The following is a 72,089-nucleotide window of genomic DNA, read 5'->3' as shown; positions in this document are numbered from 1 at the left end:
TTAAGGAATTATAGATTAAGAACGTGTTGTGATGGCACACGAAAGCTGAAAATGGAATAGAGCAATGAATAGACGAAATTTTGTATACGAAGTAATCCTGAAATGATCGATATCGGCTGTCTTTCAGACATTGCTGCGATAGCACATAATAGTATGATAGGAATTAGAAAAACAACTGAATCGAAGTTTTTCTCATTCGAAAGTAACGTAAAGTACTTGTCTTGAAGAACTAATAAGGATTAGGGGATACAGTAAATAAAAGTTAGATAGAACCATGGAGAATAGGGTTAAGTTGAGAATTTATGATTCCCCGAAATGAAATAGCGAAAGACTGCTGCATCGAAAGGAAAAGTCCATGGACTACTAGATGTGTCATGCAGCATTAGAGCGATTCATGATATTTATCTACAAGGAATTAGTAGTAGGTGTCGTGATAGTATATAAAAACTGGATGGAAACTTTAAGAAAGTAATTGCATTAACTTTTTCACGATTTAGAAGCAATAGCGTAATTTTTGGTTGTATTAAAAGGAAAATTTGGATGAAATATAGTTTAAACAGCATTAGAGTAATTCATAATTTATTTATCTACCAGAAATTGTGAGAACTACCGTTATAGCATATAGAAAGGATAGCCAAGACAAAACCCAATTTATATTATTCTATTTTATCTCAATCGTTTAATATGCAAAACCCTTACCAAAAGCCATTACACCAATCGCCTGTTCAATAAGGATAAGAATTATTAGAAGAAACGAAATTGCATCTCTATTGGTACCACAGCTTATAATAGGTCATCGACTAATTTATTAAATCATAAATATCTCAATTTAGCAATAAGTAAACAGACAAGCCCACTATGAGCAATTTACCTGAGGTACGTTTTCGTGAGCGAAATTGAAAGCTCCTTCGGTGTGTGGTCTGTCAGGAATGAACAGAAAAGGAAAGAAATGTTTTAGGTACGTCTAAAAGGAACTTATACTGCCATAGATTTGCTCTTATAGTATTTTAATGTATCATAGTTACTAAACTATTCAAAGTAAAAAGACGGTAGGTTACATTTAATCACTTACATATCAGGACCAAGAGTGGCTAATCTTATAAAAACAGTGACAATAACCGCACCGACACAAATTAGTGAAAAAAACGAGGCCTGTTGTAGAAAGATTCAATTTCAATCACGATATCCACAGTTTGACAATAAAAAGAGAGAACCAAGTTTGATAATATAGCAGTATATGTACTGTACACTGAATTATAATTAGATAAGGATTCGTTTATAATTGATGCCTATACCATGCCCAGCTTTGAAATTTTCTTCAGCAAGCATAATGGCGTCATTATCAATAAAATGGAAATGCCAATAACAAATTGTCGATTGGTTAAAATAGTTGATTCGGCGCCTAAAATGCATAGAAAAAGTAAAATGATATGGATTAGACCTGTAAAGTTTGATAAAAGTAATTTATGTCAGCAACATTAGAGATAAATACAATTTCTCATGACGCCGTAATAGAACGAAGGTCACCAGGTAAAGCAATATAATTCAGTAAAAGAAGCACAAAAACATCCTGAAGGTAATACTTACCAACAAGCTGGAAAAATTTAACCAGTGAATCACCAACAATAACAGCATACCCATTCATTGCTATGTATTATATAAGAGCCATAAAATATCGAAAATTTTAGAAAACCGAAGTAATTTGCTATTCTGCTAAGGAACGTTATCTTGATGAAATCAAATCTCAGCTAATAGCAAAAACTAAAAGAGTGAGCAATTCTAATAGGGAAAGCAATTACCTAAGAATGGAAATATGAATTGACATGAAAGGACTAATCCATAACCGATATTTCCAAACGTTGATTTCATTAAACCCTGAATAAAATAATCAGATAATTTTACTCTCGTATTTAACAACAGAAATCTAAATTATTTCTTCTTCTAGAAATTACATAGATAAACTGATATAATTAGATCATTTATTGGTTCATTTGTTGTTCTCAAATTTGGCCAGTTCAGATATGGTATACTGTGCATAGTACTGCATACAATGGAGAGTTATGCTATAAATGATTTTTAGAAGCTTTGATAGCTGTGTTTTACAATAAGTGATTTTACCACATAGGAACTTTGACCAGCCATGGAACCACTTTCAACTAATAGTATAACAGTAAAATCTAAAAAGAGGAATAAAGAAAAAGGGTATTATTATCACAGTTTACAAAAAGATCCAGAGAAGTCCATAAGCATGTTTTATTTTACCAAGCCGTAGATGATTATACATATAACCCTCATAGGTTATAGCTTGCATTAATTTTGTGTATTAGAAAGAATCATATATAAGCTATGAAGAAAATTACATTCTACGATGATACTACAGCAATGCAATTTTTTCTGTATATAAAACTTTAGTAAAATTCGTGCTAATTCTTGATTCCATCAGCTCGTATATAAGATATCAACGTAATTATATCAGTGCTACATACTCGTATAGTCATTTATTCGCTGACATTAGTTATGATTATAGTAAAAATAGATAAAGACGTACATAAGACGTGCAATCATTGACAAATTAAATGAGTTTCCTTAATGTCTAATTTTAAAATCTGTAGATTATTGCATAATAGCTGTCATCAACTTGACAGACTCTTATTTTCCCCTATTATTTCTCTAAAGAACAAAATCTATCATCTATTCCGGTCAATTTTCATCCATCCTGTCTTTTAAGATAATATAATCGTCCGTAATTTAAAAGTAGATTAATATATACGTGAGTAATTTAATTAAATCATTATTAAAATTGTGACGGGTTCCTGCTTTAATAACGGTGGTCGATGAAAGTCTGGTCACATAGTTTATACAGTACTTGAGTATATCTAATAGGTTACTATTAACGATGTAAATGGTTCTGTTTGGCATTGCGGGTAGCTAATAATTACTGAGTAATTAAAATATATGTGGTGGATCATCAAGGCTATTATTGAATTCATCTACCTCTATCTTGCTTTGCAGCAGATAATAATTACCCTACACTCAATTTTGGCATGAACAGATCAGGCAACCAATAGTTAAAAACGGGTTTTTTCCTAACAATGCGGTAGTTGATTATAACCATCCAGTAATTAATATGCTTTATCCATAAGCAGATCAATGAAACTATTACAGTTATTTAGTCCCTACTTATGTGTTTAGGTAGTTTACAAATGATGAATAGCTTAATATAGGTACAAATAAATCTATCATCAAAACTATTATCGCATTGAAGTAGCGAACAACTCGTATCTAGAACTATTTGGGTATGATATTTGATATACGCTCAATAAATCATGCAATTAATATACTACGTTCATATTTATATACGTATATATAAATAGGCAAGGTCGCCAGGAAACCGCTTATTAAATTAGTATAAAATCCATAAAGATTTTACTTTATCAGTTCCATTTTACATTACTAGGTTGAGTACTATCAAAATATTATTGTTTGATGGTAAGGGGATAGCTAGCCTTTCTATCTATAACAGTCAGAAACTCGAAAATCAGTTACGATAGAATGTATAATGGAAATAGACGATACTAGACTAAAAGTCTGGAAGAAGAGATAATAGAAAGAAAATAAACCATCAAGTAATCCTGATGATTTAATAAACTGGCAGGCAATGCCAACGATCAATATTATATCTCAAGGTAATAATTCAAGAATCAGCATGGAATAATAAGGACAATTAAGAGAAAGAAAGTACCTATAAAATTTTTTTTAATTGATACTGTACCTGTTATAACAGCCATCATAGTTAACAATAAAATTCCTAGAAATAGCCCAGCTTGTTTCATTGCATAAGGCATTCCTATTTAATCAAAGATGTAGCTGTTAGTCTCATGAAGTATCTACTCTTTCTAATAAAGGATAAAATGGAAACTCAATATTAACATAGTACCACTCTATACTAGTATTCAGCTTTTAATACAGTAAAACTGAAACAAACTAAATATCTTTTCATTTTTATTCATGCTTACATCAATACAATGATACAATTTCCAATAGCAATAGATTCAAGTTGCTACTGGTTAACATGGACAATGATAACTTTACCTAAAGCTCCTGCTCCAATGATAGAATTGATGAAGTTAAAGGAACTTAATGCAATTCCACTTTTAACTTGATCTCCATTTCCACCTTCATCACTCTAATGGTGAAAAAGTCGTAGAAAAATGATTACATCCTCCTCAAATAAATCTACTATTGACGACAATATTAGTTTGAGTAGAAGCTCAAATTAGGATTCTAATACAACCCAGCCTTTTCTAAGAATTCACAGCCATGGTACCCATTTTTACGTCAATGTCCGTACAATATTAGGAGAAGTTAGTCATTTACAGAAGGAAAACTGAGCTACTTTTGGGAAGTTTACATTCTTTAATTGCTAAGAAACACTCGAAAGTTTGCAGAAATTCGATACTTAGATGAATGATTGATTTTTGATACGTAATCCATTTATAATAATGGTACTTTGCTGCTCTCTATTCAGATTTTTATTATCCAATAACTCAAATATAAATTCCAAACCAAAGATTGAATGGAGTTATGAAATTGAATATAGGTAAACTCAAATCAGAGCAATGATAAAATTCTGAACAAATTCGATTTCTAATCTACCTTATGAAATCCGTAAGAAGATAAATCTGCTAATCGTATAGCACACATACTATCGTAACATGCAGCAAGTAACTCTAGTAGGCCCTTATGTGAAAACTTAAATGGTATCATAAACGATTTATCTTAGGATTTTGAAAGCCTTCATGCAATCCGTAGCAATGTTAGGTAGTTTCTACACTATTTTGCGGTTACTGTTTCGATTTTATTTTAAATCACTTGGATGAAAGATTACAGTAAATCGGAATCGGATTGCATATAATCAACGACAAAGTTTGGAAATTGACTACGAAGCTTTGAGATCAAGCGAAAATAATGAATCATTCCCTACACTCTAGATTGCAATTCCATTCTATAAGGGGTTAAATGTCTGGCTGAAAGGAAATAAAATATTATATTTCATTCTTCAGTTCTGAATGACATTGACACCATCTGCAAAGTTGAAATCGATTTTATAGCATCTATCAATCATTAGTCTATTTTACGGTCCAGTTACTACTGTCATCAACTAAATAAAGACTAAAATCAATTCGTTCACCATCCGTAATAAAGCCGTGAAAGCTGTCCATAATCGTATGTCCTGTCAACTTTTTTGATCGATGTATTTATTCTTTGCTTTCTATTTTATGCTGTTATTCAAAAACTCAAATAAGAGCCCTGAATAGGAGCTCTAAGTAAGACTAATTGATATCGTTAAGCACTATTATTTTTATACTATATTAATGAACTCTAATAATAGCCCTGAATAAGACTAAATGATATCATTCAATATCAATCTTCAATATGGCAAATAGGACTTCTCAGAAAGGCTAAATTATATCATTCTATACCAGTATGTGATGTCATAGAACTCAAATAGGACCCTGGGTAAGATTAAATGATACCATAAAATATCAATATTTAGTATAACATCAATTAACTTAAATAGAAATCTTGACCAAGACTAAATGATTTAATAAACCATCAGCGAATAATTGGGTAACTATTTCAAATTCAATTTTGATGTCCTGCAGCCTGGGCGCAGCAAACTCTGAGTAATCAGATATTTGCCGTAAATTTATGAAATCGGGTGCCTTTAATAACGAATTATCATTCACTATCTAGATTTTATCATCCATCATCTCAACTTGGAGCAAAAAATGATGGCTAAATGAGATTATCATCGTAGTAAAATTATTCTTACATTCTAATACAAGGGGATGGCTTTGAATTATTCAAGAGTATCGCCTTCAAACTATCATCTATGAAAGGATGATTTTCCTTACCTCAATTAAAGCAGAGCGATCAGTCTGTTTCTGAGCCTAAATGAAAGCAATTTTATACGTCATTTTATTTCTCTAAGCAGCAATGCTTATTTATTAAAGATGAAATAATTCTACTCGTCTACAAGATTCATTAAGTATAGAAAGGACTTTTGCTAAGTGCTTGTCTTGAAACTAAAGTCTTTCTCTACAGAAAGGGAAAATGACGACCATCGATCAAGATGTTTACAATCGACTGCTTCTAACCTCATCATGGCCATTTTCTGGCCTGGTTATTTTCTGTAGTTCCATAGCACCTTGGTTAACCGTACCGTTTTGATAATGGCCATTAGATATTCCATTACTTAAACCATTAGATGATTTTACAACCGAATTTTTATGACTTGTTTTGTGAAATGGACTACTATAGTCATTGGGTGATTCAGGAAGCTGTTGGTAGTCGGTTTGATCCATGGTCAAGTAAAGTAATAAATGACTTTGAATGTGAAGAGGCTAATGCTGTGGATGAAATAAATCAAAATCAATAAAAATCAATTATTATATTCATAGCAAGAAGAGTAATTGTATTAGTAATATGATTCTAATTGATAACGTAGACGACTAGACAGAATTATTCTATTTATTCCAAGTCACAGCAAGTATGATTACGCCTTCAATAGATCATCCAAGCAAAGAAAATCAACTTTTACTCGACTGTCATCTATTAACTGACTGGAAAAACATCAAATTGAATAATTGTCAATTGCTGAAAGAAAGAATAGCTCAAACTAAAATGACAAAAGATTTTGCAACTTCTAATTGAATTGCATGACAAAAAGTTTCTTGTAGACTGTATAGTATTGAATTAAGCCAATAGATAGATTAAAAATGGCCATTTTATTGAATGTCTCATCTCGATGAAGAAAAATGGTGAGCTTAGGGAGCACTAGCAAAGGCGAAAAATTAAAAATTGTCTTGCTATTTTGATAGAATAGTTCGCTCCACTTATTATTTCCCTGCTTGCGGGCAATATGATATAGGTCTATGTCGACAAATACTTTTATGAGCTCATGTTGGGAGAATTGAACTATTTCAAGTGTATAAGTTGAATAGAATAAGGTAACAAGTTTAATTTAATTACATACCGTCTATTTTTTCCCCCTCTGATTTTGAATCGTGATCCTCGTGACATTTCTTCAACTTCACGTATCACTCACTAGTCTACGATTACTGCCTTCCCCCTCTATCCTACAGCAGAAATCGATATTATGGAAGACATACATGATGGAAAAAATTTCACATTGGGATATCATTTATTTGAACAGAGATATTCGAGTGCAGCTGAAGATAATTACCATTTCGAATAGGAGAATAAATGAATTTATTTAGCCTGAAGGGAAATCATAACAATAAGAAGATAACATGCAATCTTGGGAACTCTTTTCTTGTCCTTGATTATTAAAAAATTCTTTAGCTTAATATTGCTTATTATCATCCATCCTTTATACTGGTTATAATCAGTCAGTCTACGAATAAAGTAGAATAGAAATTTTATTGAACTTAATAAGATGTCATCAATTCAAATAAAAAGTCTTTATAGCATGACTATCGCGGTTATCTTTGTATCATTTGCGCAATGATCAATAAGGAAAAGGGCTATCATCGTCGATCATGGAGGATAGATTTTCTCAGTTTAGAATTGTCCATTTTATATCAAATTAACCCTGACAATCAATATTCAATTACCAAATCAAAAAAATAACTCTTACTTTTCAAACAACGAATTGACCCGAATGAAAATATGTACAAATAAATACTTACGACTGAATAATATTCTCAAGTAATGGTATAGTGTCAAGCTGGTTATGTTAAGAAAAAGGCCTTAATTTCAAATAGAATGAGACGATAGTGGACAAGTTTAGGTATAAAATGCATGGAATTTTATACGATTAAATCAGAAGAGGATTCAAGTAGCCCTAATGGAGCATTATTTCCTTCTATTTTTAACGTGATTGTTGAACTAAAGTTGTGCACATGTTCCTTGATGATTAAGATAAGAATGGTCCTAGAGTCCACTTGTCTAACTTGTTATTGAAATGACATAGTACAGCTTGTACACTATTTATTTAGACTAAAGGTTAATTACAATTCTTAAATGGATACGATCAAACGAAGTAGAGAAGCCAAGTTATATAATGTGTCGGTCTATGATTAATAATACACAATAGCTAATATTGTTTCTTTAGCTCCTACCTATAATGTAGCTTTTAGCCTGTTCGTGTAATTCAAAATGAGTCATCATGAAAATGATTATCTCAAATTATTAAGATTATTTAGAACAAGATTAGGCTCTACTTGGATAACTAATATCGCTTCTTTTGCTCCTATCTATAACATAGCTTTTGGACAGCTAGTGTGATTCAAAATGAATCATGATTAAAGTGATTACGACAAATTATTAAGATTATTATAGAAATAAGATATGGCTCTAGCTGCTAGTCAATTACGGTCTCCTTTGCTCGTATGTGTACTGTAATTCTGAGCCAATTAATGTAATCCAAAATTAATAAGAGTAAAATGATAAGGTAAATCATGAAGATTATTGTAGAATAAGATTTGGATTTGGTTGCTACTTTATACGATCATTCTTGGCTTTAGTAGCTCTGGTAAAGTCCCCTATGCTTACACTTATACTATAGCTTTGAGCAGTTAATGCAGTCCAAAATTAATAATACCAGAATGATTATGAATTATAATCATTAAGATTATCATATAACTAAATATGGATTCTGTTTATTACTCAATATCATCATTCTTGACATTGCTACTCTAAACAAGTCTTCTTTGCTCGATTCAGTAGCTTTTAGCTAATTACAATTTAAAATAAGCAAGAGATAATTGGTTATAACTAATCACTAAGATTACTAATCATAGAACTAGTTTCCACTTAATATGATTATTCTTAACTTTGCTAACTCTAGTAAAATCTCCTTTGCCCATATCTATACAGCAACTTTCAGCCAAATGATGCGGTTTAGAATAATAATAATATAATTATCAAAAGTCATCAAGCAATATTATTACGGAACAAGAGCTAGATCTAATTGCTACTCAACCCGCTCTTTCTTGACCATGGTAATTCGAACGACATTTCCTTTGCTTATATCTGTAAAGCATCTTTTCAACGAGTTAATGTATAGGAGTAAAATTAATTAAGAACAGTTATGTCAAGTAGAAATATTATCTTGTAATAAAATTTGGATCTAGTTGCTACTACTTTATACAATCATTCTTGGCTTGATTTACTCTAATAATGCTTATTATGTTAATGCCTACAGTATATAGGAGTTCGCTTTTAGCCAGTTAATGTAGTGAAATTAATAAAGGTAGGATAATTGCAATGAATCGTCTGGGCTAAATCTGATCGATGTACTTGCCAGTCAATACAATCTTCCTTGTTAGCTTTACAAACTCTCATAGCGCTTCCTTGGCCGACATCTGTATAGGGATTCGCTTTTAGCCAGTTAATTTATTAAAATAGATAAAAAAAACAAGATACTTCTATCAAATCATCAATGTTAAATTAATACTAGTTGCTACTCATCAGCAATACGATCATTCTTGGCTTTACTAACGCTAATAGCGTTCCTTTGAATAATATCATTGGAATTCGGCTATTTCTATGTAGTAAACTTAATTAAAGTAAAATAACAATATCGAATCATCAAGATTATTATGTAACAAAGTTGAAATTAATTGTTACTCTCTATTTAAGCTATTACGATACATTTAATATCACTCTTCATGTTAATATGTATATGTTATAAATTATATTATATAGCCATTTTTCCAAGATTAATATAATAATTTAACGAAAGGCGAATTCTCTTTCCGAACCATTAAAATTGCTACACTACAAGATTCAGACTCATTGTTACTCCATATGTTGCCCTTAGACTTACTAGCTTTAAGATCAAGATCATTTGTTATGATTGCAAAGATCATCCTTGCATCAATTTACACTGGGTCAGTATGCAAAATAGAAGAAAATAAAATGACCCTAGGGAATAAGCAAAATTGTTTTCTAACAAAAAATATTTGGGTTGCTTTAACACAAGATTGGATGGATCATAATGGGGTATAATGACGAAATGAGATATTCAACTATTAACATTAGATATTGGTCAACAATTAGACGAATACCCCATACGGGTACCCAGGTTAAATTAGTGAAATAGTTAATAGCGATACAATTAACTCTTTGACGACGTAAGTTGCTAGGTATAGAATTAGAATGGCCGGCAAGAAAATCATTAATAAATTTAAGACCTGATATTATTTACCATGCAAAAACAATTTTGTGGGTTCAGTTAAGACTCAATCAATATTAGACGGATATCAAAAATTTTAAAATGATGAACAAATTTAGTTTGTAACACATACACATGAAAGAGTTTTTCAATCGAGTAATGATATAGATCACTTACTGTCTTAGATATGGAGAAGTTTCCCAAGATTTGTTCGTGGCGAATTAAACTTATTATCGATACTTTTCGACACCAAGATGGAATAAGCGTTAAGGGTAAATTGCAATATTTCACAAATGTAATTCGCCACCTCGTTTCTACTACACTTTCATAGTTCCACCATACAATTATGGAACAAGGAAGTATTGTTATTATCGCTTTTATTTATATAGATGACAAAATGTGCACCAAATAGGCACGTCCGTGGGTTCATTTGTTTCTCTGTACTTTTCATTTCGATGATGAATAATAAACAACTTGACATCATGACAGGCCCATTGTTGACCTTGCACCTGTGATTAAATTTCACCAATCTTTGCCTTGTCTTGCTTACACGTGATAAATTGAACTCTATTTCTAAGTCTTTGTGTCAATAGATAACATTATTAATTATTTTCATAATCTATGAGATCTAAAGTACATTTATTAATCTTTCTGCTTGGATTGCTATTCCAGCTAATGACTTGTAACTATGCCGTCGCTAATATCGGCCTTTGACTCCTTTCAATTTGAATTATATAACTGAATGAGGTTGCTGCCTTCCTAGACTGAGTTATGATCAATAATTCATGGATAAAAAAGCATCCTGAGCTCCCTCTGTGATTGAAATAGATTATGGGTTGTAATTTAATAATAGTAACTTCTACAGATGCTATAATTGTAGCAGGAGATTCAGTATTGGACAAAATTTGCCCTTGAATCACTCTCATTACTGCCCTGGACAACTATATCTGGTAGATACCTTTTACTAACACTATAAAACATGCACCGTCTTATTATCCATCTCCACTGATTGCTTTTTAATAAGCGAAGCGGAAAGATTGGTAGTTATGTAATCATCACTACAAATGCTGGTATACTAGCTGGTAGCTGAGCGCTAGTTAGCTTACTATGGATGATTAATTATAAATTATGTAACTAATACAACTAATTGGATAAAATAAAGATAAGTGACTGAATCCCATGAATATTAACAACAGCTTTAGCAACGGTGTCGCACTTGTAAATAAAAAACAATGTTGTAGTTCTATATTTGCACCAGGTAGTAAGATATATAGTGGCATGGACTACTAAAGAGACCTGGACACACGCGTCTCGTTGTAGCCTTACATTATAGAGCCTATGGTAAACTTGCTTGCTCGCTTAGTAAAATATTGCTTCTATATATGATTTTATTGCAACATATTGGTACCATAAAAGTTTTAAAGGCATTCGTTTGCGCTGTGAATGGTACTTGCAATAGGATATGACTCTTAATTCTGTAAAGGCTTGTAATGTAACGACTGTTAGTTCAAATGGAGTTCATAATTAGTTGTTCATTGCACAGATGAAAGTTTCAATGCATTCCAAAAATATTGTAAAATTGATGAATCGCAATTATAATTTCAAATTAGATAAATTCCTTACAGCATATCGATGTTAATCCATACTTTGTATATTATATATACTTGAATGTAATAATGCTAATGTCTCTTTACAAGTTGTAGTCAAGTGACAAACGGCTCATATATCATTTAATCAATTTTTAAGTTCTAAGATCTATTTCAATTTCACTACTGCAACTTTCATACTATAGTGATAGTTATAGCTGCCATACCGTAGATTCAAATGAGACCATCTGTTTGTTACTTTTAATGTGTTATATTTTCAAGTTACCGATCCACCTTTCCTTCAAAGTTGTGACATGTATTATGGATTATATTTAACTACTAAAATACTGATCCGATAATATATTATAGCAAAATATTGGACCAAAATAGTGAATAACCTTCAATAGATCATTTATATCTTGACATCATCCCATGATTCAAATTAATGAATTTCAAAAAAATGGATTGTATATCAAGATCCGATATCTGATCTTGGCATCTGGTGTTAGCAATCGAGGCTCAGAGAGGTTCTCTAACTAACGTAACTAATGCTTACTCCTTTATTTCGTATCGAAATACTATAACGTATTTATTATCAAACTAGAATTGTTGAGGTTTTGCAATATTGTCGGTTGGACAGTTTCAAATTTTAATTTTATTGACAGAACGATATTTGAAATTTTTTACTATAATATTAGCAGAACGATTTCAATTTTACTTTTCTTAGAATATTATTTATAAATTATTAATCACTTTCTTTTCGTATCCCAGGAAATATTATCGACTCTAATTTAAGTTTTACTATGCTTAGTAGGATGTTTTGAATGTACCTCCAATATTGAAATTACGATACTGCACCTAAGACAGTACTTTCAAATACTTGGATCGCAATATTACTGTTATATCATTTATATTACTATTATTTAAAGCTCTGAATAATGACGTCTTCGTATTGTTCAATATCATTAGCGAGTTGTAGGATTTACATAAATTTCAACCTTTTCACAATGTTTACGTTACCATTTTGTTCAACTCCAAACATATCGTACCTAAAGGGCTGTATTATAGCTAAATATTTGATTACGAAATCATCTGAAGTATAAATAGAATTCTAAAATCTTACAAAAAAGCCGTATTCAATATTTTGAACAGAGTTGGAAAATTCTCGGGTTGAAAAGGTGAATGCAGTAGTTGGAGATTGGTCCAGGTTTCCGAAGCTTAATTAAGAAATTAAGAAATTGATTTCGTGCTATGGTGTCATCGATACCCTTCTACATCTTACACTCTAGGACGATATTGTGTGATTTCAAAACAAATTGAGAAAGTAGTTATCGCAACTCTAAAACGTCGATTAACCAATCTACGTCTGATAAATGGAGCTCAAATTAATTTCTATCTTTATCTTGGATAATATCGCATGATTTCAAGGAAATTGACCCAGTAGTTATTGCTACTCCAGATAATCAATTAGTTTACATCGGATAGGTAATAAGATCCATATATGATCTATATAGAATGGAACTCATCTCTGTCACTACTCTTGCATAATATCATATAATTTTAAGTAAACTAACCTAGTAGTTATTGCTACTCTGGACAATCGATTAATCCGCATTAGAGAGGTAATAAGATTGATGTACAGTATAGTCAACATAAAATGGAACTCATCTCTATCTTTACTCTCGTATAATATCGTATGATTGCATACAAATTCACCAAGTAGTTATTGTTACTCTGCAATCTTAATCAACGAATCTACATCATCGAAGTAATATGATTCACATAAATAGAGTTTATTTACTGCTCTATCTTTTATACTCTTTGATAATATCGTGTGATTACAAGTAAATTGACCTAGTAGTTATTGCAGCTCTGTATAGTCAATTCGTTTCACATCATAGAGGTAGTAAGGCTCATGCACGGTCTAAATCAATGGAACTCATTTTAATCTTTATCTTTTAAAATCTTAGAAAGTATAGTGCAATTTCAAGCAAAATGACCTAGTGATTATTGCTACTCTGCATCATCAATTAGTCTCCATTGCTACTTTGCATAATCGACTAGCCTACTGTGCAGTGTACATCAATGGAGCTCATTTTAATCTCTATCTTTGCTCTTGAATCGTATTGCATGATTTTAAGTAAATTGATCAAGTGGCTATCACTCTTCTGCAGTATTATCAATTATTCTACATCAGTTGAGCATTCCTATTGTACTATCTCAAGTAAATAGACCCAATGATAATCGCTGCACTACCAGTTTAGCATGCAATTTCAGGCAAATAAAGCGATCCTTTTCTTTATCATTACTCTCCACTCCTACGCAATACCGTATGATCTCAAGCAAATCGATCCAAAATTATGGCTACTCTGCTATCGTATCCATTCTTCTACACCATTAGAGCTCCTATTAATCCGTTAAATTCGAGCTATTAACCTTTGGCTATACCTTGAAGGCATAACTTGATGGATAAAAGGCAAACCCAATGCGACAATGTTGTCATAGTAATACTTCATTGACCAGTTGTATTGAAGTGACCATCGAGCATGCGCGATGCACAAGCCTCTAGGCGCTACAGAATCCCTATTCTAGAGAAACTTGGTCAACCTGTGTTGGGATCCTTTCCAACACCATTTTCCTCCGTTATATATTAGTTGGATCTGCTACACCATTATCATTATTATGGATTATTTGAATAAGCCACAAAGTAAAGGTACATCTCAACATCCACAAAAAACCCTAGCTACCTTAAACGAAAATCGACAGCAAACAAGGAACATTAAGAACACTTCGTCTTGCAAGCGCCGACGATCCAGGTACGACTACAGTAGCATGTTGTTATTCTAGCTTCAGATGAGGAAATGATTATTGAACAGTCCTTTGGTCCAAAAAAAGAATTCATAACTTGTATGACAAGAGATAGTACAATGTAGTAAAAAAAAAAAGAAAAGAATAGCAGTCGTTAGTCCATATTGTATATAGCATCCGCTGGGTAGGTGAAGAAGATGAAAGTGCTTGGGTAGGTCAATTGTAGGACAATTTCCTCGTTCAATATCGTTATCGGATTAGTTCCAATCTTTTAAGGAAGACATCGTTCATCTTGTCTAGACTGATCGATGCTATATGCATCACAGTATATAGTAGTGGTGCTGCTGTCTGGGTAAACGTGAAGAGTTGATGTTTTAAAAAGTGATTGGCTCTAGACGTTGATGAAAATGGGTCCAGGAGATGCATGGAGAAGGCTAGTTCTTACTCCGTTTACTTTACCCTTGCACAGTGTCTTCTACTCCTTGCAAACACCGATACTACAGTAGTCCTAGTCCAGTTGCTAACAAGTTACTTTCTATTCTTGCGCCTTGACACGTCATGGGGTTTGCTAGAAGTATCTTATTTACTTACTCGAAGGTGTGCGTTAGTAAAACAACACTTTTGTCTACTCTACATTAGTGAAAATTTGACAATAGCAACGATGAATTGAAACACACGATTCCTAATTGAAACTGATCTGAGATCAACGGTAATATCCGACCGATCTATAGCAAGAGATGTACTGTAGATTGGACATCCAACTGTTTACTACGAGTAGTAAGTCAATAAAAACGCATCCGGAGATGATGCATTAGTAGCGGAATCAGAAAGCCAACTACATGATTGAATATCGCTTTTGAGCGGGAATATCCTTGCAAAATTCAATTCTTGAACTCTACGATGCAACACTGAGAGGAATGTAGTGATCCATAAGGTCTCTCCTACACCAGAGTAAAACTATTGATTTAACGATTGATAGCTAGCAACAGCTTAGAGTACAAGTATACTCCTGAATACGATAGCAGGCTTGTTGCCAACTTATTTTCCCTCAACTTTAAACGTTTTATTGCACTATTGTCATTGCTTGTATGAGCAAAGGCTTTATTCCAACTTAAATGATGTTAGACGGCCATCTTGATTCGTGGATTGACATTAAAGTGACCGTGTTGTGCAGCCAACTGTTGGCTTATTCAAAGAGTCAAGTGCAATGTAGAGTACGTCAGCTAGAAGGATCAACATGGCGATAATTTCAATGGTCTTGTAAGTCTGATAGAATTTCTAATCTGCCTCAATTGCAAATGGCTTTAATTCAAGTGGCGATTCTAATGCACTACTACGCAGTAATAGAAGTATTTGCTCTACTCTGGAAGAAGTGAAATGGAAATCAGCAATAATATCCGATTTCGAAAACAAGCAGTAAATAACAGGTTTATAAGTATACTACAGTAGTTTGCATTTTCGTGAAGTAAGACAGATTGCTCAACGTAGGATAGTCAGTATCAAATCGAGATTCCAACTTACTGACAGATCATTTTATGGATGGATTTGCACTAGAATGGATAAATTGGAAAATCATCCATGATATCCTATTTCCAATACATGTATTTTACTACTGTTGGTGGTATTTCTGCAAAGTAAGCTTGACTATGAAACATAGGATGTTATTACTCAAGATACTGACTGCTACGCGTAAATTTATAATATATGGAATTGTCGCAATGAAATCGAGAATTCTAATACTCTAATATAATCATGGCTAGATTGGGTTTGCACTACAATGCGTACATGGAAAGTCAGTAGTACACTAATTATACATCTACTACTGTTGGTGGTATTTCTGCAAAGTAAGCTTGACTATAAAACATAGGACGCTATTACTCAAGATACTGCCTACTACGCGTAAATTTATAATATTTGGAATTGTCGCAATGAAATCGAGATTTCTAATACTCTTAATATAATCATGGATAGATTGGGTTTGCACTAGAATGCGTACGTGGAAAGTCAGTAGTACAGTAATTATATATCTACCACTGTTGGTGGTATTTCTGCAAAGCTTGACTATGAAACATAGGATGCTATTAGTCAAGATACTGCTACGTAAATCTATAACATATGGAATTGTCGTAATGAAATCGTGAATTCTAATACTCTAATATAATCATGGATAGATTGAGTTTGCACTAGAATGCGTACATGGAAAGTCAGTAGTACAGTAATTATACATCTACCACTGTTGGTGGTATTTCTGCAAAGTAAGCTTGAGTACAAAACATAGGATGCTATTACTCAAGAAACTGACTGCTACGCGTAAATCTATAATATATGGAATTGTCGCAATGAAATCGAGATTTCAAATACAATAATATAATCATGGACGGATTGAGTTTGCACTAGAATGCGTACATGGAAAGTTAGTAATATGGTAATTATCCTATTTCGTATAAATGCAGTAGACTATAGTGGATGGCATAGTACGTACAAATCCATGATATAGTTAGCATAAGCAATTGTTATAATAAACTAATGAAGTCGAGAATAGAATGCCCTAATAGTTAACTCATCACCAGATGAATTTGCACTAGAATTGGTGAATATAAAGTCAGCGATAATATTCCATTTTCAATGCATGCAGTATATTACATTAGTTAGAATCTCTGTTAAGACCAAAGTAGTATGCTGTAAGCCATCATACTAGTATGCGTCAAGCTAGGATGGAACGAATTTGTCGTCAGAAAGTCGAGATTCTAATGCACTAATAGATCGTTGATAGATGCATTTCCACTAGAATGAGTAAATGGAAAGTCAGTAATCATGCCATTTCCAATGCTGGTCGTAAACTACAGTAGTTAGCATATTAAATTGATGACGCTATAGTCAATATAGTGTGTTTGTATCAATCCATGCATGACATGAGGAAAGATCGTAATTTTGGGGAATAGGGAATGAGTATTTTAAAGATGCCTAATTGAAGATGACTAGGAGAGAGTGCACCAACATTATACGACTAGATGGACTTTTGCTGTAATAGAATCAATGTTAATCCATTTGAAAGTCACACAATATTGTTGAATTTATACCGCTAGCAGTGATCAGCCTTTGTAGCAAGACAGTCGTAAAACCTACAAGGAAGCATCATCGCCATTGATGAGAGTTTCAATAGATCTAATATGACAAGGCTACAAAATGATTGGCGGAGATTGCAGTCGTCTAATATCAGAATGAGTAGATTTGAAAATCAGTCATTGCATCTCATTGAATACTTGTCAAAACTATCGCATCATGACTAGCCAATATGGACTAGCACACAAGCTGTGTAGGTAACACAACAGTGAAAATGTACTTAAAAGACAACTAGTAATCCTATGACCAAATCGTGATTCCGTCATAAAAAGTTTATACGGACTGATGGAAAATGATCAATTTTATCGATGGTACGTCCATGGCAATAATGAATTAATTAATCAAAAAGTGTAAACAAAACTTTCAACTTGTATAATTAGATGTCATTATGGACTGCATTAGCACCTTGATATTGTACAGTTTATAACCTAATGTATGCACAATACCCTCAAAGATTCCCCACTGACTTCTTGAATTAACTTAACCGCAATTTTTCACTGGAGAAAATGGGTAACAACGCAGTTATCATGATTCAATCGATTGCAATTCTTGATCAGCTATAAAGGTAATTTTCGCTTGATGAGTACAAGATGGTCAAGGAAGAACGTAAGGCATTCAATAATGGATGGCTGTAGCTATAAGAATTATATCGCAACGAATGAACCACATGATGAATTCATTCGACATTTTTTGGATACGATTAATGAAGAGTAAAAAAAGATCGATTTGATCGTCACTGGGTTGGGTTGTCTTATTGCAAGAAGTTGAAAAAAATCATTTCAAATACTTGTCCGTGATTATTCTATGTTTCAAAATGATTCTTTCCGCATACGGACGATTTTGTCATATCCTTTAACGCAGTTTTGCTTTGTAGTATTGTTAATTTGATGGCAACGTGGTTAAAAATTTGTATCATGCCTTTAAGTCGATGTTCAATGCAAAGAAATACTAGTAAACTATTTTGATCTCGTGTTTACTTGTGTGTTTTTTACCACCTGCTAGCATAAAAAACGAGCATAGATTGATCCAATATTGCAGTAGAACGATAGCTGATTACATTTACACCATCAAAGCTACAATAGAATCTGTATTCCCCTGTTCAATCCCCTTAACTTATTAATAACACGTTTTCTATAAATATTCATTTTTGAACCCTTGATTGTCATTTCACACTTTATATTCTTGTCTTCATTTTCTTGTCTAGCTTGGAAGACAATTATTCTCCAATGGTAAGTCGAATATTCTCATCGTTATTATCACTACACTGCTCATATTAATCGCGTTAAGCATTCTTCAAATCTTAATAAACTCTCTTAGTTGTTACTCATACACAATACTTGAACATACATGTCATAAACTTCACGTTTATGATTTAAAATGTTATACTTAGTATCATTGCTAATCGAAATCAATAAGTAATGTACGGTCTCATAAAGCTACTTCAAATACTCTTTCTTAATAAGTAATGTTGTTCTTAGTAAACTATGGGAGTTTGATTTCTTTGACAATACTGTTGCTTGTGTCTTCTGTTTATCAAATAGGAATTTCCACCTAAAAAGGCAAAGTCATCTCCAATAGGTAAGTACGGTGTTACTGTTGATGGTGTCTGTGCACAGTAGAGCGCTACGAGTCCTACGACATTTGCCGTTGCCTTTCCAAATTGATATTTAATCAATTACACAATCCATCGTGTTGTAGTACTAGCTACACAAATATTAAATTAGTGTAAAGGGTGTTTGGAGAGTGTTGAGAAAGTTCTTATAACTAGGCTGAATTATCCCCCAAAAATTTAGTATACGAATTATGCTTTTTTCGGTGATAAAGATAACCGTACATGACTTTGAAATGATCCCCAATTCTTTTTTTGGTGCTACAGTAACTGCACTTTATTAACACTACTGCTATTTAGTCATAGTTTGCAATTCGCAATCACAACGTGCTTGACCTTTTTTCCTTCAGTAGCACAGAAAGACCATCACACGGGATGAAGGAAATAACAGTTCAATTTTATGCACTAATGCATGCTCTAGCATTAGTAAAATTAAGCTAAAAATTGCTGGGAAGAAGCTCAATGTAGATATGAAAGAGCAGACTGCTTTACTGTTTGAAATATTATCTCTGATTAGGTTAAATCACCATAGGTAGTTTTATATTATATTATATTTTACCCTAACCGAGTAGTAAAAGAAAAACTGACAGACGTACGGTACATAAAAAGAGTCCATTTACTGTAGCCCAGTCCTAGACCGACGTTAAAGATCGATGTGAAATTGACATGATCAACATTTAGTAAAAGTAATTAACCAGACTAAATTCTCCATCATGATTTTAATTGCCAACTTTTGCGTTGTTCAGTAATTAATAACCAATTAGTCAGAAATTGTTCATTATTAGAAATGAAAGCTTTTACAGGCTGTCATTACAGCATAATAATACCATGTTACCATTATTTACATCGTAAATCAATTTAAAACACTTAATGATCACATATGTAGAAAGATATGGCTGTAAAGAAGTACTTTCAATGTGCGAAAACGTTCGACCCAGGGCATTTTTAAATTTCACACCTACTTCTGTACGCTCTCTCATCTGTATCATTTCAGAATAGTTTAATAAGTCCCAAATGAGTACAGTGCAGGCTTCATGTTGTCGAGAAATAGCCACGTGTACTGACGGCATCATCATCCACCTGCGTTGGTAGTAAAGTAGTTAGTTCTCATAAAATCATACTACGAGTAACTACTCCTGCTAAAGACGTCAAAATTGTGACTTCTCCATGTTGTAAGTACTTTATAAATTTTTGCTAACTGCTCTTAAGCAGCGTAAGTACTCGTATACCTGTATCCGCGCGCGTATCTTGCAACGCAAGTAGATTACAAATCTAGCATTAAATTCATCTTGAAAAATTTTCGGTGGTTCCTCGTTTATTTTTAACCCTTATTTAATAAATGAAAACTACAATATTGTACCATTTTGTTATCCTGTTAATGACTACTATATATAACATTCTATATAACCCTCATTTAATAAATGAAAACGACAGTACTTTACTATCTCGTTATTCTGTTAATGAACAACTACAAATAATATTTTGTATTCAGTATGCAGTTATAAATCTTACCTGCAGCGCCATTTGGCATACGTGTGTCTTCATTTATAATAAATTCTTTCATCAAATTTTAATCGTAGAAGGAATTTTTAGTGGTTTTGAAAAAGCTAAGGACTATCTTTCACAGTTTCTCCGAAACGCGATACTTAATTTTAGCCACAGGATAACGTATGTTATTCGAACCTTGATTGCAAGATAATTTCATATCAACGATACTTCTATATCGTTATGCTATTTCTAACTTTAACAATCATATTGTTTGTGTAGGGATACCTCTCCATCAATGTCTAATAATAGTGACAATAGTTTAGATAGTTTACAGGTAATGAATCATTCCAGGCTTAAAAAATATGTAGCTAATAATAGTGATCTTTAGCACAAATTTATTTCAATATGTAGTTTATAGTACTACTGTACTGATAATCGCGTTATTATTGATCTATAAATTGTTTCAAGACTCCTCCAAAGCGAAGACAAGCTAAAGCTAGTATTGGTACGTAATATTCAAATCTCTATGTAAAGCAAGCAATTGTACAACGTACTGCTTCTACACAGTACATTATGCTACAAGAAATCTTGCGCACGCTTTTATTTTTTACATGACAGCCGTCATTTTAGATATAGTTGGAATCTTATTACAACTTTGTTGCTAATTCTATTGTTGATTTTTAACAATAAAACAGAACACGACAGTAATGGAATGAAAGAAGACGGTAGAAACATTTATCACCGTCCGCCATTAAATTCATCGCCTAAAATGATACAAAGCAAACCCATGAAAAAGCAGCAATCGACCCGAATTGGCCGTGAAGTATTTAAACAAAGTCACGAGGTGACATTTTGAAAGGAATAAAATAGAATATTTACAACTCAGGACTATGCGTATATCATTTATGATCGCCTGCTTTGAATAATCTGATGATACAATTCATCTGTTAGGAAGCATTTGAAGAATGTTTCATTTGCAAGGACAATTCGGACAATACAAATGCCCCGCTTCGTCCAAACTCTGTACTGGCACTTAATCCTGCATTGTCTTTTATAGACGATAGATCACCAAAGACTATAGACAATGTAACTGCTATATTTATTAATTTGAAATTTGCCAAGGGTCAGTTAAACTGAAAAACAATTACGATATGACACTTAGGTTATTCGAATAAAGGAGAAGAAAAAGTATGCTAAGCTCATACAGCTGCATACCAGTACGCCAATATCAAATGATGCTCAAAAATTTACGTCAACACGCAGATTAACGGAGAAATTAACGACTGGATATGAGGGAAACCATGAGCTTTCACCTCTTCACTCAGATGCGACAAATGAATCGATTAGGTATACCATTATAAAATAATTATTGTATACCTTTAAATTGGATAACTTTCACACGATTGTAAAACGAAATTCTCTATTGTCTTTCCAGTATTCACTTGTCTAATAAGCAGATTAACGATCATAAGATTACAAATGATCACTCTTCTGGCCCAATGGACGACTCATTTAAATCAGCAGGTAATTTTAATTATACTGATTAGTAGATTAACTAGGTACGAGTTGGCATTATGTATTTACTCCTGATAAACTTTAGATGATGCCGTCCTTGGTGTTAGTCTTAAGTCACGAAAACCTGGGTAATTACTGCAATATCTTGTAATTATACTTTTGGAAAATACTTCCGCTAACAAGTGGACGTTTTTTTGTTAGTAATCTGGATCGTTCATCAAGAAAAATTTCAGGAAGTACTTACGATCTCGAATGGTTAAATAAATGGTATATATTATGTTCATTTTAGAGCCTTTATTTGGTATGTCAGAGTTGATGTTGTACTGTATGGTCAATTTCTAGGAAAGAAAAAACTAAAGAAGAAATTAAAATTCGTAAAGAAATTGAAAGGGAATCGGGCAACTTAAAGAACATTGATGTGATGGTAATTGACGATTATTTAGTAGAATCGATTTTAATGAAGAGCTAATATCATATTACTGTGTTTCTATATAGAAGGAGAAATCGATCGATAAATTAATACAAGAGGTCAGTGACGTTTTTGATAGACTATTGCAATCATGCTACGGTCCATATAGCTTTACTCTCTATTTACAGATTGATATTATAAAGGATGAAAAGAAAATAGAACCCGCGAATCTTTTTCCAACTTTGGACAACTGCATGAAAGAAGCTGTGAGTTATATTTTAGTAAACTTCCACCTTCAAAGATATTACTTTAAGATTGTAAACCCTTTAAGGCTGTTTCTATTTTTTTCAGATCAATTCCGCCTTACATGGAGGACCTAATAACAAAGTATTATCGGAAGAGTTTAATATAACGATTACACGATCAGATATTAAAACATTATCGAATTGTAATTGGCTAAATGATGAGGTTTGTAAATAGCTACTGCATCATTCAAGTTAGCTGCATTACTACAAACTTAGATATAACAAGAATTGTTTACACAAGGCAAGAGATTGGGTAAATGGCCAACAAATGGTACATATCTTTTACGTTTTAATTATTTAATTCTGTCTTGTAGGTTATCAACTTTTATTTTAATTTAATTTCAAGAAGAAGTCAAAATGAAAAGGTATTTTTAGAATATTTTAAACCGTATATTAATTGTAAGCGGATTTTGATGAACATTATTGTTTGGTTTATTTATGAAGTCACTGCCCAAGGTACATGTCTTCAATACATTTTTTTATCCGAAACTATCAAGCCAAGGATATTCTAGCGTTAGACGATGGACGAAAAAGGTTTAAATTTTATTGCATTGATCACCACATTCGATACAGATTTAAACTGTATGCATGTTTAGTACAAGATTGAATCCAATTTTTTTCGTTACTAATAAATAGTTCAATTTAATTCGATCGCGTGTAACCTATCATGTAGGTGGATATATTTCAATTTGATCTATTGTTAATACCTATACATCTGGGAGTTCATTGGTGTTTAGCGGTACGAATGACAAAGAGTATTATTTTGCGTATATTCAGCACGAAATTTTACCTTACCGTGAATTATTTCTGTTTCTACTGTAGACAATTGATTTTCGTAAGAAGGAAGTGAAATATTATGATTCCATGCTTGGGAGTAATTATAAATGCGTCGATACGCTGTTGTAAGTGCCTTGGAATTTAACGTAGACTTAGCTTATTGCTATCTTCCATACAATATTGCTAATATTTTTAGAGAGTATATCGGTAAAGAATCCAAAGATAAAAGGCAAAAAGAATATGACGTATCAGAATGGAACAGCATAATGGTTAAGGTACTATAATTGACTACGATTATATTATATAGTTTGACATTTTTAATTTTTTTTAATGCAAATACTTTGCATCTCTTCTTTAGGACGTGCCACAGCAAATGAATGGATCCGACTGTGGTGTCTTTGCTTGCAAGGTAGCCTTAATAAGTTGTCAGCTTTTCGAGTGTGATATCTATTACTTGTTATGTAAAAAACGAAAAGCTATAAGTACTGTAAGGTTTTCGTTGTTGATAATGCTGCATTTTATTAGTTTGCAGATTGCGTTTCTCGTGACCTCCCTTTGGCTTTCGAGCAGGTTAGTTCTCTTTAGCGAAAGATACATGACTATATACTGTACTATCTCTCTTTATATCTATTGTAACCAGGAGATCACTTCTATGTCTAATTTTTTTATAGGAAAATATGCCATACTTCAGACATTTATTGATTTATGAGATTGTACATAAAAGGCTTCTGTGAAGATTGCTTCCTATCGAACTAAATTTTATTTGACAGATATTTTGTTGACTAATGTAAATTTCAATAATTTGGGTTTCAACGCAAACTGCAAAGGTTTTTACGACTTTCTGATTGGATTTACTGTAATTATTATACCTTATTGATTCTAAGTTGTCATTTGTGCGTGATTGGAATACATCGATTAATTCATTATATACATATATCTATATCTATATCTATTCAGTATATACTTCTCCTGCAGAAGTGGTGACGACTTGATTCCACAAATTTATTCCTATTTTAGGCTTCTATCTGAAATGAATTGATTTTTTTTATATGACAGTTCGATTCAAGTAGTTGTCATTGTAGGCAATAAAACATTTTCCGTATTTATTTTGGATCGATTTGTATTTAACCCTTAAGGTGCATGTATAACAGGGACTATGGTAGCCAGTGATGGATATCAATTGTCTATGTAGTAGAAGTTCATTACACATGAATGCGCGACGATTTTAGTCTTGATCAAAAGTAATCATAGAATTGCGATTGCAGGTTGCATCCATGCGTACGTAATAATGCAATGGCTAACAATTCTGGCAATATAGGAACCGTATGAGGTCACTCGTTAAGACACAGAAGTATGCACACTTTGCATAGTGTCAAAATTTGACGATATCTGTTGTCTTTGCTCAAGTACTCTACCGTACCTGTCATTATTTGCTAAGCATTGTTTACCAATTTGAATCCAATCCAATATCATGCAAACAAGATTCTTTCCATTGATGAAAGAGTATTGACAGTACGTATAAGCTAGTGGACTATCAATACTGTAAAGTCCAGTACAGTTTATACAGTAAATGGTGATATTCAAGGGAAGTATTGATGCTGGTTTAATTTCTTGAATGATTGAATTACTCCGTGAAGGTTGAACTTGATAGAGTCATTTACGCCTGTGAAAAGCGTGGAGCAAATTTTAATATTGTACCGTATCCTGGACGCCTTGAACTACATACCCGTATACGTCTAATCGATTGCTCGCAAAAATGCTCAGAACCGGAACTGATCCATGAACAGATTGGTGATTGAATAAGTATTATTGTATCAACACTGACATTGTTGTTTTTATCCATGATTTAGCAATGTGCTTTATGAATGGGTCCCTTGGTGTTGAAATGTTATGCATGGATGAGACACTAATCAACTCTAGACCATTAGCTGGTTTATTGACCGTAAGCTCAATTGCCATGAAATGACTTTGGGTCATTATTGAGATTTGTTGAAAGACAATTTAGCCGAGTGTATCAATGTCTAAAGATTGCTTCATTCTGGTCGTAGGATCAAGTTGTCCTTTTAGCTTGACCCTAACCCTAACATTAGCAGGGTGTGTGGAAAGTCATTTGATATTTAAAGTGCCATTTAAATGACAGACGTTGGCAAATTGGCCACTATTTTTGGATATTTCTTTGTATACTAATGTTAGGGAATAATTTGGATATGGATTTTCCTCCTTACTGGATAGATCATCCTCCTGACTCGTCATACGATCTGTTGATCGAGCACTATGGCGAATGAATGAATGATTGAGTGGGATAACCACTTAACCAGTAGTTGAAGCCGTCAGTATTAAGCTGTTGCAGACCAAGATGTCATGCGATCGTCAACGGCCGAGACGCAATTTGATTGGTTGGCTATCAATCACCTTACAAGATGGCACATGCGTAGTCTCTTTCTTGGAAGAACAGTTCACCACCTCACTCCATTGACATCACGTCCACTGTAACCTTTACTACAGTACTCGACTGTACGTACTGTGGTCTGCAGTACTTTGCACTGTACCCTAGCTGCTTTAAGGCTTGTACGATACGACACAGAATGCCCACGGCTGGCTGATAGTCTACAGTATAGTACTGTACTGCAATACCGTACAGGGTACTGTACGGCACCCATCCAATCCAATGGTTACACCACTGATCACCTGACTAAAAGAATGGATGCCCTGTTTGATTACCGTATCACTCTTTCCAACAATTTTTCCAACGAGTATCAGCAGATCAATCAGATGTTACTGACTTGGACACTACCATAGCGACCATTAGGATCGAATAGTTGGCATACTGCAATCACAGTCTGCCTTGACACCGATGTCAACACGCTCTAGTCTACTCGGTTTCTACTCCATATATCAACCTTCAAGGCAAAATCAATCAATCCATTTTACTTGGCTTTTTAGCTTGAATTGAATACTTTGATTGGCAAAAGGATCAAATTACGTAAGTGAAACGCTGTCGAAATTTCTTTATGGAAGAGCTTGCAGTGGATACTTTACATATACAGTACTGTATGCCTTGCGTTGATTTTGAATATAATAATAATGCTGTACGATATTGCAACAGAAATTGAAGATTCACTAGCCTACAACAGCTGGAAAAATCAAACTTAGTCCATAGACCTACAGTAGTGTAGCTCTGGAATGATCATCTACCGTTTGTACAGTAGATACTTTGGTCAACGGAAGATTCTGATATGGACTGCACGTCACTTGTAGTGTAATAATCATAGAATAGAATTTGCTGTACTGTAATTGACATCAGCAGTAAGGCAAGTTTGTTATTGCTATCATGTTGGAAATACTTCCATTTCTAATTCTCATCAGTAGATAATTGCAATAAGTAACATGTAAACTGGACACTATCTTTGCTGTCATAACATTGGATATTACTTACTATTCATTGTGGTATAGGCTCGTTAGAGAGTCATCAGCGTAATAGAAAACATTGTCAAATAACGAAAACGAAATCTGGTCAACGCTTACTGTCTTTATGCACAATCATGACCAACGTCAAATCACTTCGTTCGGCACTAGTTCCTTGGCTTCGAATAGTCATTGCCTTGTTTTTCATTGGTGTCATATTCGCTCTTGTACTGAATGTCTTACAAGTTCAACGTAATGTAGCCGCTTTTTCGCGAGACGTCCTGTCAGGCCTCGCTTTGTTTGGCCTATCAATGTCTACTTGGTGGATGCTGCCATCATATGGTACTGGTGCTGTATTGATTGGATTGGCATTTCCTTGTGCAGATCATCATTTAGGTGAATCTCCTAAAATCAAGAACGAGTGGACAAGTATAATGCGTTGTACTGCTTTATGGATAGGAATTAATCACGCTGCCGCTGTAAGTTGAATCTGCCGTATAGGTTATGCCGTTCTCTTTCCTAGTGTCCTCTTTACTTCTGATGCTTTTTTTCGACATACAGTCATTCATGTACTTCTTCTGCTAGTAGTAAGACACAAGTTTGAAAACCTTTGCCACGACTAATCGCTTAGTATTATTACAGTGTTTTACTAGCATGTTATTGTTGAATATCAACAGGATTGTAATTTCACGATCAGAATAATGATGTTGTTAGTCCGCATCATCATCTCAAGTAATACAATCAGAATAATGATGTCATGAGTCAACATCATCATTTCAAGTTTTACGATCAAAATGATGATGATATTAGTCAACATCAACGTCTCAAGTTATACGATCAGAAATGATGATGTCATTAGTCAGCATCATCATCTCCAGTTAGACGATCAGAATGATGTTATTAGTCAACATCATCATCTCAAGTTATGCGATCAGAATGATGATGTTATTAGTCAACATCATCATCTCAAGTTGTACTACAACATTTCGATTTTGATTGATCCATGATCAATATACACGTCATCATGATGGAAGAGACGTTTTATTCAATTGCTTGATCATTATTATACTACACAAGAATGCTATGTAGTGTTCATGGACTAGTACAAACTGCGATTGTTTTTGTGTTTTGACGCAAATAGTTGAGTCTCTGTTCCCAACCTAATCGATGAAAATGTTGAATTAATGAAGGGTTAAATAGCGTCGTGGAAGGGCAGTTTACACTAAAGCGATCCACTACATGTTATTATGCTATTGTAGCGTATATCTACGCTTCTAAATGATCTTTTCAACTCTCGCTATGGGAGTGTAGGTAATGTACGGAACAGTACACTGTTTGATACTGCAATACCGTAGGTGAATCCTTTATGACGCAAAGTCCGCACCCACTATCACGTGAGTGCAGTGCGGTCTTGCGCTAATTTGCATCAACTTCTACTAAAATAACTATATTTGTGATCTACGGAATATAGTCGAAATGGTTGTACTAAAATATTCTCGTGATCTACGGAATATAGTCGAAATGGTTGTACTAAAATATTCTCGTGATCTACGGAATATAGTCGAAATGGTTGTACTAAAATATTCTCGTGATCTACGGAATATAGTCGAAATGGTTGTACTAAAATATTCTCGTGATCTACGGAATATAGTCGAAATAGTTCTACTAAAATATTCTCTTGATCTACGGAATATAATCGAAATGGTTGTACTAAAATATTCTCGTGATCTACGGAATATAGTCGAAATAGTTGTACTAAAATATTCTCGTGATCTACGGAATATGGTCGAAATGGCTGTTGAACTAAATTCTTTCGACACAGTTTCATCTAATGTTATGTTATACGTTAACTAGAAGTAACTTGTCTTACCTGCAAGTTTCAGTCAGTTATGCCCTAATTGACGGTGTTACAGCACAAGCAAATCAACAGGCACACTAATGTAAACTTCATGATTGGTGTTCTTCTCACATATTACAGTGTCAGGACACAGTGGATACCGCTCTACGCGTATATTGAATATGCGACAAAAAACATTCACAATATGATACTGTACATTATACAGTATATACAAATTTGGATGCCTGCATATTGACAGTAACTATATTGCTCAATGACCCTGTATCAATACAATAATATAATACACTGCTCGGTGCACCTTTTCCGTTATCGTAGTTTTTACACATCTGTCGATTTGCAATTCATTTCTATTGTACAAGAATGTCAACACCTTAAAGTTAATCTCGCAAATGGACGTGTATTTTTAATGTGCTCGTTGATTCTTTCCCATATAGACACTTAATTTTTCAACACCTGCTCAGCTAACATTCTGGGTATCGGCAATGTCACTTTGTTTGTGGTGGTTATACGATCGCACTCGAACTGGTCTTTTCTTGGCCATGCTATCGGCTGTTGTTGCTACGGGCTTTAATCAAATTTTAGTCTCAAATGGTGTCTTTAGGTAATTGTCACTCTATCAACATTTACTATTACTAGCATTGGCTAAAAGCATGCAAAATGCGTTGCTCTATAGTAAGCTAACGAAGTGTAAATTTTCGCCTTTTATCAGTTACAATGAGCCAGATTTGTTATCTGTCAAGTCTTGGCTACCGTCGATTTATTTCTCAGGTGGACTTACAATTGGAAATATTGGGAGACAACTTGTTGTGGTAAGATTATCTGTTGACATTGATGTATACGTACGATTAAAATGCTAAAATTTCCAACTGCTATCGAGATTGCTAATGAACATCTTTTTTTCCTTTGCAGTATGAAGATTTATACAAGCCTCATCAAGATTAAACTTGAATTAAATCTCAAATTGTATCATAGCTCATTTTTGTAAAGTGACTTGCTTATACTCTATATTGTCCTGGACTGGACATAAGACTCCTACTAAAATCTTTGTAATAATGCGGAGAAAATGGCCGTATTATATTGACTGTAAATGAACTTTTACTGATATCATTCTAGTCCATGCAGTGCATGCCTAGCAATGCAAATGTAGCGTTTCACTACTAAATCCTGTATTATTTGCGGTACATTGTGTAATAATGTAATCATTTTTGTACGTATTAATTTGTAAGAATCAGTAATATTTATTTTATTACTATGGTATCTACCAATATTAGCATGTAATAAAGTACGCTTATTCATATTTCAATACACAATTTCTTCTAGTGCTGTTTTTACTCACTGATTATCATGATGTGCATAAACGACCAGTAGTCACGCATGCAGAGCACACATCCGTTTTAGTTGTTCATAAAATCAGTCGTAGAACGTTTCGTTCTTTGAAATAGCAGCAATGTACTACACGAGTTTCATTGATTTCAAACTAACTTTATTGCATTTCTGATTGACGTGCTTGTACATATTTATTGTTTATAGCATCAATATTTTATTCATTGTACAAACAGTTTACGGCAACAAACTGACTAATAGGTACAATTAGTATTGATTAATGACAGAATGGGTCCTTCACCCCACCCTACTCTGTGCAATTCAATTTGTCAGGCTGTCTGCAGTAATCACGCCTCAAGAAATGTCAGTAACGTACCAAAAACGATCTTGGTAATTACGAATTGTCTTGTACCTCCAATGTCGGCTTTCACCACTGCCTATAGCAATATAGAATACATTCCAAGCATATAGATATTAATCACCTACGCCTAACAAGTACCTATTTTCGAACTCCAGCTACACAGTACATTGATACGCACATGACATACAGAAATAACGTATTCAAATTTGTCAAGAGTAGTCCAAGAGCAACTGCATCATCGCAAGCTAGTAAATACGGCACTATACAGTATGTCTACGTGTACACTGTTGTAGCAAATCTCAGACATCCAAGGAATATGCCATCACAGGTTGTGTAGCTGGCAACTACCCAACCTCGGTTGGAAACTGCGAATTTCGGCAAATCTTCATCATCGATTTGCATCAGAAATGTACTGAACAGTGTACAATCAAAAGGCGTGATGCATTACTAAAATGATCTATGTCACGGTGTGCTTTTCTACATACCTCAATTCATGGTAACCATCTAACACAACAGCTGTTGGAATTCACTTGCTTCAATGTTTCTTTACGCATGACTATTTGTGGAAAGGCTGATCCTAAAGAGTACGGGTAGTAATAAAATGACCTAGTTTAGTTGATCAGCAAGTACCAGAAATGTGAACAAATAATAGGATTCAATATCATTGGATAATTTGGGATCAGTAGTCACTGGCTTAAAATTAAAGTGAAAACGTCGTCATATATCGATAAGAAGGGGAAAAAAGGTATAGTCATCATTTACCCAAAAATCGGTTGCACTATCGAGTTTTACATGCTACTGTATTGACACTTACACTGCCTATCCAAGCATGTTAAGATCACAGCCGACAAAGACGCTACTTTAATAACGTAGTCGGTCGACGCAAAGAGTTGGAAGATGCATGCATCCATCATTCACCCTTGCAAGGCCATGGCACGTTTTTTGTCATGGAAAATTGCGTTTAGCTCTTGTCTCATAGACCATTATCTTTCATCTTTGGTGGACCGCTGCAGCGAAAGCTTTCTCCATCATGACGATAGCATTACCTAGGTAAGAACAGAAATAATTTGCTATTTAATTGAAGCATGACTGGAAGCAAGCTATTTGGATATTGCCTTTTAAGGTCAAGGCATTGATGGAATCAGAATTTGTTGCATGTCGTCATAACATAGTCTGATGGGGAATCACATACAACATCATCATATCAGAAGAGAACATGACATGGTACAGATAGCATGCTCCACTAGCAGAGATCGCTACGAATGACGCTGCAAGCATGACGATGAAAAAGACAAAAACTGAAGCGTCATGGACCTCCGAGGAGAGGCATGACTGGTCAGCATTTCAAGACTTTTTTCAAGGTGGAAAAGACGTCTCCTACTGTCTACTTCTGCAGCTTCTACTAGGTTGACTGTCGAGGAAATCTACTTACCATTGGCTAGTCCTACAGGCCCATTTCTTCTCTACCATGGCGTTTTCTTTTTCTTTTTGCCACATTTGCCTCAATCCAGGAAAAACGAAACGAAGAGGAGCGCAACAAGATAGACTGATTAGAGAGCCACGTGCGCGGAGAAGTGAACTGCCAAGAGGCTGGTTGCAATATTTAAAGCTTTTGCTGTTCCGTGACGTACCGTACCGTAGCATGGCAAGCAGTGTACAGTACTGTACTGTACAGTACTATACTGTACAGTACAGTACTATCAAGTCATGCACTGCTCGTGTGGTGGATCCTAACCCTAAGCCTGACGCTCTATGTACTGTACACTGTACAGTACATTGTACAGTACAGTACAGTACTGTACTGTACTTGTAAGTCATCACAGTTATTACAGTACAGTACAGTTGTACAGTACTCTACGTACTGTACAGTCCATAATACTACAGTATACTACAGTACACTGTACACTGTACACTGTACTGTAAATACCGACTACTGTACCCAGTTTAAAGCTTTGGCTGTGACGTGACGTACCGTACCGTAGCATGGCAATCAGTGTACTGTACACTCTGTATTACTGTACAGTACACTGTACAATACAGTAAGTCATCACAGTTACTACTGTACTGTACAGTACTGTACTCTACTGTACAGTCCATAATACTTACTACAGTACGCAGTACGCTGTGCACTGTACACTGTACACTGTACTGTAATTACCGACTACTGTGCCAACATGAAATTTATCGAGTCCTCCACAAGATATGCAAATAACTTGATACAATACCCTACTCGTATTGGCAATGTTTCATCCATTACCCTTGCAAACGTCAATCAACCATCACACGACGATGGCCACTTTGTTCCACACAGTTCGAGTCCGTAACCTCGGTCTGTCCTAGAGCGTCCATACCAACATCCAGTCGAGTGCTCCATCCATCAGCGAGTTGGAAGTCGATGACGCTACGACAGAAAGACCCAGCGGGGATGTTGAAAACATTGCTCTCTATTCCCTTTCCATGTCGTTGACAGAGTTAAGGAATTGCAATTTTCAAGAGGCAATTTATTTGCAGAATCAAAACTCTCCATCCTAAGTAGGATTTATTCCATTCTATGCTCCATTATTGACTGTTGTTGCTGCTACAGCTCTAATTGCAATTGCTTGTTGAATATTAGATCGTCGACAAGAAAAGTCAGGTAGGTCGATCGAGCGTGCTAACTCTTTCTCCACAGCGAGCTCGACGATTGCTAATGCAGCCATACAATCATTGCATAGACTTTAAGGATAGGATAGAGACGAGTAGATAGCAAATAAAGGAGATAGAAAAATGGCAAATTCATGTCTATTTCTTGATACAACATTGTCTATAGTAGTAGTGGTAGTATCATAATGACTGTCCATTTCAACCAGGTTGGCTGGATGGACACTGCAATAGAGCAATTGATGCATCCTAGTACTCAGCATTTCAAAATGGACGTATGTTATTCTAGGTTGGACTACCAAAGGTCTACAACATCATGGATGACCACGAACTCGATCCAATGGAAATAGGAGAAGATGATGTAAGAATAGGCATGATAGCATCAATTAAATGCATACTTAGCTTAACCACGCTGAATGTGGGCAAGAAATTACTGTACTATTGACTATTCGTCCACAATGGAATTCTCATCACGTACGTTATCACCGTAGTTGGTCATTTTTACCTTTCGATAGATGTTTGCGCCACCATTTTCCTACAACACTCTTCCATACAAGTATCGACGTACTGCATGGAAAGTGATAGAAGATATGTCCCTTTGCAATCATGTCCAGGCATAACAACATACGTTCTCACCTTCATGGATAGCGATCCAATGCATGTTGATCCTCTTCTACTGAGAGGAGAGAAATATCAATTGACAGGATACCTGCTGCCTTGTTGATAGTCCTTGATGACGCATTTTAGTTTAGTCCAAACCATGAGCACACGATAGATGTCACAATCTATCCCACTCACAAGATTCCCGAGGTGTATTTAGTGGATTGAAATTTGCAATAGCCTGCTACACACACACACACTCTATTTTGACCATCTTTAGTACTGTAATCAAAAGTCTTCTAATCCAATATTGGACAACGTGATGAGACAGAGTAGCAGCAATAAACCTAAGCATTATCCAATTTTATTAATGTACCTTTCTTGACAATAGGATCTCAGCAAATTTGCTATGCCGGTATTTGATGATACCGATGTGGATCCATCCAATGCTAAGGTCAAATCACCTACCAAAAAAACAGCCCATAAACTTGCTCATAAAACCAATTCCGGTAACCGACGTTCTCAGTCTGTTCATGATTCATCCCCATCTGAAAGATTGCTAGCACGATCTCGATCGGATCCAGGTGAAAAACCCAACTTAAGGGCCTATGTACCTTCGGATTTACAAAACATCGAAGATGATGAAATGGAAACAGAAGAAGTTAAGGTACTCTATATTTTCATCGTAGTAATTGTAGTTCAACTTGAATGCAACAACTCATACGAGCACATCTTGACCGCTATCCTTTTTTTTTCTTCTTTTCTGATCATTCCTAAAATAATGTTGACTTTTAAAGTTATACTAATGAAAGATAGCAGTCTTTTACAGTACAGAACAGTTTTTAGAAACTGGACTGTATGCTATCACTTAATGCTACATGCATCACAATTTCTGTAATAAAATCATAACTTTATTTGAATATGGGCATTCATCGATTAGTTCAGTGCACTTTTATCAACTTTCTCTCACTTTTCTATTTTCAAGAAAGACTGTGAAAATTGTAGTTGTCTTGTGAGAATGTTCACAAGTTATCACTAATACAATCGATTCAAATATCTAATGATTTTATTGGATAACTAATTTGCGCCAAAGTAGAATTACATTACCCTATTCTGTATCTTATTATCAGTTCTTACGGTGCTTTACTATCTGTATAAAAATGCGCAATTACCGAGTCAACACCAAGCTATATCATCAGTTTTATTTATTTTTTTATTTTATCAACTCGCTACAATAATGAATTGACCTACCTAGATCATTGATACGTTTTTTTTCTCATGGAAACTCTTATGAATTGCTTCTACCTCGTCAATATTTTTATATTATGATCACCTTGATGATTTTATTATCAACATGCGGCCGCCTCTTACACTTTGTTTTTACACTTAGAATTCTCGCACTCAAGTTGAAAGGATGATTTTACAAGGCAAGTCCTCAGATTATAAATTCTACTTAATTATTATCATCGTAAACACTATTTTACTCGCTATTGTATAGTATGCATAGTACAGTAATGTAGTAGCACGGTATTCAAGATAATTAATAATAAAAACTAACCAAAACGGTAAGAATGAATTAATTGTAAGTTAAATTAGACAATTGTTAATTATCGACAATTGCTCTACCTTTTATAACGTTCTAGAAGGATAACCTTAGTTGCATCACATTACAGTAACATCGGAGCATTTAATTTCTCATTCATTACTTATCTACCCCTACCTGCACTCTAAACTTGCATAAGAGAATTATTTCAACATGATAACCCTATTACTGATCCTAATAATTAATTAATCGTAATCAATATCTACCCAGCATGCCAATGATAGCTCAGAATGAATTCTTTTGTAGATTCGGAGGATGACAACTATATGAGATTTTTAAAATCTGTAAAATGCGAAGAACTCATTCCTCCTAGCTCCAAAATTGTAACCCTGGATACCAAGTTATCGGTAAGATATACAAATTTATATTGGACAGTACAGTATAATCACGCTTTATTAACTAAACTCAGAACTAACTGCAACTGAATCGATTACGTTTTTTGTATTAGATGAAAAAAGCTTTCTTTGCACTAGTCGCTAACGGTTAGTATGATCGTATGGACGATGTAGCTGTCTTAGCGAGCTTTGTTACTGCAATAAAATAATAATTTCTAAATACCTCATTTCAGTCGTATTCAAATAGACTGTTTCCTATTCCGTCTGGGTAGTAAAAAATTTTTACATATTTTAACTAATATCAATCTCAGTTTTTAGGCATTATACAATGCCGATTCATTTTAAAAATATTATATCAATTTACTAAATTCCTATAACAGGATAAAGACAACCGATCCCAAAAGTAATAAGGATAATTTTGTGTTGTATAATTTTATTTTTTATTCCTTGACTAGAAATACGATCTGCCCCTTTATGGTCATCATCAGAACAACGATTTGTTGGTATGGCTTGTAGTATTTTAGTATTGACAGTAGTGAACATAATCTGATTTCTAAGCTATAAAATGTTAATATTTTCGTTGTATACTTTGTAGGAATGTTGACAGTGACAGATTTCATCGAAATTTTACGCCATTATTATAAATCGCCTTTGGTATTAACCATAACGATAACTTACACTTTACAATAATAACAATTAATTTACTTTGTTATTATGATATCAGTGGCCAATTGAATCTGAAGTAGATCACTAGTATAAACTTGTTTTACCTTGTATTAGATTCAAATTACCGAACTAGAAGATCATAGGATTGAAACTTGGAAAAGTACGAATAGTAACTAGCAATTTTTTAATCTAGTGCATTAATAAAATGGAAAATCGTGACGAACGTAGCGAGTTCAGTACAGTAGTACTATTACTAACTAAACTATCTTTTTATCAGAATTAGCGACATCCAGTAAACATGCCAAATTAATTTCGATTGGACCATCTGCAAGGTATGCGGTATCAAAATATTAATTAACCTTTAATCTAAATCAAGGTTCTTTGAAAACTGATTAATTACAATTATAGATAACTGTTAAATTAAAGGAGTACAGTATATACTTATATTATTTATACCATAGCCGTGGTACAGTACTAATTATAAGTGAATCATTTTTTTCTAGTTTATATGAAGCTGTAAAATATCTTACTACCCATAAAATTCATCGATTACCAATAATTGACGAGACTACTGGTGCAGTTCTGTATATTATAACACATAAACGGCTTATTAGGTTTTTATACCTACACGTAAGTTAACGAAATAGGATTATATCGGTTATCAATCCCTAAATTAATATCTTTAACGTCGTTCTATGCTAAGAATCTAGAAATTTTAATCGCTCTATTGACTTCCCGTTATTCCTTCTAGTTTCCAGACATGGGATTTCCTTCATATATGAGTCAAACAGTAGAGGAACTTCGAATTGGAACGTATGAAAATGTTGCCATGGTAATTATGCCAGATGATTCATATAATATAAATATCTAAACTGTTAGCATGTTGCTTTTTGAATTTTTACTGGCTTGCAAGTATTGACCCTCAATATCACTGTCTATAATGTATCTGGTCAATGTAATTCAAACCTACACCATCAACCATTAGGTATCGCCAGATACACCTCTAATAGTGGCCCATAACATAATCATGGAGCGTAGAATTTCCGCACTTCCAATTGTCAATGAAGCAGGTCAAAAGTAACTAGGATTAATTATTTTACGCTTGATGTAATTTATAACTTGTTCTTCTATATTATTCCTTTATAGGTAAAGTCATGGACATTTATGCAAAATTTGATGCATTAGTAAGTAGCTTACACTGCATATTAATACTGGCGCTTCATAGAGTTAAATATAATTGTATACGGTATTCATCCTACAAGAGAATTGACTAGTTTCTCTTTAATATTTTATTTATGCTTAGAATTTAGCAGAGGGTCGCTCTTACAATAATCTGGATGTTACAGTCAGACAGGCCTTAGAGAAAAGATCGTCTGTAAGTAGATTCATGCATTTGTCAATAGCATATTATTTGATGAAGAAATTATAAAGGCCATTTGTAATTTCCTTTTCTTAGACTCTTGAGGGAGTTATTGTTTGCTATCCTAATGAAACCTTATCTGCGGTCATTAACAAACTAGTTGAGAAGCAGGTAATTTTTAAATAATATCTTATAGGTAGAATAATACAATTAGGTTGTCTTTAAGCTTATCTATAAGTTCTTACTGGATTTTTAGGTGCATCGTTTGATTGTCGTCGATAGTCAACAACATTGTATGGGTATAATCTCCTTATCAGATTTGATGAAATTCTTAGTTTTACGCTCATCGGGTACTAATTTCTTATGTTAGATTATGTTGAGGTGTTATAAGTTGGAAATCAAGATAGATATACAGTGCTGTTATAGCTTTTTAATCGGTAAACTTGTATTCCTTTTCAGATAACGTATTCTAGCCATTGGCAAAATCATACCATCTTGATATGAGTCATTTTAAAGTTCCATGATTGCTTAGAAAATAACCTTGGAAATCCAAAATTTATTTGACTTTTAAGCTTAACATTAGCTTATGGTATACCCTGTTTGTAAAAGTCTATAAAAAATGCCGCGATCTTGCATTTTGTTATAACTTCGGCCTGTACAGTGATAGATTTCGTTGTTTTGCAATTGCCTAAAACTAGCAAGTAATTACATAAGGAAAAGATCTTCTATTATTACCCACTAAAATTAAATCAACCACTAGATTGGAAATTGATGTTGATGCCGCTGCGGAAATAATTTTATAAACTGGAATGAATGATTGAAATAACTATGTGTTGTACTGACTAATTCCAATGATCATTGAAAATTCATTTTTTACATGGGAAGTGAACAGACTTTCTAATGTATTACCTCTGACGCTGATGTAATATATTCAGTAGTGCAACTGTAATTGGTTTATTTGACACCTGGCTTTTAAATTTATTGAATTATATTAAAGGTTTGAATTACTTACTTTGGTTATGATTGAAAATCATTTTGTAATTCATTGCCTATAACAATCATTCGATCTCCTCAACTTAGTATACCATATATATTAGGACACGCCTTTATTGAATGTTATTATTTGACCTCTTTGTTTCTTCTACCATTGCTAGAGCTGCTATTTAGACTAATAATTATGTTGGGTAATTTTGGGCATCTCACAGAGATACGTATGGTCATCAGTACAATCTGCAATGCTCGTATATCACTTAAAAGGTGGGCAAAAAATACCTTGCATGATGCTACTATTTTTATCGAAAAGTTATCGACTGAAAATGATCAGATGTGTTAGTATCAGTTTACCGCATTATGCCGACGCACACATTCACCCCAAAAAAGCGCAAATGTCGTTCTAAAAATGCGTGTAATAACAAAATGGATCCAATAATAAGTATGACCATTGGTATATTATTTAGCTTTGTTGAGTTCTAAGCTTAGCATAATAGAATATCGATATTAGTCACCAAGTACACAGAGGCAACTGCAGGAAAGACGTGACACAATTTGAATACAATTACACCATCCTTATTTACAAATAAATCGTACCATTCGATTAAATTTTTATAAAATGGTGCGTCTAAGTCCAAAGCTACGGTACTTATTCTACCATCGTCAGAAAGTTAAAAGTAGACAATATTAACTCTAAGCAAAATAAAATATTATATCAGCGATACAGTATCTGATACGTATACAGCTACTATATATCTGAAGACTATATCGTATAAAATTACTAATGGAATACTGTACAACATATGTGTGTTTATCCTCTGTCTGTGTACGTGACATTAATCACATTTTCTATACAGTGATTTGCTCTATCACCATCAGAACACGTGATATTGGTAGATCTTATTAATTTCTTACTCCATCAGATTGTATATCTTATTCATTGTACTGTCAACATAATCATGAAGAAATCCTACTAAGTATTATTTTTAACACAGGATAAATTAAATTGCTTCTTTATTATTTACATCCATATTGAGAAAAGCTCTATAAAGTCTATAGCTGTATTTAAAACTATATACCATTGCTAGCTGTTAACAGATTCTATTAATTACAGAATTACGCAGAGTTCTCCAACGATTTCAATTACTTTCTGAATTTGAAAGGGTGCTTCCTTAACGCAACACACCCTATGAATAAAAGTTATTTTAAATTGAACGATCAACAAACAGTTGCTCGCGATTTATGAATTTTGTGCATTACAGTATGATATTGTTATATCAATTTATAAAATGGAAGGAGCTCGATTAAATGATGTACCCTTACTCCGCTATACAATCTTATGATTTAAACTTAATAAGTAATTACTCCCTGTTGTGGTTTGATTTATCTAATTAAAGTACTTATTGCATCCAATTGATAGTAAAATCTCCTTAGTCCATCACAGATTTCAGATTGCCGCAAATGAAAACAATTCTGGTGGCAATGTTATGATATTATAGCTGTTGATTACTATGAGTAATTTGACTAATAAACTATAGATTGATATTACTCGATTTCCTCCGCAGCTTCAACCACCATTGATTGTGGGAGAGCATCCATCTAAATCTATACTATTTGAAGATTGCCATTATTTAGTCGCTAAGATATATAAAATTAATACATATTACTATTCATTCGCCCTTTTCATCAACCAATACCGCTTCCAAATAGCTCTAAAATAAATCATCCTGATTTCAAGATACAATTTTTAACTTGCCACTACAAAATTCTTTCCATTTCATTTCAACATTTTCCAATCGATTTCATCTATTGCTAAATATCTTACTACTGTTAGATCAAAATACATAATCCATTGTACTATCTTAGCGACAAAATTCATACAGCAATTGATTACTACAGCACTGCATCTCGTCCATTTTATTCTTTCTGACTATTCTATTTTAAACTTGACTTAATATCGTGGAAATAGGACTACCAAGGAAGAAATTTACCCCCCCCAAGACGACTGAAATAAAAATAGATTCAAGCACAAAATAGATATCATTAGTAAATGGCTATTCAATGGATTTATCAATCGTTACTAAAATTATCCTCTAGTTTGAACAATGATTCATTATCATGATGAAAGGATCCTCTGCCTCGCCAAAAACGTCAACGTCACATTGAATTTCTATTGCTTGCATAGATTGCGTCATAAAATACGTGAAGACTATAGACAATCGTTGTTAGTTACAACAAAGTAAACTTGATTTTCTTTGCTATTGTAAGTCAATAAGAATGGCTTTTGATCGTGATATAAATGATATGAGGAAGAGAAGGGGTCACTTAAATTAACTGAAGATTGGTACCTTATTTACGTATCATATTGCTAGGCAACCGAGTCATCATAAAATAGAAACGGCCGATCATTAACTGTATTTAACTAATAAGAAGGTCATTCCTATTTGTATTTAAGTTAAGGGATTGTCTAAAAGTTACAGCGGCATTTTTTTCTTTTCATTAATCGTTTACTTGACGGCGATATAAATCTAATCGATTAGATCGATCGATTACCGTGTGGTAGTAAAATTAATCCAAACTAATCTACATTTCAACGTAAAGTGAATATACAGTCATCCATTTGAGTCTAAGTTGACGAAATTATTGGATATCAAAGAATATTTTTATTTTTTATCACCTGTTGAACGTTTGAGACTGAATTAAAATCACAACATTTATTCATCATGGGAAATTGTACATCCATGAAAGCAGATTACCTTATTTTCATTAAAACTGGCGATCGCAAAGGTGCTGGTACTGATGCCAATATCTATATTGCACTCATCGACAAGGAGGGAAAGAAGTCACGTAAAATTTTCCTTGATTGTAAATGGCGAAATGATTTCGAACAAGGTCGGACCGATAAATTTCCTGTCTCCAATGTGCCTGACTTAGGCGAAATTGAATTTATTGAATTAAGTCGTGATACGAAAGGATTTGGCGATAGTTGGTTTTGTGACCGTGTTTGGATCATACCCAATCAACCTGGTGTTGAGCCGACACCAATCTATTTCCCAGTCAATCGTTGGGTAAAAGCAGATGGACTTTTGAAAATTCAAAAGTGGGACTGCTGCCTACCTCAGAATGATGTGGCATCCGAGACCCGTAAACAAGAAATATTGGAAAAACGGATGTATTACACACTTGATCAGAAATCGCCTGGTATCCCTGTACAGGTACTGCAACGTTAAATAAGACAACAAGCACGCTTTTAAAAATAGAGTAGAATCATGTAAGAAACTCCTTAAAATCGAAAATAAATTCAAATTGAAAAAAGATTAAATTAATTTATACCGGTTCTGTAGTCTATTGAAAGTGATAGAAAAAAAGAATAATAGTTGGATTTGTTAAATATGCGCGTAACTTTTCATATATAAATATAATTTGTCCCTAGTTCGTAAAACTAATGTAAAGAAAGTAGTAGTTATAAAACAACTTTTTAAAGTTACCATTATAATTTGATTTTTCAACTAAAGTAATACAATTATTGTACTGGATAACTCACTATTTCACGTATTTGTTTACCCTTGCTATTTTAACCGTAGATTAAAGAGTTACCAAGTGATGAAATGTTTAGTAACGACTACAAGGTAAGTTCAAAGCGTTGACTAAGAATTTAGTGCTAGCTTTTCATTCTGGTAGTTTAATATATACGTTTTACCTTCACATATCAACGAGTAAAAAGGGTTAAAAGGTACAAACTACTGCTATTTCATAGATTTAAATGCGTAAATCTAAGGGTAGTTTTTGCCATTTCTGGTATTATTTTTCGGATATAGTGGGATATCGTTCGAACCAAAGGTATACTCCTGATTAAGAGTAAAATGAGAAGGCTTACTAGCGACACATGGTCGTCACTAAAAGATCTTGGTAACATCTATAAGAAAGGAACCAGTCTTGATATTCCTATGGTAAGATAGAAAGAATGGACAATTGCCGTTTAATTTATGTTATGTTTTCATTGATGATTGCCCTAAGTCTTCTCACATTAATACCTAATTACGGTTTGACAATCACAAATGATATAGATTCAATTTTTAATTTCTATTTTTTACTTATTAGGGCATGTACAGATGGAAAGAAGATAACTATTTCGGTAAACAGCGCGTCCAAGGTGTTAATCCAGTCTTAGTGAAGTTGTGTACTGAAATTCCATCAAAGTAAGTTGCAATAAAATCATCGTTCAAATAGGATTACTTTCAAGGATTTAAGGCAACTTCGAGGATTATAGAATTTGTAACAAGATTTTCTACGTATTTGTTAGTTTTAAAGTGACCAACGAGATGGTTAGCCCATTCTTGGAAGGTTTCACCTTAGATGAAGCTCTCGCCAAGAAAAAATTGTTCATTTGTGACTTGACAATGCTAGAAGACGTACCACTCATGGGTATTCCAGTGGAGAAAGAGGTTAGCGATTTAGAGTTATAAACAAATAATGCTCTTTTCCATGAGAAAGAACATCGCTTGCATGATTGATACTTGTGTACAATTATTTAAAAATAGAGATATAAGGCATACTTTAACCTTTCCACTTGTCTAATACATGCCTTGTACTAACAAATTGACATCGCCTTAATTTTTGATTATTTTCTAGCTGGTAAATCCTTACGCTCTTTTCTTCTTAAATAAAGAAAATGATTTGTCGCCAATCGCTATCCAATTATTTGCGAAAACCACCGAAGACTGCCCCAATCCTGTAAGAAAACAGTTTAATCTATTAGTCATTATCCTATTAAAGCGTAGGATAGCATTCTATCAACGTCTTTCCATTATTAACATTATTTTGAATTGTGCCGTAGGTTTTTCTACCTAGTGATCATAAGTATGTCTGGATGTTGGCCAAAATGTATTACAACAACGCCGATTCTCTATTTCATCAAGGCAGTACCCATTTAGGTCTGTTCCACCTAGGTTAAAATTCATTCTTCTCAATCTACGATTAAATATAAGTACACTGCTGGTCTACCACAGATGGATTATGTTGCTATATACTAGAATTATCATTTTTACGCATTCATTAAAGTTTATCTCGTACTCATTTTTAAATTCATTTCAATTTAGGCTTTACACACTTGATTATGGAATCCGTTGCAGTTGCTGCTAATCGTACACTAAGCATGTCTCATCCTCTATACCGCCTGATTGCACCTCATTTCCTTTTCCTTATTGCTATCAATAGGTAATGCCTTTCACTATCGCCTGAATAATACTTGTATAGACTAAAACTACTATAATACTCTGTTCGATCGAAATGATTGCCTGGTATACTCAATTTTTCTTTAACCGTTATGAAATAGTCGTGCACTCAATAAATTGGTAGCACCTGGTGGCTGGGTAGATCAAGTTATGACAGCCGGTGCGGGTGGAATGCTGAGCATTACCGCTAAACGATTCCAAAGCTGGCGATTAGATCGTGATGGCACTCTACCAGAAGAACTAAAAATGCGTCAGGTAGGTTTAAGACGGTGATTTAATTCACTTAGCTCAGAAAAGTTATTCACGCTACTTATTGAGCTACCAATTATCATTTCATAAATATACTATTGATAACTTTAATAATTTTACAAATAACCTAGAAATATTGATATTAAAATCTTTAATTGATATAGGTTGATGACCCTGAAGTATTGCCATATTATCCTTATCGAGATGACGCATTGCCTATCTGGTATTGTATCAAGAATTACGTTACTAGATTTGTCGAAGGCCACTATGAGAATGAAAAGGCCATTGAAGATGATTGGGAACTACAGGAATTTTCCAAAGCACTCGTATCTCCTTATCCTAATGGTTGTAATATTAAAGGAATTCCTGGTGACGGCAAATTTCAAACAAGGCAACAAATTATCGATACGTTTACATCGTTCGTGTTTATTAGCAGCGTCGGTCATGCAGCAGCTAACTTTGCTCAATATGATGAATATGCTTTCCCACCAAATTATCCATCATTTATGAGAGGAAAAGCACCGCGAAATAAGGTATGTTTTTCATTGTTCTAAAAGTTATTGTATTGATAGTTTTTGTAGAAATTTTATATTACAGCTTGTCTAAATTGGTCACGGGATAAAGTAAATATTAAAATGTTTCTGGTATTTACAGCTAATGAAAGTTATACAACAATTAAGATTGTGCTAGTTTACCTATTCGCATTTTAGTATTAAATACGAAAGCGATCAATTTCACCGATAATTCTAAAAAGTATAAAATATTGTAGGTTGATAGATATTAATGAAAAATTTAGTCTTACTAGTATGCAAGATAGGAACAACAACACGTGATTACTGTAATTTATCATTGGTACTAAAAATATGCGAAACATCAGAATATACGGTATAAATATACATGATGTATTTATAATGATTCCATGCTTATTATTCGCTGTAGGATCCCATTACTGAAGCAGATATCATCAAGCATTTACCTCATAAAGCGATGACTTTAGACATCATGGTCGTCGGTAGAATTCTTAGTGACCGTGGAACGAATGCGTTAGGCGACTTTGAAATCGATTATATATTTGATCCAATAGGAACTGCAGCAGTGAAACAGTAAGTAACCGATATTACTATACTATATTTTTGTCGGAATTACGATGGTACAATAAAATCATTGGCATATATTGCTGGATATCATCGATAAATTCGATTTTACATTTTTATCTATTTTATAATCGGATTGTATTTAATTCTTGCTGGTATTTGTTTTAATAGATTTCGTGAAGAACTGGAGAAAATCTCAGAAGAGAATACCAAAAGAAACGAAACTAGAAATCCACCTTATGCCTACTTGAATCCGATGCACATCCCCAATTCAATTAGTATATAATATCCTATTCTGCTGGTTTATTATTTACACAAGATCCTTGGGGCTAATCTAAGGCTTTAATTATAAAATAGTTGTCAATAGATATATAGGGCATATCTTACTCCTATATATATATATAGCCATATTCCTCATTGATATAGACGAAATGCTACGTATAGGTTGAGCTAATCTATACGATAGTGTTGATCTCCGTTATCTTATACTGTATTTCAGTCTAAGTTAAGGCTTGGCGTCTTGTAATTAATAATTTTGTAAAAGAATAACGGCCTAAATCAAGTTTTACTTTTAGCACTATTGACATGCTATTCAAAAATGGTACTCTAATATAGCATCATAACGTAGTACGATGATCATGTTGTTTACCACTTTGTATGGCACTTTTTACTTATTCTAACAATGTCTATTTTGATACATCATCTTTTAAAATATTATATTACTGACCTATTACTTATATGTATTATTACTTGGGTACTGCTGCAATTTCGCTAAGCCATGTGTTTGGATTGATTTCTATTGTATGGTATGTTACTCAGTCACACTGTTAAAATCTATTTTATAACTTTTCTATATTATTTTTACAATTCATTTACTAAATATGAGTTCCTGAACGTTATTTCTTCTAATGATAATTCATTGCTACTTGGACTTGGCTTATTTACTGTTCAAGAGAGTTTCAATTAATTAATGGTACTTTTAGCTTCATCACGTAGAAGTAGTTGTGCTACTTCCATCGTGTGATATATATTAATTAAGGGTACAGCATTTGATGTTCTATCTCATTATCAGGCTATTTACGCATAGGTTGATATTTATTTATGAAATTGGAAAAAACCCCACGAATGAATTTTTTCTTGCCTTTTTGGTGTTTGATTTTTCTTGCTTTATTTATTAATGCAAGAAGCATTTAATCTTTTGATCATTATATGTATTGTAGTTTCTCGTTTCCCTTCTACCTAGCCAAAAATAATAGTTCAATTTGTCCTAGACTACGTATTATGAAATGGATTTTTAGCTGTGACTAGCAGTATATCGGATAGGATTTTCGTTAGACTCTTGATATTGGGTGTGAGTGGCTAAACTTATCTCAAGATTACTTTATACGCATATAATAAGAATAAATTGGATTTTAAATCATCGATTGTATCATTATTGTGTCACGAGAGTTGCAATACTGTATAAAAGCTAGTGCAACTTGTATAATAGACTACTAGAAGGTAATTGTGTAAGCAATACACACTACACTTGTACACTCAATGTACGGCGTAGTCCATGAATAAGTACTCCTATGTAAGCCTTTGACGCGAGAAATAAATGATAAAATTTTCATGATGGACTCCTATTAGATATTGAGGATGTACATCTTGGCGGACTATGCTTACAGTATCATACCATAGCAATTTATTCATTCATGCACGCCGAAGTCTTGTTGCTTTTAACGTAAGAAACAAACCATGAGTTTCATAGTTGTTCATATTTAGTGTGGATATCCTATTGCATGCCCATCTTGCCAACCATATCATCGTTTATATACTGTTCATTCATAATATCTTGTAGCCTTGAACGTGAGAAATAAATCGTAAATTGCATCGTTGGTTTGGTATCAATCTTGCTAGATATGCTTTTCGTCCTTTCATGATAGCCATCAATTCTATGGTAGTATAGCAATTTATTCATTCATATATACAGAATAGTATAGCCTTTAACGATGGAATGAATAATGCGTTTGTACCAAGGTGTGTGAATGGAATTTCTGATAATTAATCGTCCTTTTACTAGCTGACGATACTTTGAATCGATTTATTCAAATTTTCACCCACTTAAAATTTATTATGCGCGTATTAGTTAATTACTATACCCTTATATACCATATATAGGTTACTATACGCTTATATACCGTATATAGGCCTTACCATTCGCCACTAGCTCCCGAAGTCAACCCCTAAAGGCATTGCAAGTCAACCTCGAAATTTTGGCGATCCTAGAATTGGATGGTCAATCCTAGGATAGTCATATCTCGGGATTGGCCATGTCATTCTAGCTCATGATATTTGGATGATCGATTTAATAAAATATTTCACTAAGTTAAAATTTGATTTATTATGCGCTTAATGATTCATTACTTGGATAGTCAATCGTTGGATTGGCATAGCTCATGATACTTTGAGTGATCGATTTAATAAATTGTTTCACTCATTTAAAATTTGATTTATTATGCGCTTATTGATTGATTACTAGGATAGTCAATTGCCATACCTCGGGGATTGGCCATGTCGTTCTAGCTCATAAGACGTTGATCGATTTAATAAAATATTTCACCAAGTTAAAATTTGATTTATTAAGCGCTTATTGATTGATTACTTGGATAGTCCATGGTTGGATTGCCATAGCTCGGGGATAGACCATATCGTTCTAGCTCATGATACTTTGAATGATTGATTGAATAAAATATTTCACTCATTTAAAATTTGATTGATTATGTGCGTCTTGATTAATTGCTGTATAGAATAGTCAATCCTAGAATTGTCATACCTCTGGGATTGACCATATTATATTATATGTTATATATATATATATATATACAGTATATATATAATATCTCTATTCTACTAGTCTACATGTATTCTATTGATCTAGCTAAGCATGCGTAGTAGCAGTTCTTCAATATTCCATCCGAACATGACTTTTACGCTAGATACAGTCCAGTGCGTACAGTACAGTACGTACAGTATACTGTACATGACATGTTCTATACACATGCTGTACAGTACATACACGATTGTACGTACAATGCAATGTACTGTACTGTAACGTCAACGTTGGCGGACATGACGACGCCAAAACACTGTGAAGTGTGAACGACGACCAGTATTCACCGTCCTGTACTGTACACTGTGCAGTCCGTGGAACAGGCAAGAGCGCTAGCAAAAGATATTATTACTACCAATGTCGTCTACTAACCAGGGAAAACGTTGAGCCGTCTTGCACTTGTTCCACAGTTGTCAGTCGTTGATACATTGGGCCTTTTCCCCGTCGCAGTCATTCTATTGCTATTGTACCGTACCATACTATCAGCAATGTTCTTCTTATTATCTATCAGCGCCATTGTTGTGGTTGCTTTAGCCAGCGCTAAACGATTTGGTTACGATCCGATGTTTGCCGTCTTGTAAGTAGTCCATCATCCATGGATGCCAGTAGAAATGAATACACGATAGATGGATCTTATTGGATAAAGATTGTACAATCGGCTGTTTTGGTAGTGACTAACGTTGCGGTTGTGTTTGCAAGCGTCATTCGTTATTGTTTCGTTCTACCGACAGGTCAATCATTGCAGTCATCCATGGATCGGTTCCATTGCTTGACGACATCATTTGTAGTCTTGCGTTAATGGACGATAATTCGACCATCGGTTACGAAGTTCGACTTTCTACATATTCTACACTACTATCGTGGCCGATACTATTGATGGATATCTTACTATCAGAATAGACTATCCATAAATAGATCAGTTGTCGTCAATTAATGAATTCAATAGTAGCCAACAAATCGGATGTTAATTAGCATCTAGGTTGAAAAGAAGGAGAAAGGAAGAAACATATGTTACTAAAGTTACTGCACACGCGTTGTCATCATTGACTGACTTTTCATCACCCTTCACATACAAAGTATCTATTGAATGGTGATCCTGGCCTTGGTCATGGACTACTAAAAGAAGTCTCTTGGTAGTCCTTGCCTTGGTCATCCTGCTGTCGTAGATTGTTTACATTGGTAATATTGTTAAAAGGGAATAGATACTTTGCTCGACTTTCTGCTGCACAACCATGCTATACCGGATATGCAAAACATGGATTAGACGTATTTTGAGTAAATGCTTGTACAGTATCCAATTCAATGATACCAAGCAAAGTGGTATCATTGATTACACTTTCAAGGATATGGCAATCACTCCATAGACGCGTACCGTAGCTACTTTGTTCTAAATTCATCTCCTATGGTATTGCAATGATTAAAAAACTCACTCAAGGATAACCCATAACATAAAGTAAAATATCTTGACTACACGTATAATTCGTCCACTTACTGTATATAAACACTAAATGAAAAATTTGAATGACACGCGTATTGGTATCCTATATCTTGATAATATATAGTAAGCTTAATCGTAAAATTTCCCCTAAAAATTAGCCATGGTCTTTGCATTAGTACAGTGATCTCTCGTCAACCACCGTGCTACGGCAATGCAATTAATCATGGAGTAATTATAACATTCTTGATCAGTTTTTGTCCTTGTAAATGAGATTCAAATACAAACCAATACTTTTTTAAACATGCCAGTCGCTGAAGATTCCTATTTTTATTGATTACAGACAAAGAAATGACAGTCTGCTTTAAAGTGTACAGTAATCCACATTATAAATCATAACAGTGAAGATATACGAGTACGATAGGAACGGTGCAATCACTTTGCCGCTACTTTAATTGTAATCATCTATCTGTCAATAGTGAGTAATAAAAAGATTATGCAATCGTAATTCACTTGCGAAATATTGACCTAATCCATACACAACATATACAAATGACATCAGACATTCTGCTATAATCGTGATTTTGTTTCAACATTTCTATTAATATATAATTGCAATAGTGCCCTTGTGCGCATAGAGTCTACAGACTCTTTCATTTACTGAACGCACGAGAGTTTAATTTCACATTTCCTTCCCCAAGGACTTGTTTAAAATGCCTTAAGATATGCAAATGTTACTGTAGCAATTATAAACAATCTGTAATAGCTTCGTCATTAATGATAAATATACTTGTATATAACTGATTGAACCATGTACGAGTACTGTAGTAGAGTAGCGTTATAATGCAATAAATAATGTAGTATAATTTCGTGTATTCTCTTAAAGTTAAAATCTTTTAAACCGTTTATAGCCAGCAAACGCACAAAGGCGTTGGATTTAACCATGTTGTACTCGTCATAACTTTGCAGTCCTAGTGATTTGCCCAATTTCTTTTGTATTATCAACTTTTTCCAATATAAAGTAGCTAACTGGTAATCGTCAGAAGTACTGTACATGCCGCTTCTTAACTATAAATTGATCTTATTTGGTCCATAGGTATTACCTATATGCCAGAACGTTTGTGGGACGTTGGTTGCATTTAAATCGCTTGTCAGCCGCTACGAAAGCTCAGAAAGGTTCCCATTCTAAAGTTAAACTGCATCGATATTCCGGTAACTAAATCATATTATTACATTAATAGCCACATCCTGACTAAGTAACGATTATGAATACTTAACTATTGCAAATATTCTTATACGTTGTAAGTATATAAGCGTTTACTACTTACAATGGCATTACGACCATAGTACCAAAAGCTATGCAATTTTACACTCTAATATTGAATTCCGTAATTTTAATACACCATTGCAGATTAATTATATCTTTGTGTTAACGTTGTATGCGCTTTATTTTTGAAGCTAAAATGCAATTTACTCTTATTGTCTGACATCATTTCGTTATTCTTTTCTAATTAGGTGTTACCATAAAGCCAATCGCAATACTTGATGACAACTATGCATATTTAATTATCGATCACAATCTTAAATTGGGTATACTCGTTGATCCATCCGAGCCTCGACTTGTTCAAGTAAGTACAATTATCATGGTAAATTTGCTATATTATAATGTTAAATTTGTCTGCTTCCAAGCCTGTAAAGTATGCTGTACTAATATCTGCACTACACCATTTCTATTCATTTTATGTACTCCTGTCTTTATTCATTATCTTTTAATAGGAAGCTTTAAAAGCAGAAGATATAAATTTAGCGGCGATCCTTATCACGCATGGACATTGGTTAGATAATTACTTCTGATGCTTTGTTGCGTACTAATTTCTAACACTATAAACACTTTAAGTCAACTTCGTACTTAGGTTATTAGGCATTCATAAAGATGATCATCATGTTCAGATAGTATTATTATACGGTAAAATTTCTAACTAAATACAATTTCCTAAATATTTTAGGGATCACAGTGGTGGTAATACTATCCTACACAAATTGTATCCCGATATAGCTATTTACGGAAATTCGGAAGACAATGTACCCAATCTGACTCAGTAAGTCGATCATTAATAACACTGCAATTACTACTGTAGGTATTGGAAAACATTTTGTATCTTTCCATACTATTTTTCTACCTTCATTCTAGTTCTGTTATGAAGGGATATTTTATCATAAAGTTCTACTCGACTATGAGTAATATTTTCTCATTACGTGCATAGTAGAGCCCGACTTACCTAGCACTACTTTGTTTAAATTATTGTTTGATTATAAATAATTACTAAGTAAATAAGTTGTCTTGTGTAGCGAGTAACAAGTTATGCGAATTTACCTAATGATGTGATATTCTAACATTGGTTTACTTTCAATTTTTGATATAAGCTTCGTAAAGGATGGAGATTCAATTAAGGTAATCAAAAATCTTAAAATCCTATATCTTAGGTGCTCTTAGAAGTGCACTTAGAATTCGTTCAAGGAAAATAGTTGCAACTACGGTATAGAATAGAAATGGTATCTTTGAAAAGGAGATATTGATATTGTTATAATTTAACTAATTGTCATAATAGATTGGGACTCTTGTATTTGATGTTATTGGAACCCCGGGTCATACATTGGGTCATGTTATGTATACCCTAAATCGAAAGGAACAAGGCGAACCTTCTTCAGTTTTTAGTGGTGATCATTTATTTTTGGCCGGATGTGGTAGGTGTTAGTCCTACCAAACCCTAACAGATTGTGTGCAGCGTAGTCTCTACATCGGATATTATTATTTTTATTGATATTTCATAATCTATTTTCCATTGACGTTCAATGTGGGTTATTGCATAGGACGTATCTTTGAGGGAAATGGTGCTATGATGTTAAAATCACTGGATCGCTTGCTGGAACTTGATGATAAAACATTAGTCTGGCCAGGTACTGGTGATACCTTTCTGACTACTTCGTCGGCTAAATTCGCGCTTTTAGCGCTGGTAACGCTAGAGAAATCAAATAACCGCATATTGTTATTTTGTTTAGGCCACGAATATGCTACTTCCAACCTAAAATTTGCTATCGCAGTCGAACCAAGCAATAAAGCCATAATTGTAAGTAATACAAATCGTATAAATTTGATAATGCATGTCTTCAAATGCAATTTAGTTAAAATTATCTGTCGTCAATCTAGTGTACAACTCTCATAGAGTACGGATACACTTAAAATGACCATAGGGTGTTGTAATCAATTCATTTTCTATTGATTATCTTGATGAATGATGACTAATGATCATAATGTACTTATGAAGGAAAAATTAACATGGGCCGATTCGTTGAGAAATAATTGTGAATCAACTGTACGTTATTTTACACTATTCTCGGATTAATTTTGGATTGCATATTTGAAAGATTACATTCGACGTTCTATTTTCTGTAGTGCCCGTCCACAATTGGTGAAGAAAAATCGTACAATCCCTTTCTAAGATCACATATTCCTGAAATCAGTAAAACACTAGGTTGTCCAGAGCAAACAGATTATCATAATCAAAATCATCGAGCTGAAGTTGTTTCACTCTTGCGATCAAAGAAAAATTCTTTTAAGGCAAAATAGTGCAGAGAATCTTGCACTCATCGTATCTAGCGTTCACTATTCAGTAGAATGGATGCAATACTTTTTTATTATTGTATATCATGAAATTTAGTTCCAATTTTGTTTCTATAAAATGTGTCTACGCATAGCAACAGACGCTAGTAGAGTATAGTTTATTAGCCTCCACGGTACGTATCCGACTGTATCAAACGTTGTTGGTACGTGATTGTCGACTTCGTAAACTTCGATCAAACTTCCATGTAAACAGTAATGTTGTTTCAGGAATCTACTGCACGATATTGATATCGTTTAAGTAATGCTAGCCAAAGTACTGCTATTCATAATTTTTCTCCGGTCTTTACTATCATTAAGCAATTGCAACTATGAATTGTACAGAAGCTACTTGTGATTCAAGCAAATAAAACGAACCTGCTATTGAATTATGAGAAAAGTCTATCTATCCTCTGTTAACTCAACCCATAGCATCGCTTTAGGTACGATTTACGCAAAGCAATAATCAATTGTACATTTTGTACTTCTCAAAGCTTTAGATTGGACGCATAAGCATCTTCATTTATTTTCAATGTGTCGACATTCAAGTGGTTAAAATTAGGTGTACACAGATCAAGTTTTTACTATACTAATTGCGGTGATATCCACAATTACTATTGGTTATATTTGATTAATTACCGCTCTATAGATGGTGGATGTATCACATCAAGGATTACAGTGGTACGTGATGTACAGGAGAAATAATGCAGACAATCTTTACTTAAATTAAGAATTGAATTAGTTTCAATTGTCTCTGAGAGGGTAATTTTTAAGATAGTCTTAGAGATAAAAGTGTAATTGGCTATGCATCATTTCCTTGACTCCTTAATTATCTCCTAGCTAATATAAGTTGGCATTCACAGCACATCACTACGCCTTGCTCTCCCTTGAGAGCGACAGCGGACTGATTTTCTTTCACGGCAAGATCCAAGGTCCTGCTATTGAGAAATTTACAAAGGAATCGTTAACAAATTGACAAAGGGAAAAATTACGATTTACGATGACGCTGTTAATTTAAGTCGTGAAATAGAACTTGTGTTACTAGGTCTACTAATAAGGCATAAGATACTGTATATAAAAATCGATCTACACTAGAGAAATGATACTCCAAAAAGAATTTTTAATTTTACACTTCCGTCATCTGTATTACATGAGCAAACGGCACTGGCGATTGAGGAACATTTGTGTTTGCTTGAAATCCAACCATAGAGGGCTGCTACCAATGCAAAGGGTTTTAGTAAAATGGATAAGTATATCGGTATTATTTTCAAACTTACGTATGGAGGTGGGGTGGGTTGGAAAGCAAGGACCAACTGAGGTAGTAACATAGCCAGGAACCTAAACGAAATTATAGATATTACGGTAAAAGTGAGAATCTTATTCCTACAAAATCATCATCCAGTAAATGGAGGGATTATAGTATCAACGTAGCAGGTAGTATTCATCTGTCTTCAAGTCAATGTGGGTTCAAATTTGACGTATAACTTACGTAATGTGGGTTAAATAGCATTGGGGGAGACATATCAGTGGGGCAATACGCTTCGCCAAAGCCACCTTGTAGATTGAAAGCTTCCATGCCTCCCGAAAACGACAAGTAATTAGGTTGCTGCATGCCGGTATGTTCGTTATAAACATTCATTTGATGTACTGGATTGTAAACTAAATTGAAAAATAAAGAGGCTGTAGATACCGCACTCATCGTACTACTGTATGAGGTTGCACTATCCAAGGACAGGGACTAACCAATTCAAGGATTGTCAAAAAATTTTAAATTTGACTTATAAAGCCTAATAAGGTTAGGGGCCGAGTTCAGGGCTAGTAACGAATGGTAAGGGTTTGATTAGGTTTAGTTTAATAATAAATAAATAATAGTAAAGACAATCCTAGGATACTTCATAGTTTCAAATCACTGGGTGTCCGGAATTTAGTAAAGTACGGTGACTGCGGTTCTACTGTGTAGCGTAAATCCCTGTAGTCAATCTACAAAATATGGGTAGAGAGCAATGACTGCGATACCGTCCGTGCTCCTTGAGAGAGAGCTTTTACAATTTTCTTTACCAGCTAGCTAATTAGACGTCGTTGTCGTTATTAGATATTACAGAGTTCCATTTATAAATAGTAGGACATCGACTCATAGCTGAAGTCTATCCCAGATTTTTACAATTGCTTTACTTTGCAAACCTTCAATTTGTGAACGAATGTTCCGTATAACTATTCTAATGATTACGAGAAGATGCGACAGTATATTGCATGTAAAGATAGCATTGCTGTAAATGAATTTTAACTTTGTCCTATCTGCCTGCTATCATATTCTACTATTAAAACTAAACTAGTACAGGTGGTTGGAAGGCCTATTGATTATTTTTTAACAAATTATATCAATTTTAGTGATTCTCTAGTATTTTACAGTTCTTACACAACCACTTTATCCTGCAAAGTGATTACTATCCTTTGCTTCATAAATAACTAATAGTATAACAGTTCCAACACAACTCACAATCTGTGACATTTTTTCTTTTTATTGTCGTAATTCGCTCATGTTTCAATTGTACGCTAATGAATATTCGATTATCAATAAACTCCATTGTGGAAACAAAATCGTACTGAAAGTGAATATAAAGGGAACAGTAGTAAGGTAGTAACCGTAAGAAACAACACAAATAGCTAATTTACTACAGTTTAATACCTGGCAAATGCAGTTTAAAATTGAATTTATGCCACTTTACTCACCTTCTACCCACCTAAAAAATGGCTACATGATATCAACTTGAGCTATTGCGTTTAAGGTGAAAAATTCAAACAAATCATACACACTCTGCGCTTTAATACAAGTCGTTATAAAAGTCCAGATAAAGTAGTCCTGCATAATTAATTAAAAAATAACATCCAATGTCATTGCACAATGCAGTTTATTCCTGCAAGTATGAGCACTGCTTTATATCGTGTAGTATGTGTTCGCTGTAAATCATAAAAATTCACATCACAATTACTCACTGTGTTTGTTATCAACTTTTGCAAATAAAACTTGTTCTATATCAATTATGCAAGTGATGACACAGCTTCAGTTGAAAAATTTGCTTCGATATAACCTTACAGTGCTAAAATCAATTTATTTCATACTGGATTAAACTACACATAAATTGTGTGCAACCTGTCTATACTGACGGTTTCGCCAGAGGAAAGGGAAGAATCTTGTGATATAACCAATCGCCAATATCGATTGGAAGGAACGATATCAAATGCCCAAGGAGGCAATCCAGGCCAACATAGTAATAATTTTTGGGCTTTAAAGATAAAAGTGCATCTTCCATCGCGTCGGTGACCAACGATATCTTTGGATTGGACAAAGTATACACTTCTTTGAAGGCTTCTATTACTGTCAAGAGAAAGTGAGATTTACCTTACATCAGAATCTACTTAAAGAAATCTCCATACGCGTTACAATTTATCGAACCACTGCACCACTACTGCATATGATAACAATAATAGCATCCTTTATAAGTTACATTCTATACAGTGTTGAACTCTTCCATAGTTCAATAATATTGTCATTCAGCTTAGACTAAATAATTACATAAATAAATATACAAAGATGTAAAGGTTTTTTATATCTTTATGGAATGTGCTTTAAAAGGGTTTGCATGGATAAATTAAGAGACGTTCGTTCTACAAGTGTGTATATGGCATATACATTGTTACTTGATTGAAGTTCAAGGGATATACAGCAATTTCACACTCAGTGTTTATTCCAAATTTCTCAACGAAAGTGCGCGTATATAAATCTTAGATAATTATAATAATAATTAATTATACATATACATTCCATATGATTAGTCCATTACGATTAATGACTGGCTATAACCGTTTGTGCAGGCAGTTCATACATAGACGTTACTACATCTGAGATCAACTAATTTTTAATGAGTAATAGTAATAATAATCAAATTATCCGAAAAATATTCAACTTTACTTACCTATGTTACGAGGTAAGACCTACCAAATGAAGCAATGAAATATGCTGATCTGTATCCAACTTAATATATTGCATATTATAGTTCAGGACTACTAAAAACGAACGATCGCCCTATTTCGTGGTATGTCATCTTTTAATTATAGTAAGTAATTTAATCTTTAAAATGCGCGTAATGCCATTATTCGAAATGATATACGATTCACACTTAACTCAAGCAAGGAAATAGGAATATATTCCACATGTTCCTTTTCGTTGCTTCTGCTGATGTGATGCAGAGAGTCGAAATGAAGGTAGAACGCACTGAGCGGGCTCAACTAGTATTAATTAATTGATTATCCGAAAAACTATCATACAATAATTAATAATCACTAATCAAAATATTATTTCTCAACATACGCGTATACAGTACCGTCAATTCTTAGAAAGGAGAGTTATTGTATCAATTCTTATTCTACTGTACTCGTAATTATTTGTTGCAAATAAGTTGCAGGCGAAAAGTCAGCTATGCATAACATTCAATCATGACGTATTACCAAAAAGTTCGCTAGCTTACGTGTTGAAGATTATTTGTTTGTTTTAATATGATAGTGATTTGATCTATTACTTATTATTCTGCAATTTACAATCATTTTAACCCCAAGCTGTGAACACTTCGCATAACGCCCTACAAGACTAATTTTTAAAAATTTCAACAAATCTCGATTTATATACTTACGCTCTTTCGCATGATCTTTGCCATAACGATAAAGAAGCTCTTTATCCAACGTAGCTTCAAGACGAATCATATTATCTGTTGCACCATGAACAAGTCCAGTTTGAAAATAGCCTGGGCAAATGTTATGAACCGATACTCCAAATGGCCTCATTTCCATTCGTAATGAATCTGAGAAACCTAATACACCAAACTTAGAAACTACATAAGATGATAGGAAAGTCGAATGATGCCTGCCTAGGAGGCTTGCTACATTGACAACACGTCCTTTTGCCTTTTGTATAAGATGGAGAAATTGTACAGTTACATCAATAACTCCTAACAGATTAACATCTAAGACTTTCATATAATCTTTACGCGTTAACCATTCAGCATAGCCGCATCCAACTACACCCGCATTGTTGACTACACCCCATAATCCTTCATTTTCCGGTAACTTTTGCTTTACAAACGCTACACCTTTGCGAATATCTTCACTATCTGTCACGTTCATTGTAAATGGAATGGCATGTGAGTATTTCTGACCAATTTCATCGACAGATTTTTGTAGCAAACAAGCAGCGAAAACTTTAACTCCAAGTCTATCAAGTTGTTCGGTGAGTAAAAGGCCAAAGCCAGAGTCACATCCAGTGACTAAGACATACTTTTCGCGTATACCATTAATTCTACCTCTCTTGGTGAATAGAAAAACGTATGCTGCAATAGCAATCAAAGCAATCGCGATATATAGCGCCATGATGAATTTGCAGATTGCTGTTTGTCCTGGTTCGGTTTCAACCGACGGACACAAGGTACGTACAGACTTCAACAACAAGCAAAAACAAATAAATAATTATAATAATGTCTGAATACTGTGAGTTATGTCTACAAATGCTTGCTTGCAAAAGTGCCCTACCATACACAGAAAATTGCGATTGCCTTCTGTACTGTACTACGCGCTGCTGTCCAATATAGTAATTTAATTACAGTCACCGGCTGGCCAGTCGGATTAACAGTAAAATTAGATTAGATTTTATTCTAGGATTAATTCGTTTTATTTTACGGTTAATCAATTCATCACAGCGTCGACATTCGACAACTTAACTAATGGTGAAAAGTTTGAAAACTGACAAACATTGCATTCAGTATAGCACAGTATGAGTGTTTGTACAAACTGTACTCAAATTCATTAAATTCACTAGTACTCAAACAAGATGGCCTAAGCTCTCATCTCAGGTTTCCAAGCCTTGCGACTTGCCAATGCACTCATACACGTACAGCAATCGGTCGTACTAGAAGAAGTACCTATGATAGACAGTAGATAGAGATAGTCGGGCATCATCTTGAAAACAAGAACGATAAAGTGAATAAGAAATAAGAAGAGTTACATTGACATTTCTGTAAAACTAGTTTGTACGTAGAATAATATTAATGTAATTCAATCATGCAATAATGATATCGAGCCATTTGAGCAAGGTATTATAACAAAATATTTCACAAGTTACACGTACTGTATGTACAAGTTAAGCCAGTTTACTAAGTATTGATAATTTGCAGTTTGTGGCATTGTAAGATTACTATACTTACTTGATTGAATGACCTGTTGATTTTCTTGAAATGATGCTAATGAGCCATAACTACATTAGAGTTCATTGCGCACCACTTAATTTTGTACTAACAACAAGTGTTTCAACTTATGCTAGATATCACCCATATTAACTTAACTTGTGATTGGTCTATCAGAGACAGCAATTTATTGAATGATTGATGTAATGATGCTATAGTAACACAGAGTTCTTACAACATAAATGTCCTACTTCAAAATTTCAACACAGGCAAAGCCAAGATGGTAAAATCCGCTAATTGCTGAACTGTGCGGGCATACTGTGCCCTGTACAGAGAAAGGATACATTAAAATTTCCTGGCATGCTTACAGGAATGAGCTGCTTCAAAGTTAAAACTCATTCTTCATGCATTACAGTACGTGCATGATTGCTCACAAGGAAAAAAATTGAAAGGATTTTGGTAACGGCTATACCCTCCAGTCATTGCAGTATATCTTGGCATATCTGCAATTGCAGTCTGAATCAAACTGTATCTCCTTACATCTCGCAGTCTATTTCTGATTAAAATACGAAAGCTGATACAACACACTCTACTGTACTGGTAAAGCACTGACATTGTCACGAAAGATTTCTCCATTCTAGAAGAATAATGACTACAATTATCCTCGAAAGAGGTCGAATATGGTTAATACGCAGAAACCAAATTTGGAAGCGGTAGTAAACAGAACTATACACTTTTATAAATCTTTAATTTTGGTGAGCACACATTCTTTCCAAATATTATATGCATATGTTTGTTACTTTTACAGTTAGGCAAACACAGAAATCACGAATTTATATCAAATTCTTAAATTTTAGCACCATTGCGAAATGATATTTTGACAAACCTGGTGTGCACTATTCAAAACAATAACATTAATTAGTTAGTTGTATGCAGTAACTCATATCAGCTAAGCGGTTTCATAATATCGATTAATCCGTAGTATTGAGTAAAAATTCTAACAAATTTGTACGTGTCGATTTTGACTTTTCATAAAGTTCAAACAAAACGTACTTATAAATATAAAGACAAACAATATTCAATGTCCTTGCATAGTGTATTCCTACAAAGGGCAGGGGATATTTATACCGCATAATACAAGTTTAGTGTAAAGTATATTGTAAAGAACCATATCGCAAACAGTCACGAAAGTACTACATTTACCAATTGATATAAATAAGTTCATTATAAATGATGCAAGTGGCGACATAGCTCCAGTAGAAATACCTATTTGCTTCACCCAAAATCTAAAGTACTACGATCAAATTAATTTATACGGGATTGAAGAACATAAAAAATAGTGGAGACTTGTCGCAACCCGTTTATACTGATGGTTTCGCCGATGGAAATGGGAAAATTTTGCGAAATAGCCAATCACCAATTTCGATTGGAAGGAACGACGTTAAATGCCCAAGGTAAAAGTCCAGGCCAATATAGTAATAATTTTTGGGCCTTGAAGACAAAAGTGCATCTTCCATCGCGTTCGTAACCAGTGATATATTTGGATTCGACAAGCTGTACGAAGCATCGCAGGCTTCTATTACTGTAAAGAGAAAGTGAGATTACTTAAATCAATAACTACCTAAAGATATCTTCATACGCATTACGATTTAATTATCAAATCACTGCACTATTTATAACAACATGAGCAAGCTTTATGTACACTGTTGATTCTATTGTACAGTATACTGTACGCTGCATTGACTCTTCGAGAGCTTGAAAGTATCATTTAGCTTAATTCATTAATCATATCTACCTGTATATAAACATTTGCAATAGAATTTTTAAATATTTCGTAAATGAATCATTAATATGCCTGGAATGATTTTAGCGAATTGTAGTAGTTATGTGTTAGGAAAATACGGTGATAGTAGAGTATGCAGTGTAGAATTGCATGTCTTATTTAAATAAAGTAAAGTAAATATTCATCATGGCTAGAATGATGAAACGGTTCAAATGTACAATATATTTATAAAACAACTGAAATTGCGAACCTAGAGTCAAGAACCCATACACTACAATGCTTTACAAAGGTTTGCATTGGATATGCTGAAAAGATATACAGTACTTTGGTAATAAAATCAGTAAGTGTGTACCGTACATTGCTGCCGGATTAAGAGCTACAGGTTAAAAAGATTCTATATTTAGTCTGCATTTCAATTTCTAAGATGAAAAGATCTAAACCTTCGGTAATCAATACGATTAGTCCAATGCATGAATTTTAGGTACAACTAGTGATTCTGACTATGACCGTCTATTTATGCGTAGATGATTTAATGATATGGACGTTAGCGCGTCTGAGATCGTTTAATTATTGAATGGGTAGTACAGTAACGACAAATTCAGTGAGAATTGCTCCTCTTGCACTTGTTAGGGAATAACAAACGGAATAATGAAGCATGTACAATTGCAAATTTACTGTGCTTAGCTCCGCTTGCACTCGTTAGGGAATAACAAATGGAACAATGAAGCATGTAGAATTGCAGATTTACTGTTAGCTAAGCTTAACGTGTTGTAGTTTTGTGCTATCAATTAATTATACGTAATGATACAATACTGTATAATTATATAGTGTATATGGCTCACTTTGAGCAAATGAGATAGGGACATTTAGTGTTGAGAAAGTATTTGTTGTCGCGGCCTCCATTGACGTTATGCAAGATACAAGTGATCATACTACGAAATTCGAAATAATAAAAGTATCTTGAAGAAATTTGCTGTAACATTACCGACGATTCTTAGCACTCTGCAATTAGGTATAGACTAATTAGTGGTACTCCGGTCAAGAATAATTCTATTTCTGTATGAACTGTACATATATACAATATTGCTGTAAACGAGATATGGACATTTACTGTTGAGAAAGTATTTGTTGTCGCGGCCTCCATTGACGCTATGCATGATACAAGTTATCATACTGTACGAAATTCGAAATAATAAAAGTATCATGAAGAAATTCGCTATAACATTACCGACGATTCTTAGCACTCTGCAATTAGGTATAGACTAATTAGTGGTACTCAGGTCAAGAATAATTCTATTTCTGTATGAACTGTACATATATATATATATACAATATTGCTGTAAATGCCGTCACTATCAACGAATTCCACTACATTATATTTTACTACTCGACTGCAGTATACGTAGGTTTAGAGGGGCGCTTACTATATACCAAAATGAAAAAGAACTGAGTATACACCACCAAACCACAAAAATTACAGTGAATAACCAAGAATGGGCTGAAACTGTTCCGATGAAAATCTATGTTGAAATGATTAGATCTATAGTAACTGTGCAATTTAATATGAATTTAATAGCATCACAGTCAAACGGAGAGTGCGAGGGGAAAACTATGTATACCTCCGGAATCAGCATTACAGTAAACGTAGATGGTCCTCGTCGACTTTAATTAAAACGACAAAAGTACTTTGATCCTAAAGTTTTAACCTCTAAACTGTTAACTCTAGTGAACATGTTTTGTGCAGAACATCAGGCTTACGCTAGCCAGTAATTTAATAATACTAGACTCTGCGTAAACTGTGCATAAAGCCCAACCACTTTAACATAGAATCTTCTACACTTTGCTAAACTGCTCCGATGAAAAATCGAAGTTGAAGTGGTTGGATCGACAGTATTATGCAATCCAATATGAATCTAAGATGATGAAAGTTATTTATACAGTATCAATCAATACTAATTATAGTTATCTGCTACAAATTATAGTAAATGTATACTATACAATAAGCCTGCGAAGTCAGCAATGGATAGCACAAGATGATTCTACAATAATTTTATGTTAATCAATATTAGTTCCAAATTTACAATCATTTAGCCGTGCAGATGTACTGTCGACACTGTACTAAGCAATAGCACCCTGCAGAAATTTTAAAAGCTGAATTCAATCACGATTAATGTACTTACATTCTTTCATATGCTCTTTGCCATAACGAGAAATAAGCTCTTTGTCCAACGTAGCTTCAAAGTGGCGCATAATATCTGATGCACTACGAACAAGTCCAGTTTGAAAATAGCCTGGGCAAATGTTATGAACCGATACTCCAAATGGCCTCATTTCCATTCGTAATGAATCTGAGAAACCTAATACACCAAACTTAGAAACTACATAAGGTGCGGCGAAAGTTTCATGATGCCTGCCTAGGAGACTGCCTATATTGACAACACGTCCTTTTGCCTTTTGTATAAGATGGAGAAATTGTACAGTTACATCAATAACTCCTAACAGATTAACATCTAAGACTTTCATAAAATCTTTACGCGTTAACCATTCAGCATAGCCGCATCCAACTACACCCGCATTGTTGACTACACCCCATAATCCTTCATTTTCCGGTAACTTTTGCTTTACAAACGCTACACCTTTGCGAATATCTTCACTATCTGTCACGTTCATTGTAAATGGAATGGCATGTGAGTATTTCTGACCAATTTCATCGACAGATTTTTGTAGCAAACAAGCAGCGAAAACTTTAACTCCAAGTCTATCAAGTTGTTCGGTGAGTAAAAGGCCAAAGCCAGAGTCACATCCAGTGACTAAGACATACTTTTCGCGTATACCATTAATTCTACCTCTCTTGGTGAATAGAAAAATGTATGCTGCAACAGCAATCAAAGCAATCGCGATATACAGTACCATGATGAACTTGTAGATTTGCTGGATGTCAATGCTGTCAATTTCAACGATATAGCTCACTGGAGATGGTAGCACAAGAACGACTAACTAGAGAAAAAACTACCAATGGCTAAAGAACGACCCTTAGCTGCTAATAGCCTTAGGCTGATGACGAAAATATTTTTTTGCTGGTTAGCTCACTTCGCCGTGTCTACACTGGCATATTAGTGTACGAAAGTAGTCGTACGCCACAGCAAAGTGACCAGGGAAAAAAATTCTATGGTCGTTTTGGACTCGATGAGCTGTGTACAATCCTTGCGTCTACTCTTGGTGTTGCAGTCTAACGAGTTCGCCAACGCTTTTCCTCTAATACAATCATACAGTAGTATCAATATGTACTCCATGGAACGTTTCAGTAACACACATTAACGATGCTCTGTACACTAATTAGGCGACGATTATAGTCTGGTTTAGGTGTGAAAGCTTGGACACATGCCTACAGTACTGTAGTACCAGGAGCTATTTTCTCTTCTTCAAGTAGAATACTGTACAGGAAAGTAGTCTGCGACTCTGATCAGGATACCTGCAAGGCTGCAACTACCTGCAACCTGCCAACCGTAGTCCAAGGGCTACTTTCTCTTCTTCAAGTAGAATACAGGAAAGTAGTCTGTGACTCTGATGCGGATACCTACAACCTGCAACCGTAGTCCAGGGGCTGCAATTACCTGCAACCGTAGACCAACGGCTACTTTCTCTTCTTCAAGTAGAATACAGGAAAGTAGTCTGTGACTCTGATGCGGATACCTACAACTCAGAACCGAAACGGATAAACTGACTTTAAACGGTTCGTATGCAGTTCGAACCGAACCTCTGACAGGTCTACCTACAAAGCTGCAACTACCTACAACCTGCAATCGTAGTCCGGGGCTACTTTCTCAAGTACTGTAGAATACATTAAAGTAGTCTGTGACTCTGATGCAGATACCTCAAGGGGCTGCAATTACCTGCAACCTGCAACCGTAGTCCACGGGCTACTTTCTCTTCAAATAGAATACAAGAAAGCAGCTGTGACTCTGATGCGGATACCTGCTAGGCTACAACTACCTACAACCTGCAACCGTAGTCCAGGGGCTGCTTTATCTTCAAGTAGAATACATGAAAGTAGTCTGTGACTCTGATGCGGATACCTGCAACCTGCCAACCGTAGTCCACGAGCTACTTTCTTTTCTTCAAGCAGAATACAGGAAAGCAGTCTGTGACTCTGATGCGGATACCTGCAATGCTGCAACTACCTGCAATCTACCAACCGTAGTCCACAGGCTACTTTCTCTTCTTCAAGTAGAATACAGGAAAGTAGTCTGTGACTCTGATGCAGATACCATCAAGGCTACAACTACCTGCAACCTGCTAACCGTAGTCCTGGAGCTACTTTCTCTTCTTCAAGTAGAAAACAGGAAAGTAGTCTGTGACTCTAATGGGGAAACCTGCAAGGTTACAACTACCTACAACCTGCAACCGTAGTCTAAAGGCTACTTTCTCTTCTTCAAGCATAATACAGGAAAGTAGTCTGTGACTCTGATGCAGATACCTGCAAGGCTGCAACCGTAGTCCACGGGCTACTTTCTCCTCTTCAAGCATAATACAGGAAAATAGTCTCTGACTCTGATGCGGCATACCTCCAACCTCCAACCTATTCCTCAATTCCGTTTACATTCTCAGCATGTCTACCACCGTGCATTCATTAAATACTAGTAGACCTCTCGCTCGTTATACTAGGGACTACTCAACTAAAAATTCTCCCCTCAAAGCCGTAACTAAAAAATACATTGTTGATACTGTCGATTCGTTGCCGGTCCCGTGTACTAAAAGTACAGGGGAAATATTCTAGTTACGGCTTTGAGAGGAGAATTTTTAGTGGAGTAGTTCCTGGTTATTCTTGGCGTGTACTACAATTAATGTACACTCATTGTACAGTATTAACTCAGCAACATATATTGCATAAAACGAGGATATGATAATACATATCTGTATTGTATTGCACCTGTAAGCAGAATAGTAAGACATTGCCGGTAAAGCGATAGGTTAAAATGCAAGTACTAAATTATAAAGTAAAAAGCAGAGACTGATATTAGTACTAATTAATTATTTACAGACTGCATACAGTACACAAAATAGAACGAGCGTGGATTCTACTAGCTAATATAACTCCACACGTAATATACAGACTGTAGAATACAGTAAATTGACTCAATTATTATAGTACAGGTGGTTCGACTGCAGTAGTTAGAAGAACAATCATACAGGTGGTCCTTGTACATCAGTGGGTCAATAAATATGTTCTATCTGCACTATGGACTACTAAACGTTCCCCATGTATTTATATCCCATAGACTACTAGATATTAATAATAATAGTAGTATACGCGTATATGTATTATAGTCAGCCTGAAAGTTGGCCAATCCTCGATTACGATCGAATGTTGAATTGCTACAAACATATAATCTATATTCAGATCATCCATCATACGTAATAAAAGAGGGGCAATTACGTAATGTGAGTTTCATCGGTAAAAGTAGCTGCTCCGAAGTTATAATTCGTAGTCAAGATATTGACGGTAATACTGTACCTAGTGTAACCCTACATAAATGTCACTAGGTGACTTGACTGATCAGAAGTACTGTCCGAACCCTAAAACTTTCTGTGTAGGAGCGATCCTGTGAATTTCCTTCATTTCTTTATGGCAAAAAAATCTCCATTTTACTAGCAATAGTCATACAGAAGGTAAAGATCAAATTCATACTACTGAAAGTATAATTTTGTATGGCATAAGTTGATGTAAATAAAGGTAATCAATTCACAAGATGTAAACAATAATTTTAGCCTTTGGAAGTACTCTTTAGCTAGCCTATGATTACATGCAGGTAATAAATTCGTAAGATTTAAACAATAATTTAGGCATTGCCAACTTTGGGTTTATCTAGTGCTGTAGTTAATGCCTGTATATTACCCTTTAATTATATGATTTATTATAAAAATTGATTACAGCCCAAGTAGTTGATAGAATAAAGCAGTTAATAATTTTTTCTTAAACAAGACTATAAGGTATATCTAAAGTTACACGTACATGAAGATTTATAAAACTTGATTATAGCCATGTGAATGTAGCATATGAGAAAATAAAAGTTACAAAACAATTTAATTCAATATGATATTGCATGTGCTCATTAATACTTATTGTAAATACATCTAAGGGCATTTATATTCATTTATACGATATTTATAAGATGTAGTAATTAGATACTGTAGCCATTTTTAAGTAACACGTTTCTATTGTAATATCTAGGTCAAGACTAAGACAATCACTTTGCACAGGATTATTTCTAGTCAATAATATAACTTGTTCAGCACAAATATCCAATTAACTAGATATCATGCTCGGCTTAAAGATAGGATTCACCTTAGCAAATAACCAATCAGATAGCTCAGTTGGGCAACTAGCGATAATTCGAAATAATATAGACTGTTTTCCTACGAAGTAGTAATTCTTTGGATTCGTACTAATTAATGCATCTTCAACTACATTTACCACTGGATTCAGATCAACAGGAGCCTCACCAGCGATATTTCTAAAATTTGTGAAAACTATTATGCAAAAGATATTTGAATTAATTTAAAAAATGTAATTGGCAGCACAGGACATACTCCGAACATATACATTCTATAATTTAACTTATAATGCTCACAGGTACAATTGAACATAATCTAACGACTACAGAAAATTGCCTTTGCATTATATTTGAGAGAGAAGCAATGAAGTAGAGTAAAGTTAAGTAACTTATTCTTTAACTACACACTATACTAAACTGATACTAGGTAAAAGGGTTATGGTAGAATAATAACGTTTAGCAGTTTATCCACAATATACAGCATTCGATAAGATATTACCGTTGTAGTATACGATATCCGCTACACTATGATATTACATCAAAAAACTACATTATCAAGCTTTAACTACAATAGACTATGGTGTTGATGTCCTTAATGTTAACTACACCGACTGATTTAAATAGTTGCTAGCGTTAGTATATTATTATGGATAGAGTTAAATCTCTGTAATATGATTGATGTTGCTTACATCTATTATAGTTTATACTATACACAGATGTTTTCTTTAATTACTTCTTCAGTTTATCTTTCTCAGTAATAAACTGCCAATTAATTGTAATCCAATTACCATCACTATCGACTGAGATTTTTATCGACACGAGCTTTTATTATTGTACCTTCTATCGAGCGTATTTCCTTGCATTTAATCGTATAGTACAGTATTACTCATCTATTACGTTGATAGCAATAATCTATAGTATCTACCATCACATTATACGTGTGATTTATATACATAATCATCGTAGTTTAGTATCAGCGTGAATAATATATAACCGTTATCGATATTCGTACACTTACCTTTCTCTGGAACATCTTTATAACTTTCTTTTACTTCGTCATTTACAGCTTCGAATAGGGTATTCATTCCAGTTACTAACTTTTCAGTATCGAGAATGTTTGTCCGAAAGAATGTTGGACAAATACAACAGACCCTAACACCAAATGCTAACATCTCAAATCTTAATGTATTAGTAAATGCTACTAATCCAAATTTCGAGATACTATATGGCGCTGTAACTGGTGGTGCTTGGATACCAGCCAAGCTTGCCATGTTTACTACTCGACCTTTCTCTTTCTTGATTAACGGTAGAAACTGGCATGTAACCTCGATTAAGCCAAATAAATTTACATCAGCGACTTTACGAAATGTCTCCATCGGTAACCATTCGATAAATCCTGAATCTGCGATTCCAGCATTATTAACAAGGCCCCATAATCCTTTTCCATCTGGTAACTTCTTTTTTACTAGAGCCACTGTATTTTTAATTTGTTCGCTATTTGTAACATCGAGTACGAATGGAATCATCTTCTTAGAATGAACCTTTAATTCGTTAACAGCTGAGTCTGTTAAGCATGCAGCGAATACATTGACACCCACTTGATCTAATCTTTCAGCTATTGCTCGTCCAAATCCACTATCACAACCAGTTATAAGCACATATTTCTCGTCGATGTTGGCTATTTTAGACTTTCTGTTGAACATGTAATATAAGTACACTATAACAAATACAACATTACCAGCAATAAAAATTGTAGCAGCAGGTTCCATCGTTACAGCTCAATTGGAACATAAGTAGATTGAAGAAGTTACCAAATCTCGATAGCCTAAAGTCGTTCCCAAGCTGTTAAGCAGCGATACAAGTCCGTTAAAATACGACCGACTATTTGGAAGTTTTTCACTCAGCTTTATCTCTGTCGTAGATAGTGATTTTAATAACAATAATACTACGATATTATACCTGTAATTTATTCGTTAATTATTCATAATCTTATACTTATCGATCAATAAATAATGTATATCGACAGTACAGTAGATGCGCACTTAGATCTGAGATGATTTAAGTACTTCTACTGTCTGTTAAGCTGACCTTATGGTTTGGTATCATACGGGTATCCTACGCTAGATTTACTAGATTGTATGTTTAATACGATGTATTACTATATACAGCATTAGCCAGTTATAGTACATTTAAGATTACTGCATTAATTCGATATTACCTGAATTTTGTACAATGATTCATTTGCTTTCAATTCGAATTTACTTCAAATAATCTCTCTAATAGCTTTATGAAATAATCTGATCTTGCATATAAAGCTAAATAATTTAAAAGTTATTTTTCTATCGATCTTTAAACTTATTAATCAGTTAGTAAACAAAAATTCGTTAAATATTCAGTTCTATTTTCAAATTTTAAAGTACATATGTCGTACTATGAACTAGCAAATATTCCCATCTATTTATATACCATGGACTATTAGATATTTGGTGCATTGATTTCAATCCATTTTTGATCGAATATTGCTTGTATTATTATTAATGATAGTAGTATATGCGTATATGTATCATAGTCAGCCTGAAAGTTGGCCAATCCTCGATTACGATCGAATGTTGAATTGTTACAAACATATAATCTATATTCAGATCATCCATCATACGTAATAAAAGAGGGGCAATTACGTAATGTGAGTTTCATCGGTAAAAGTAGCTGCTACGAAGTTATAATTCGTAGTCAAGATATTGACGGTAATACTGTACCTAGTGTAACCCTACATAAATGTCACTAGGTGACTTGACTGATCAGAAGTACTGTCCGAACCTTAAAAATTTTCTGTGTAGGAGCGATCCTGTGAATTTCCTTCATTTCTTTATGGCAAAAAAATCTCCATTTTACTAGCAATAGTCATATAGAAGGTAAAGATCAAATTCATACTACTGAAAGTATAATTTTGTATGGCATAAGTTGATGTAAATAAAGGTAATCAATTCACAAGATGTAAACAATAATTTTAGCCTTTGGAAGTACTCTTTAGCTAGCCTATGATTACATGCAGGTAATAAATTCGTAAGATTTAAACAATAATTTAGGCGTTGACAACTTGATAATAGTGACCATAGTGGCATGACCTTAATGCAGTATTGCAGTTAATACAGTTGCAATTTTACTGATTATGTAAATATATTACAACGATTCGGAAAAATAATCTTGCTTAATACCTGTATATTACTCTTTAATTATATAATTTATTATAAAAATTGATTACAGCCCAAGTAGTTGATAAAATATAGCGGTTTATAATTTTTCTTAAACAAGCGTATAAGGCATATCTAAAGTCACACGTACATGAAGATTTATAAAACTTGATTATAGCCATGTGAATGTAGCATATGAGAAAACAAAAAGCTACAAAACAATTTAATTTAATATAACATTTCATGTGCTCATTAATACTTATTGTAAATACATCTAAGTACATTTATATTCGTTTATACGACATTTATAAGATGTAGTAACTAGATACTGTAGCCATTTTTAAGTAACACGTTTCTATCGTAATATCTACATCAAGACTAGGACAATCACTTTGCACAAGATTATTTCTAGTCAATATAATATAACTTGTCCAGCACAAATATCCAATTAACTAGATATCATGCTCGGCTTAAAGATAGGATTCACCTTAGCAAATAACCAATCAGATAGCTCAGTTGGGCAACTAGCGATAATTCGAAATAATATAGACTGTTTTCCTACGAAGTAGTAATTCTTCGGCTTCGTACTAATTAATGCATCTTCAACTACATTTACCACTGGATTCAGATCAACAGGAGCCTCACCAGCGATATTTCTTAAATTTGTGATAACTATTACGCAAAAGATATTTGAATTAATTTAAAAGACGTAATTCGTAGCACAGAGTATACGCCGAACATATACATTTGTAGTAGTTTCAGCTAATTACAGTAGTAATTGAAGTACGGTAGCATTGAGAAGTAAAATGGTCTACCATGCTTATAATCTTGAGTCAAGTCAAGGATTGCTCAATTTTAATAATTCAGATTTTGAGTTGAACGATTGCTAACCTAAGAGGTTGTAAAACCCAATCACTACAATATTCTATGTATAAACTTATAAATAATGCGTACAGGTAGAATTGAACATAATCTAATGACTACAGAAAATTGTCTTTGCATTGCACTTGAGATAGAGGCAATGAAGTAAAGTAAAGTTAAGT

At 34.0% G+C, this 72,089-nt stretch overlaps 12 protein-coding genes across 12 annotated transcripts in view; 5 read left to right on the top strand and 7 right to left on the bottom strand.

Annotated features, from left to right (window-relative positions):
- The window catches only part of TRIADDRAFT_22445 (uncharacterized protein), a gene marked incomplete at both ends in the record, with an annotated part of 457 nt that extends 411 nt beyond the window's left edge, over nt 1-46 (bottom strand). The window contains one exon of the mRNA XM_002110608.1: nt 1-46. This exon is cut by the window's left edge and continues 117 nt beyond it. Coding sequence (XP_002110644.1) covers nt 1-46 — 46 coding nt within the window.
- Nucleotides 47-679: 633 nt separating this feature from the next.
- TRIADDRAFT_54864 (uncharacterized protein) lies at nt 680-4,704 on the bottom strand (the record flags this gene model as incomplete). Its single annotated transcript, XM_002110607.1, has 10 exons — nt 680-721; nt 872-920; nt 1,073-1,152; nt 1,296-1,402; nt 1,588-1,647; nt 1,800-1,875; nt 2,119-2,177; nt 3,773-3,847; nt 4,093-4,186; nt 4,657-4,704. 10 exons carry the CDS (start codon nt 4,702-4,704, stop codon nt 680-682), a joined length of 690 nt encoding a protein of 229 aa, XP_002110643.1.
- An 869-nt stretch (nt 4,705-5,573) lies between these two features.
- Nucleotides 5,574-6,368, bottom strand: TRIADDRAFT_54863 (uncharacterized protein; the record flags this gene model as incomplete). The annotated part of the gene is made up of 3 exons (XM_002110606.1): nt 5,574-5,726; nt 5,919-5,954; nt 6,162-6,368. 3 exons carry the CDS (start codon nt 6,366-6,368, stop codon nt 5,574-5,576), a joined length of 396 nt encoding a protein of 131 aa, XP_002110642.1.
- A 16,722-nt stretch (nt 6,369-23,090) lies between these two features.
- Nucleotides 23,091-24,558, top strand: TRIADDRAFT_23232 (uncharacterized protein; the record flags this gene model as incomplete). Its single annotated transcript, XM_002111135.1, has 9 exons — nt 23,091-23,210; nt 23,362-23,412; nt 23,492-23,581; nt 23,721-23,786; nt 23,870-23,949; nt 24,021-24,099; nt 24,183-24,233; nt 24,350-24,394; nt 24,496-24,558. Coding segments are annotated over 9 exons (645 nt in total), but the record flags the coding sequence as incomplete, so codon positions are not given.
- A 2,808-nt stretch (nt 24,559-27,366) lies between these two features.
- Nucleotides 27,367-30,252, top strand: TRIADDRAFT_63790 (uncharacterized protein; the record flags this gene model as incomplete). Its single annotated transcript, XM_002111134.1, has 4 exons — nt 27,367-27,708; nt 29,522-29,688; nt 29,797-29,896; nt 29,997-30,252. The coding sequence occupies 4 exons, from the start codon at nt 27,367-27,369 to the stop codon at nt 30,027-30,029; spliced, it is 642 nt and encodes a 213-aa protein (XP_002111170.1). The 3' UTR covers nt 30,030-30,252.
- A 5,628-nt stretch (nt 30,253-35,880) lies between these two features.
- TRIADDRAFT_50086 (uncharacterized protein) lies at nt 35,881-38,345 on the top strand (the record flags this gene model as incomplete). Its single annotated transcript, XM_002111133.1, has 14 exons — nt 35,881-35,961; nt 36,063-36,096; nt 36,405-36,452; nt 36,545-36,603; nt 36,730-36,784; nt 37,042-37,043; nt 37,077-37,081; nt 37,119-37,245; nt 37,367-37,447; nt 37,601-37,685; nt 37,762-37,799; nt 37,919-37,990; nt 38,072-38,146; nt 38,232-38,345. 14 exons carry the CDS (start codon nt 35,881-35,883, stop codon nt 38,343-38,345), a joined length of 876 nt encoding a protein of 291 aa, XP_002111169.1.
- A 3,361-nt stretch (nt 38,346-41,706) lies between these two features.
- Nucleotides 41,707-45,828, top strand: TRIADDRAFT_50085 (uncharacterized protein; the record flags this gene model as incomplete). Its single annotated transcript, XM_002111132.1, has 11 exons — nt 41,707-42,180; nt 42,784-42,915; nt 43,067-43,164; nt 43,269-43,410; nt 43,598-43,699; nt 43,803-43,899; nt 44,065-44,182; nt 44,301-44,454; nt 44,613-44,981; nt 45,388-45,551; nt 45,714-45,828. The coding sequence occupies 11 exons, from the start codon at nt 41,707-41,709 to the stop codon at nt 45,826-45,828; spliced, it is 1,965 nt and encodes a 654-aa protein (XP_002111168.1).
- A 2,676-nt stretch (nt 45,829-48,504) lies between these two features.
- On the top strand, nt 48,505-53,477 carry TRIADDRAFT_54858 (uncharacterized protein; the record flags this gene model as incomplete). The annotated part of the gene is made up of 12 exons (XM_002111131.1): nt 48,505-48,530; nt 48,926-48,991; nt 50,946-51,061; nt 51,365-51,477; nt 51,626-51,684; nt 51,856-51,948; nt 52,274-52,301; nt 52,459-52,594; nt 52,721-52,807; nt 52,910-52,977; nt 53,176-53,223; nt 53,304-53,477. The coding sequence occupies 12 exons, from the start codon at nt 48,505-48,507 to the stop codon at nt 53,475-53,477; spliced, it is 1,014 nt and encodes a 337-aa protein (XP_002111167.1).
- An 859-nt stretch (nt 53,478-54,336) lies between these two features.
- On the bottom strand, nt 54,337-56,092 carry TRIADDRAFT_54857 (uncharacterized protein; the record flags this gene model as incomplete). Its single annotated transcript, XM_002110605.1, has 4 exons — nt 54,337-54,445; nt 54,712-54,845; nt 54,997-55,166; nt 56,005-56,092. 4 exons carry the CDS (start codon nt 56,090-56,092, stop codon nt 54,337-54,339), a joined length of 501 nt encoding a protein of 166 aa, XP_002110641.1.
- Nucleotides 56,093-56,683: 591 nt separating this feature from the next.
- Nucleotides 56,684-58,856, bottom strand: TRIADDRAFT_15365 (uncharacterized protein; the record flags this gene model as incomplete). The annotated part of the gene is made up of 2 exons (XM_002110604.1): nt 56,684-56,883; nt 58,196-58,856. Coding segments are annotated over 2 exons (861 nt in total), but the record flags the coding sequence as incomplete, so codon positions are not given.
- Nucleotides 58,857-63,413: 4,557 nt separating this feature from the next.
- On the bottom strand, nt 63,414-64,433 carry TRIADDRAFT_54855 (uncharacterized protein; the record flags this gene model as incomplete). The annotated part of the gene is made up of 2 exons (XM_002110603.1): nt 63,414-63,433; nt 63,701-64,433. 2 exons carry the CDS (start codon nt 64,431-64,433, stop codon nt 63,414-63,416), a joined length of 753 nt encoding a protein of 250 aa, XP_002110639.1.
- A 4,453-nt stretch (nt 64,434-68,886) lies between these two features.
- TRIADDRAFT_15925 (uncharacterized protein) lies at nt 68,887-69,588 on the bottom strand (the record flags this gene model as incomplete). Its single annotated transcript, XM_002110602.1, has 1 exon — nt 68,887-69,588. A coding segment is annotated over one exon (702 nt), but the record flags the coding sequence as incomplete, so codon positions are not given.
- Between the last annotated feature and the right edge of the window lie 2,501 nt (nt 69,589-72,089).

The sequence above is a fragment of the Trichoplax adhaerens genome, genomic scaffold (genome assembly GCF_000150275.1).
Source record: "Trichoplax adhaerens TRIADscaffold_3 genomic scaffold, whole genome shotgun sequence".
NCBI lineage: Eukaryota > Metazoa > Placozoa > Uniplacotomia > Trichoplacea > Trichoplacidae > Trichoplax > Trichoplax adhaerens.
This window is presented reverse-complemented; position numbering and strand designations above follow the sequence as displayed.